Source organism: Suricata suricatta, chromosome 5, assembly GCF_006229205.1.
Source record: "Suricata suricatta isolate VVHF042 chromosome 5, meerkat_22Aug2017_6uvM2_HiC, whole genome shotgun sequence".
Lineage (NCBI taxonomy): Eukaryota > Metazoa > Chordata > Mammalia > Carnivora > Herpestidae > Suricata > Suricata suricatta.
Window position 1 is genome coordinate 96566265 of NC_043704.1, and position 53301 is coordinate 96619565.

General features: G+C 37.2%; 1 protein-coding gene across 4 annotated transcripts; it reads right to left on the minus strand.

The window, feature by feature from the left end:
* Positions 1-17267: 17267 nt before the first annotated feature.
* On the minus strand, positions 17268-44617 carry LOC115292750. 4 transcript variants are annotated; one of them, XM_029940781.1, is made up of 8 exons: positions 44482-44617; positions 36580-36721; positions 32048-32141; positions 26885-27003; positions 24098-24240; positions 20488-20685; positions 18602-18679; positions 17363-17448 (listed from the first exon to the last, which is right to left on the minus strand). In XM_029940781.1, the coding sequence occupies exons 1-7, from the start codon at positions 44505-44507 to the stop codon at positions 18634-18636; spliced, it is 768 nt and encodes a 255-aa protein (XP_029796641.1). In that variant the 5' UTR covers positions 44508-44617; the 3' UTR covers positions 17363-17448; positions 18602-18633. The 4 variants fall into 4 exon arrangements, with proteins under 4 accessions (XP_029796639.1, XP_029796642.1, XP_029796641.1 ...); XM_029940779.1 differs by lacking the exon at positions 18602-18679 and having other exon boundaries at positions 17268-17448; XM_029940783.1 differs by lacking the exon at positions 20488-20685.
* Positions 44618-53301: the final 8684 nt, after the last annotated feature.

Here is a 53301-nt window from a genome sequence, read left to right on the forward strand (position 1 = left end):
GGAGAACGTCGGAATAGAAGGAACTTACCTCAACATTATAAGAGCAGTTTATGAAAAGCCCACAGCCAATATTATCCTCAATTGGGAAAAACTGAGAGCTTTCCCCCTGAGGTCAGGAACACGACAGGGGTGTCCACTCTCACCACTGCTGTTGAACATAGTGCTGGAAGTCCTAGCATCAGCAATCAGACAACAAAAGGAAATAAAAGGCATCAAAATTGGCAAAGAAGTCAAACTTTCACTTTTTGCAAATCAAGAACTTTCAGAATTAAAGTCCTCTAATGGAACCAACTTGTCAGGTCTTTTATGACTCACAAGATTGAATTTTCTATTGAGATAGTAAGACATTGAACACATTTGTCTTAAAAACCCAGGGAGTGCAAACAAACTTCATTATTTGCTCAATATTGATTTGTTCAAACTGATTATGTGTGTAGTTGGGATGCCAGTTCGATCTGCAGCAGTGGGTACTGGTCAAGCTAAGGCATGACAGGGCATGGCACCGGACAGCACAGAGGCACTGGTGCACCAGAAATCTGTATTAGGAATGAAGCACCTCTGAAGAGATAAGTCATCCTAAGGAAGAGTGGAGTTCAATGCATGGGGCTGGTCCAATGGCAATGACTTAGTCACCCGGCAGACAATTTTGAATATAGCATGGTTGATTTTATACTCTCAACCACCCTCCAAACCTTCCACCAATTCCTGGGATTCATGCAAGTTTAGGAGACTATAAACCTTCATTTTTTAATCACAAATTTGTTTATCTTAACAGCTTTTTAAGGGATTTGAGTACAAATAGCACCCCTGCTTTTTTTTTTTTTTTTTTTTTTTTTTTTTTTTTTTTTTACCTGTGTGTCATGATGTAACACCAAAGAGGGAGGGTTGGGGGCATGTCCTCAAACCTCATCCATACATCTCTACTATTGCATGAACCATAGACTGCCCTCCCTGAGCTGAACAATCAAGGGAACCAAGATCCCTTTGGCCACTTAAAGGTTCTAGACAGTGTTGGGAAAGCTGTCAAGAGCTGAGACAACTATGAATCTCAGATATTCTCAAATGTGAGGCACTTTCACCTGGCTACAAAGATAAAAACCAGTCCCAAGAAGTAAGAAAGGAAGAAAATGGCTGACATTCATTTATTCAACAAATAATTGTTGACTAATTGACTAGATTCCTAGAATATTTGGATGCTGAAGGTGGAGAACAGATTCATAAGACCTTGAAGGTCCTTCAATAGACAGTGGAAAGCCAGTGCCTATGAAATATAAAATATACTTCTTAATGTCAGCTCATGAGGTAGGTTTTTGTCTGTTTTAATTACTACTATATCCAGAGAGCCTACACTGGGAACAAATACATAATAGGAGCTAATAAATATTTGTTAAATTTGTTGAATGACTCTAATCTCATTTAGCATCCTGGGAAGACTGTCCAATAAAACATGGTGCAATTGTTAATTTTCTGTGTCAACTTGAGTAAGCCATGGTGAAGTATTTGGTTAAACATTTTTCTGGGTGTGTTTGTATTTCTGGTTGAGATTAACACTTGAATCAGCAGAGTGAGTAAAGCAGATTGCCCTTCTTAATGTGGGTGAGCCTCATCCAACCCATTGGAGGCCTAACTAGAACCAAAATAAAAGGCTGAGGAGAGAATTTACTTTCTGCCTGATGGTCTTCAAGCTGGAACATTGGTCTTCTGCCTTCGGACTTGGACTCAGACTGAACTACACCATTGGCTCTCCTGGGACTCCAGCTTGCCAACTACAGATCGTGGGATTCTCAGCCTCCATAATCACATAAGCCAATTCATTATAATAAATCTCTTTATATATAAAGAGACTGGTTTGTTTCTCTGGAGAAACCAGACAAATACAGATGGATTATGTGTAGATTATGCACATAGCTACTGTAGAAAAGCCTCATTTCCTATTGTAGAATTCTCTGAAGTCCAACAGAATCTAAAACATTATAGTGTAATTTTATGGAAATAAACATTTTCAGAAGAGATTCATAGGTTTTGATGCCTGTGAGCTGTGCTTTGCAATACAGTGATGACTGTAGCCTACAACCTTCAGGTTGTATTTAGCATCACTCTGTTTCAAGAAGTAATTATTGAGTAGAGAGAACTCATATCCACCCAGATGACACATTAGTATCTCTGAAGCTTGGGAGCCACTTTTTCCTGGGGAAATGTATTTTCTTCCATGACATTTATGAAATCAAAAGCAAGAGGTATTTGTATTTCTTCATCCGTAGTGATAAAGTCCCTTGGTCAAAACTGAGATGTAGGGAAGTGACTCACTAAGATGGTGGCATAGGTCATTCCTGACTTTGTTCTTTGTCACAAGAAAAACAACTATTCAAGGAAAAGACATCACTGAGCATCTAGCATGCAAAGGTGATGCTGAAGCATCCCCTGTACCACAGAGACCAAGAAAGATAGGCTGCATTGGAAGGATAAGAGAAGCAGCCACATGTTGAACGCACTGCTCCTTCCCCAAGCAGCACTACAGAAAGGTCTCCCCTAGAGCTCTGGTTCCTGCAGTGGGAAAAGAGTACACAGGGGGGAAATCAGCACCTCCTCTCATGCATTTTAGGTTTTGTTTTGAGAGCACCGACTCTGATCTTGCATCATGAGGGCAGCAGGGGAATCTGTGTGGCTCAACCATTGGAATCTGGCTGTGATGGTGAAAGCGGGGAGGGGCTTACAACAACCAGAGTGTGGATCTTGGCCAACTAAGTCTATACCTGCAGAATCCAAGTAATAATCCCAACCAGCGGTTTTGCTCATATGCAGAACCAAGTTGGGGGAGCACTATGAGCAGGGAAAACAGTGGGTTCTGAATTGTACTTTGGTGTTTTATTTTTCTCCTTAGGACATATCAGTCTCTAACATACCGCCATTATGTTTACTTACCTTATTGTCTAAGTGACTAAAATAGAAGTTCCATAGGGTGCAGTAGCTATTGTCTCCTTTGTTTCTAACTATATCCAGAGCACCTGAAACAGTTTATAGAAGGAACAATATGCCTTTAGGGAATAAACAGGTAATTGATTGACTATTATGAAGATCTCTCTAGGAGTAGAACATATTGAAATTGCTTATCATAATGCCAAAAGCATTAAAAAGATTTTATGTCTCCTGAATATGAAACTTGTTTGCTTACTGTTATTCTATAGAAATTTGAATGCATAGTGAGTGTTAATTTGCAAATTCTATAGTTCTTTGTCTCTCTAAGTCACATTTCTGTCTTGAGCTTCTATCTGGCCAAGATGGTAGGAAATCCAATATCACTCATCATTGGCCCTCCTTCTCCTTTGCCAGAGTTGTCTAAGCATCCTGGAAATCTAATGAAATCCAGAAAATTTGGCAAGGGCCATTTGGTTTCTTTCCCTGGGATGATCACTGATAGACCTGTCTGTTGCTTTGGAGGCAGTCTGCTCGGTGGCATCTCTGCCAAGGTTTGACAGCGGAGTTTAGTTTAGAGCCAGGGTGTCTTGGATCTAGGCTCCCCCAGTTCACTGTGGCATGCCTTCTGTAGTTTTGCTAACATCCATGGTTGCTGCAAGGGAAATGAGGCATGAGCTCCTAATTCTCACAAAACCTCCAAATACCTTCCTCTTCGAAATCCAAGGATCTAATTTCTCCCAAGGGCCGCTACCACCTTTTTCTGTCCTCTCAAAAGAGTCCTGTGTGATCTCTATTTAAAAGCCCTTACAAAGGTAATGTTGGTCTGTCTCATGCAGGATGGGAAAAAGAGATCCTGAGACATTTCTTTTTTATTTTAGATTAACAGTATTTTATATATTACATTAAAATATTTTAATAAAATTTTATATTAAAAATAGTTTTATCTTTTATATTAAAATTTTACATTAAAATATTTTGTAATACATGATTTTATATTAAATAATATTTTATATTATTAATCTGGAGTAGTTGCCCTGATTAAGGAGTCTAGGCCAGACTGGCACTTACTGCTTCCAACCTTAGTAGGCTCTTGCCTCAAGGGGAAACAAAAGTCAGCTGAACTAAGCAGCAAGCTAAGTAGTAAAAATTGTGAATTACATAAAAGCAAATATGTTAAATTCAGAATAATTCCATTTATTATATGACAATAAGGCAGCTAATCACAACAATTATACCTGGTGGCAAATGGCTATTGAGGGGGCAAGTTCTGTCATGCTTGGGTTATGGAACAAACTCTTAATGTTTCTATGCTATAAGAAATCGGTTTCTTCTCAAATTTTGAAAGATCTTTAATAAGATGCCAGCTCATTTCTTTGTCTTACAACTGAGTTGGTTTTTATAACAACTAATATTAAAGATATTTAAGTTTTCTGTGCAAAGAAGGAATGCCACATGTTTTCCAATGGAAAGATGAGATCAAAGGCCAAACTGGACATTAGAGGCTTGGAGGAGTAGCGTTTCTATAGACTGTGATGACACGTCTCATACTGAACAGTTTATGAAGTAGGTGATGATCTTGATGAAGCAATAAACTAAATGACATTTCCATAGTTTATTTTGAGAGGTAGAAAGCAAGGAATGGGGGCATGTTGGTTTTAGGATATGGATATACAGTTATTATGTAAGCAATTACTATTATTCTATTCACCTTGACTTTTTTTTCTGTCTTACCTGGTTCCTGTCTGTTTAATTTCTAGTAAGACTAGATAGTATAATTTTTAATGTGTCATTTAGTGAGGTTTTATTTTGCTAAAAGCAACATTTTTTTTTGTAATCCAATTTTTTCAATTCTGCCATATGCACCTAGATAATCCTTGATGTTGATAATGGTGGGGGGGGTGATGTTGATTATAGATGACTAGAATTTAAAAATCTGAACTATGTGTCTCTTTTGTTCTCTTCCTGGAATACCAGATTGTACATTCAAGTGCACCATTTGACTATCGCTAAAAGTGACAAATTTTAGTCTTTTGAGATATTTTGGCATAATGCCATAAAAGCTTTTAAAATGGGAATTGGAAGAGATTCTACCAAAAACTACAGTTAGGTACAAATTATTGTCCGAATGACCACCTTTTATTTTTCTGATTCATTTACTCATTTAACAAATCCATATGAACCTACGAAGGTTTATACTACCAACATCTGTGGTTCTCTAATCCTCACTCTCTTGAAAAAAGGAGCAGTCACTCTGTTCTAATGATTAGTGCAGGTATATGGTGCCAGATCCTAGCTTAACTGCCCATATTAGAGCAGAAACTGATATTTAGGGGTATTGAAACAAACCGTAATTCTAACTTTGTGTTCCAAAGAGAACACAAAAAAGAAGAAGGTCAATCTCTTACATTTCATCTTGAGTCAAACCTTGTCTCCCCGCTGCCCCACTAGTCACCTGCCACCCTAATCTCCAGATACTGCGCTGTTTTAGGTTTAAAGGACTTCTACTGTTGAATCCCCAGTAAGGAATGGCAGTATCCAGGCTTCAGAAACACACAGATGAGGAGGATGAATGTCAGGTTGAGGCCCCAGGTCAAAGTAATCTTGCGTTCCAGGCAGCATGTGACTAGCTTCCTACCAGGCCTATTGTGAAGGTCACTGCGATTGATAAAACACATCCTGGCCTCCTGGAGGCTGAGGGTGGCCGGGGCATGGCTGAATCATGCTGACAGCCATAAGATGGAGGTGGTGTAGCGAGCCCACTGCTCTGGCAGTCAAGGGCCTGGGATTGAGCCAGTAACAGTAGCTGGGGATCTCCAAGAAGTCACTCTAACTGCTCTGAACTTTAGTTTCCTGAACCATATCATGGGAATAATATTACTTCATAGACACGTTAGGAAGATCATACAGTAATATGAGAAATGTTTTATAGTGTATACAAATATATTGCTTCCTATTAATAAGTATTCTACATTCCACTCATGGTTTTATTTTGCAGTTTATTCCTAAGTCTGCAGTTTCAATGAGTGCATCTCAGTGAGAAATGGCCTTTTTTGAACTTTGTATAATTTTTTAGATTTTTCTTAACATTTGAAAAATCCTTTTGAGTCTCTCTTTTGGGTTCCCCAGGGAAAAATCGCTTCAAATTTAATTTGAATGCTCTCCAATGCATCTGCCTTTCGTCTGCTCAGGAATCTGCTCTTGCTCTGAGCTAGTTGCTTGTGGATGCTATGCCAGGCTGCCCCAGTTCAGGCTTTACTCGGGCTTTCCCCTATGACCTTGATCCTTACATGAACTCTGGTACCCCTTTGGAAATCTGCTGTCTCCACCTTGTCTTTGGATCTAATTTACCTCTTTCTCTCAATTGGTTAGAAAATACCATACTCTTCATTTTCTTCTGTCAAGGAGGAGGGATAAGGTCTCCTAGTGGAGGAGTATAGGTCTGGAGAGTTCTCATAGACTTGCCCCACAGTCCCGCCTCCCAGCCACCCCATTCTCCCTCCCCAGCTGCTGCAGTTTCCCCTCACACCCACTGCACTGCCGAAGTTGGCCTGTCGTGCCAGGCTCTTTCCTCACTTACAGGGATTATTCTTTCAGGGGCCCCACTGGGACGGTCCTCAGTCTAGCGCTCTACACCTCCTTTACAAACCAGATGCAGGTTGTCTCCTGTGAGCCTCTTGCACACTATGCAAATGAGAGGTTGTGCCAAGATACTGATGGGTATACCAATAACTTCCTTATGTCAGGGTACCAGAACCTCACTTAAGATCCCCATTCACTATCAATAATTTCAGTGAAAATAATAGACTTGTTTGGGAAATAAACATTACATGTAACTACATAGGCAGTATCAGAACATGTAACTACTAAAAAAAAAAGGCTCTTTAATATTGCTATAATACCTGATGGATTGACCCTCTTATCATTATAAAATGTCATACTTTGTCCCTAGTAGCTTTTGTCTTGAAGTCTATTTTTTCCTGTATTAGCATTGTCACATCAGCCCTCTTTTGGTTACTGCTTTCATATTACATTTTTTTCTAAACTTTTATTTTCTACCTATTTGTGCCTTTACATCTAAAATATGTCTCATATAGACACATAGAGTTGGATCCTTTTTTAAAAAATTATCTGCCTTTTGACTAGAGTGTTTAATTCATTTATAATTAATATATTTACTGATAAGATAGAATAGTAAGATCTGTCTAATCAACATCACTGTTCCTCTAATTGAAAAGAAGAACCACTACTTTTACCTGCAGACCCATCCAGTGACAAAATATTTCAACCGCCAAATTGTATGGCCTTAGTAATTTCCTTTTTTCCCCTTTAAACACTTGTAATTTTTATTCAGTCTGTCCAGTTGAAATTTGACTCTCTTGCACCCTTTCCCAAATAAAGGCTTTCTCAATATTTTCATCTGAATTGTCACTTAACAGCTTCTTAAATAAAAACATCTTAAAAGAAAGCCTTTTGTCTATTTAGATAGAAATCCACCTGCTATTTATATTGCATATTTTAAATACAGTGGAAAATCAAACATTGCTATTAAATATTAGCTAAATACTGTTGCCTGCTTAAGACTTTGAGCCTGCAATATACTACTTCTTTCTTAAAATATATTGGCAAGTATTAGCGATATGATAAAGATATCTCAGTGGTAAACTGAGTTAGTGCTAAACTAACCAACAGAAATAAAATAGAATTAAAAAGGAGAAAGCTTCTACCCCTGTGATTCAGTGTTATTTAATGCAACCACTTGAAATTCCTTGTACATGGTCCACATTTTGCAGTATGTTTTACTAGTAAGAGCTGGTCAGTCACTTTTTACATGTTTAGACACATACTTTCAACACAGAAAGTATTTGAGGCTTATCTCATTGAACTTAGCTGACCAACTGAGGGTGTAAAGCTGTGTATAACGGTGCTTCTAAACTGATATTGGTACTGAAACAGTCCAACAGACTACAATAGCAGGAAGACCCACATATTGAAAAGAGCACTGGGCTCTTTCAGTTGCTATATATTACTTCAAAGCAAAATAGAAACATTATTTTTGTGACTACACCAATTCTTTTTTTGATACTATAATCAATCACTCACTGAACAAAGTCACCCTTTTAGTTCTCACAGTGATGAATTCACAGAATGTTAGTGTTAGAAAGTTCAATGAAGACCTTAAAACTCCACTCCACAAGAGCAAGTTGAACCCAGATAGATGAAGTTCACCTCCCTGGACCTCGTAGCTAGTTCATGGCACTGGAGCCCAGTCCCATTCCTTTCCCTTACACCAGCAATTCCACTCGTGGTTGCACATTAGAATCACCCAAAGAGGTTAGCAAAAATAGTGGCATCTGAAACTCATCCAGATCAATTCAATCAGAATCTGTGGAGGGTGGAACTAGGACACTGAATTTTTTTCTTTTTCATGGAAAGGACACTGATGGTTTTGAAAAGCTCCCAGACAATTCCAATGTGAAGCCAGGGCTAAGACTCTCCTTTTAAGCCACTCTCTTGGAGAGTAAAAATATTTGCTAATATTAGCTAATGAATTAAAAAAATTTTTTTCATGATTCATTTTCCTTTTGTTCACTAAGCAGAGATGATGAAGCATCTATTTGCTTTAGGGTGGGGCAGATAAAAACCAAGGACAGAAATGTCAGTGTTTGCTTTGATTTTCAAGATAAACTTCAAAAAGTATATAGCAGAAAGGATAGTTTTAAAAGCTAGACTTTCAAAAGCAAGGACTAGGCACATGAGAGGGAAAAGTTTTTCTGAATTCCAAAATTATTAAGTAACAGAAGTCAGATGTTGATGGACTCAAGCATGGAGTATAAGAAGTGAACCACAAAAAAGGAAGGATTAAGGATCCTTGAAAGAGTCATTTGCAACTATACAGAAAAGAGGGTAAAAACATAATGACGACCACTTTTGGGGGAGTTGGGATGAAGATGTGGTGGAGCGGTGCTGGTAGAGGGCTCAGAGAGAACTGGAAGCCAATAAAAGGTACACATCTTAGGCTGATTACCTGGTATATTAGGGCTTTCCAGAGAAATAGAACCAATAGGATGTGTGTGTATATTTGTGTGTATGCATGTGTGTGTATGTGTGTGCATTTATTTATTATTAAGAATTTGGCTTACATAGTTATGGAGGCTGGTAAGTCCAAACTCTGCAGCCACAGCTACAGTTTCAGTCTGAAAACTCTCTGCTGGCAGAATTTTGGGAGGTGGATGGATAGAGAGGCTCACAGGGAGATGAGGGAGAAGAGGAGACAGGGGTGGTCTTTTGTCCCACTTAAACCTTCAAGAGATTGAATGAGGCTCACCTCATTATGGATAGCAATCTGCTTTACTCAAAATGTACTGATTTAAATGTGAATTTCATCCATAACACCCAGAAACACCCAGCTGAACGTCTGGCCAAATATCTGGGCATCATAGCTCAGTCAGGTTAATACATAAAACCATCACACCTGGTATACACTCAATTGTACTTATATTATACATACCTCCCTCGTCTGTTCCGCCCTGGCCAGCAGGTTGGTCGATCGTCGCGGGTTCCCAAGGAGAGAGTGAGAATTGGGGAGCAGGGGGTACAGAGAATGGAGGCAAGACAAACGTTTCTGATCAAGCCTCCGTTTATTGAGAAAATACACACACCTTCTATAAGGTTCAAGGTGGGAAGCTGACTAGGTTGGTTGCTAGGAAACAGGGTCAAGTGATTTTTAGGAAAAGGCTAGGGTAAAGTGGAAACTGAAACTGAAACCGAAACCGCAAATTCAACACAGCGCCTAAAGGATGGGTAAGAAAGCCCAGATTTGCTGACTGCAACGCTGGGCAGGGGAGTGATTAACACCACTTATGCCTAAATGCGGCTGATCTTTGTTCTACTGGCTCTCCAGTCTGGCTGTCTCCAGTCCCTGAATCGGGAATAGCACTTCCCTGGACTGTAGACAGCCAATCTTTGTAATTGAGGCAGCTCCCCATAGGGAGTGACACTTCCTTGCCTGTAGGCTGCTGATCAGCTGAATCTTTGCAGCTCCCCACATCCCTCTGTCTCCTTTATGCTCTGACCCATTCAAAACTCAAGAGTTTTAAATCCCTGAATGATTTACGGGCCCAAATGCAAAAGGAATTCAGGAGACAATTCAGTAGACCCAGAGGGCCAGTATGAAGATCCTTACATCCCAAAGCCTTACTTCCTGCTTGAATTACATCTTTAAAAAAGGATGTGGTAGAAGTTGCCTACTTGATGGCATGGGATCTGAAAATGCTAGCACAAGGTCTTGAATGTTGTGGCTACTAAATAAATGTTAGCTGCCCTAAAAATATGATAAAGTATTAGAGTCACATCCAGTGATTCACCTGCTGTTACAACTCTTAAATCAGTGCTAGATCACAGGTGCCCTTTTATACAGATGAAGGAGCTGAGGAGTGTTAAGTATAAGAGGAGAAGGAGTAGGAATGAACATAAACTTTCCCCCAAAAGTTTAAACGGTTGGAACAACAATGCTTGATAAAACTCATTTGCTTTTTATAAATTTATTTCCTTTCATCAGTGAGCCATTTTCTATGTTTATCCATAATAATTTACTGAGAGAAAAAGACACAAGCCTTTTATAAAATGTGTTTTCGATAGATAATGGTTTTAAAAGCAGGAAAAATATATCTAGTCATTGACCAGGTATGTGCTTGGCAAAAGGGAAATAAATGAACCTTTTAAAACACAATTTTTCATCAAAATGAGCTTTACTTTTAAAAAATGATGGCAATACACCCTGTGGATACTTAATATAAATTCAAATTCATTTGAAAGGCGTCCTAGATCTTGTTACCCAGTGATCAATTGCTTTGTCTTTATTTTTATTTTAGAAAACCAAAGAGAGAGACCATAATTCTTCTGAATAATACAGACCAATATTCAGTTATTTGCTTGAATTTCACAGCTCTGTGTGAGAATAAATATACTTTCATATTTGTTCCTTATTTTAATCCTTACTTTTCACAACAAAGGTTTACTATGTTATTAGCTTTCTGTGTTATCTAATGTGCAGAGGGAATATCATTAACTAACTCTAACCATATTGGGAACATATTGAAAATCCATATGAACAGGATCTATAGAACTTAATCAAGATACAATTTTAATTAGTTATAGCAGGATTTTAGTTAGTTGAAATTCAATTTAATGTTTAATATGAAATCTATTAGTATATTTATAAGTATGTGTGCAAATACTCTCTACAATTGAGAATAAAGTGAGACTAGCCTGCTATTAAAAATGACACTTTGGCCATGGGACTCAAGAATACCAGAATCCTTCCTCAGAAAAATATGTTCTATAATTTTCTGGAAGGAGATTAATGCAGAAACAATGACTAGCTAAACAAACTAACATTTACTTACAAATTAGGTCTCTGTCCCCAAATCCATTGACAAAGTGTAATAAGTTGTGCTGGGATCTAGTAGAACTTACACCGAAGCTAGATACAGACATAGGCACCGTCCTACTGAGCCCGGACTTGATGTTTAGAAACAACCACTCCCATAAAACAAAAAGCTATACCCGCCAGCTTAGGAAAACATGGAAACAAGCAATCAGAGAAGAGCATTCGCTTCACTGGCCTAGCACTAAGTTGGCCTATACCACTTGACATGCATACCTTCCAGACCCAAGTGAAGTCTTCTGCTGAGCAAGAGAGTGGGAGAGACAGTGTGTAAAGTGTGTGTGTATGCACGCATGCACGCATGTATGTGAAGGGGGCTGTAGGAGAGAGGAGGCAAGACGTGAGGAGAGGAAAGGAAAGGGGGGGAAGAAAGCTGGTGCTCTTACCACTTTCCAAGTGTGGAAGGAAGAGAATTAGGAAGAAGAAAATCAAAGCCTCCTTGAAAGCTCCACCCATAGTAGACTCCTCACAGTCCATAATCTAGAACCAAGCAGTTTAGCCCTCCTTCCTTGGGTGGAGGGACCAAGGGAGCAGAATTGTGGGCCTGAGGTCTGATGGGTCGCGGGAAGAAGTGAGGGAATAGGCAGAAAAAAGGCCCAGAGCAACCCTATGGCTAACCTCCATCTCATAGTAAAGTTCATGTCTCAGTGAGATTTTTGGTTTCCACAAAATATTTTTTTCAGCCCTATAACAGTATTTCTTTTTAACTCATGAGATACAATTAAAAAAAATTTTCCCCAGTATTAGAGATTTAACTTCAAGGAGAATGTACTCAGATTTCACTCATTCTCTCAATACTCACTGATGCTTAGTTTTTAGTGGGTATAAAGAGGAATTAAGATGACTCCTGTTCTTGAAAGAGTTTGTATTTTAGGCATTGTCAAAAATAACTAGAATATTAAACTATAAAGTGGAAAGTACCTTAAAATATCCATAGTTCAAGGACACTGAGAGTTCAGAGAAAATAAAAAATTTTAGCAATAACAGATTCCATTCTGAATTTTATAAGCAATATAGTAAGGTTTGAAGTGACCTTTTAGAAACTCCAAAACATAATTCATAGAATAATTCTTCTTTTGAAGAGGAAAAAAAATTCAGATAAGCAAATATGCACCTGCATGATTCAAATATTGATGCATCTGCTCTCAAGCTCTAAAACTAATTAGAAATTTGTTTCCTATCTGCAATTAGCCTTTAAAAAGATGGGCATCCATTAACAAAGTTTGATAGTATAATGACAAGCAATTAGTGATAAATTGTTCTATCCTGGAAAGAAGTAACAATTGAAAGTAGATGACCTCTAAAGGAATTGAAAAAAAATAAATTACTTTTTTTTAACTTGCTAACTTAATTTTTAAAATTTTGTAAAAAGAATTCAATTTAGGAATATTCCTTTTGGGCTGTGTATAGAACTTGAAGAAAATAAGGTTTTTTTTATTGCTTTGGGTCTTTCTAATTACCTTTTCTCTACTCTTCCTCAGTCCTCCTCATCTCACAAATCCTACATTTCCACTGTCATAGAAGAGAAAATATTGGGGTGCTTTCAAGACAAGCTGAGAAAAACTCCCTACAAGATGGAATTAATTATACTTAGAGATTTCAACAATTGTTTGGAAGCTACAGAAAGCAGATATTATTTCAGTATAAGGAAGAACTTCCTACAGATTAGGATAGATCAAACAATTTTCTCTAATGTTTATAATTCCTCAATTTTATCAAATGCGAACTAAAAAATCCTTTCCTGGGTGTTGTAGAGTTGATACGAGCATTCACTGGAGGCTGGTGACAAAGTGGACTAGCTGATGCATAAGACTTTTTCATCCAGTGAATGAATTTCCCTCACTGAAATTATTTTCTTAACAAAGGAGTTACCTGCATTGTGCTCTCTGTCAGAAAGTTATCCTAGCTGCACAATTGAATCCCTGCCAGTGTTTTGAACTGAGCCATGTGGATAATCATGAGCTCCACACACATGCCATTTAGGAAAAGAATGAAATTGAGACACAAAGTTAGATGTAAGATGTTAAGTGGCGCTAGGTCATTCCTTTTATGCCTATTGCCTCCAGTGTATTGGAAGGGAGAAGGATGGATTTGTCCGAAGTTTTAGAATGGGAACCTGATGTGGTTCTGTTTAGTTAAATAGAGTATGGTTAGAAGTCAGCCATCTTTTGTGCCCACAAATTCCCACAAAATTCCCACAAATAGAGCTCTGTTGCTGATTTTTAAAATCCCTGTATATTTCCCAACACAGTATTTCCCAAGACAGTATGTCTGCCAGTATGCTCAGGCCATGGGAGAAAGTAACTTAGATCTCCAGATATTACAGAAGATGCAAGGAAGTATTACACAGGTCAAATGAGCAGATTTATTTGAAATAGCAATACCATTGTTGGACATGTCACGATGATGGCTACTAAAGATGCTGCCATACAATGAGTTATAAACTCAATTTTGGGTTTAATGTTATTCAATTTATTGACGTCCCTCCAATCAATTCCCCTCTGGCATAGGTAGGCACACTGACTTATGTCAACTCCCTTGGTCACACTGCCCTTAAAACCTGTATGCCTCTTGAGACCAGAATATTAGATTGTAACCCAACATAGGCCATCTCTTGGGAATAATGTGACGTATACCTTCAGACCCTTACCTACCAGTGAAACTACTCATTCTCCCTCATAGCTACACAGCACCTAAGACCTCTTAACTTCCAGATAAGAAACCCATAATTTTTAAAAAATTCTCTTTAAAAACATTTATTTATTTTTGAGAGAGAGAGAGAGATAGAGAGGGAGACATAGAATCTGAAGCAGGCTCCAGGCCCCAAGTTGTCAGCACAGAGCCTCACAGGGGGCTCAAACTCACAAACTACAAGATCTGACTTGAGCGGAAGCTGGGCTCAACCACCCAGGTGCCCCCAAACCCATGATTTTCTTTGCCAGCTGGAATGTTTTTGCCTGTAGGTAATAAACACCTCAAATCAGCTTAAACAATACAACAATTCATTGGCTATCATCCCTAGTTGCTCATGCCCTCATTTTTTGTACCTGTTCTCACTACTGTTGCCCTAATTCAAGTTTTTAATACATTTCACCTAGACTATTATAGATGTGTCCTACTTGGCCATTCTACCATCCCATTCATGTTTTCCTCTAATAGACATTTATTCATTCATTCAACATTGAAATACGTACTATACTATTGTGGGGGGAAAGCACATCTTTGAATAATTTAAACTTTAGCCTTTAAATTTAAGGACCTATATTTGTTGGAAAAGTCTAAGCTATGGTACAGCATCAAATGGAACCACACAGGTTGATAACATGGGTCTGCTATCTTGCTGTAGGCATCCTTGTAGGCTGACTGTCACTCTGTGCTGGATCAGATTCGCTGCAGGGCTGAGACAAATGGAGCAGCCTCCATCTGGAAATGTGTCTGCTGCTAAGCCACAGAAAATGAAAGTGTGACAAAGCACAAACTGGTCCTCAAAATTTCTGCCTGCAACTGACCAATATCATACTCTCTTATATTTCATTGGCCAAATCAAGTTGTTTGACATGTCTAACTTCAAGCAGTATGGAAATAAACACTTCATCTAGGCCTATAGGACAATGGATATTGTTTAAGAGTAAAGCAATCAGTCACATGACTTTAACACTTAGAGGATTCAGCAAACTACAGACTACCATGTAGTTTTGTAAATAAAGCTTTGCCCTGACACAGCCACACCCATTCATTTACACATGGTCAATGGCTGCGTTTGCACCAAGGTGGCAGAGTTGAGTGTTTAACACTAAGACCATATGTTCAACTGAAATATTTATTCTATAGTTCTTCAAGAAGATGTTTTTCTATCCTGATATAGAGGAACAGAAGGATACATGCATAAACATCTAAAATGCAATATATCCACTTTCTTATTTCAGGATTACAGCCCTTTTTTGAGAAGCAAGCTAAGTATATATTTTAATAAAAGTCAAGTGGAGGCATTATTAAGAAAACGTGCCTTAAGACCAATATTTTTTAAGCACTTTGGAACTGCAGAGGAAACATCTGATTGAAAAGGGAAGACTTTTGAAGGGAATTGTATATGGAATAAGCCTTGAAAGAAGGAAGGGTTTTCTTAGGGGTACCTTCCCTCTGCAGAGAGTAGGAAAGACTTGAACAAGAAAACTTTAAGGTATGTTCAAGGAATGGTGAATACTTGATTATAATTAAATGTGGATATTTGTGATGGGTTATGAGAGATAGTGCTGTCCCTAGAAATACAAAATACCATCTGGAATTTTTAAATTAAAACTATATTATTAGAAGATACAGCAAGGGTGTTGAAAGGCTTTGAATCTTGCCTTTGCCATGGAACAGTTGTATGACCTACCTTAGGTCATCTTAACCAGACTATTTAACCTCTCTGAGTCTCGGATATCCCTACTAATGATGAGAATAGTTGGAACCTCATAGTTTTCTGAGAATTTAAATAATGGATGTACAATGTCTGTCTTGTGCCTGATACACAGATGCTTGATAATTGTAGCTTTTATTATTCCTAGTACTCTTTTTGAAAAACCTTTTAGAAGTTTATTTTGAGAGGAGACAGAGACACAGCGGGGTAGTGGTAGAGTGAGAGGGAGAGACAGAATCCCAAGCAGGCTCCATCTCATTACCTGTGAGATCATGAACTGAGCCTACATGAACTGACTACATGAACTGAGTCCAACACTTAACCCAATGAGCCACCTGGGTGCCCCTGCTGTTACTCTTTTTAAACCATTGGCAATCTGTGTTGACTTTTGCAGCCAGGCCCATTCCTAACATACACTTTCTGGTCTTTGTGGCCCTTTTCATGCTGTGCTTCATGACTGGTACAACCTGCTACTATCTGCTACCTGTGGATCTTTAACATCCATCTCAAATTACCTTTTCTTTATAAACTGACTCCTTTAAAACTCTATAAAGTTTTCTCCTCAAAGTGGCTTCCTACAATTTTTTTTGGCTTCACATAATTTAAAATTAAATCTCTTCCTTCCATAATATGAATAACATATTTCATGGTATTTTAGGTCTTATATATGTGTTGTCTACTTTAGTCATCCATGAGATTTTTAAGAGAAGGGACTGTACCTTGGTCTTGTTAAAGTCTTTGTTATATAATTGGATTAGCAGCATACACCCATAGCAGGATGGTCTAGAAAATATTTTCCTTATTTCAGGCTAGAAAGCATCTAATTGATGAACTGTCGTGGGGAAGTTTTAGTCCTGCAACTAAGTTGATCTTTATAAATAAGGAAAACTATAAGGTCATGAGATGGTCTAGTTGTTGACATTTCTCCAAATTTTGAAAGCAATTAAATTGAATGGTATTCCTTCTAAGGTATAGGAAAGACAGTTTTAAAATCACATTTATGAACTTATCTGAACAAAAAGAAGCTTTCCCATTACTGTTTATTTTCTAAATATCTCATGAATGGCCTAGGACCTTCCTAAATTTCTGTTGTATCAAAGTCACTAATGAATGACAGAATATTTAAGGTGAAAAATCCAATGCACGTGGCTTCAAATTACATAGCTGTCCCTCTTCCTTTTGATAGGTCAGGTATTGAAAGGAGTCCTGTCAGAGTAAGGGACTTAATGCTCCAATGCTGGGTAGATGAGTCCCTGAAGCATGTGGGAAACGTAGAGCCCTTATTCATATTGTTTTTATTCTATCACTTAACTATCTCTCTTTTCAATGTTTAAAATATACATTATATACTTCTCTAGTATTTCATGTATAATATTTATAAATTAATTATATACGTATGCTCAAAATGTATTTACTGATGGAGTATAAAATTAAAAAAAAAACCTGGAGATGACTAGTTTAAAAGAAAACAATACGTAAATATATACATAGTAAACAACAATATTTAGTTATGCATCCCCTATATTTATTAGCTTTTAGAGACAATGGTGATTTATTTCTATACAGATTGCATTAGGATATAATACATAGTTTTGAAAAGACATTGGTTTCTGGTGGTGAAGAATCTTCTGGTAGCTTCAGGATTCCATCCAGCATTTTTAAGTTTGGTAAACAGGAGAACACTCTAAAGCAAAAGTTAAAAAAAGAAAAAGTAACTGTAGTGAACAAAAGCATTGTATTTTACTTACTCTCTTTATAAATAGGTGGACTTTGCCTATTGTTACAAGAAAGATGAGTGGCTATCATTTTATTTTATTTTTTTTAATCTTTGCAATAGGGTTCTAATAAAATACTATTTATGTGCATTGAGCTGATCACCCTGCCATGGCTTGCCCTGTCAGGGAGCTACTATATAGTTCTGCTGATTGTAAATATAGATCAGAGAAGTAGGACTGCATACAGTCTGTTTTTATAAGAGAATTTAAGTTCAGTTTCTACAAAGTTCTATAAAGGAAAAAAAGAGAGAATTTAGCCAACTCACCGTGAAAGAAAGAATAAGATTATGAGATATGTACACAATATAAAGTTAAAGGTTTTCAAAAATGGAAAAAGTAAAGAAAGCGCATATTGTTTACTGCTAATTAAGGAAGAATTCTCTCTGTGAGGTATAAGAAAGAGGGTGGGGAATAATCTTATGCTGCATGATTTTCTCATGATAGAGAGCATTTTTGAAGCTCACATTCTGGAAGGTGTAATTTACCCCCTCCACGTTCATGAAAGGGTCCTACACGGCAGCCTCATTAAACAGTAGTCAAATACCTAGCAGTATTACAGAGCACTTGAAAGTTTCAAGTGGACAGCTTCTCTAGATCTGGGAATTCTGTGGGCTCAGACGGGAGGAAACGCAAGGCACTGGAATTTGCCCGAGGCAAAAGACACTGAAGCCTACCAGCAGACCTGCCATGTCCACTAATGGTGGCTTTGACCTCCTTGGGATGCTGTCATTGGCTTCATGATTTTCTTAGCACTAAATGCTTCCAGCACCTTATCTTACTTAATTCTCACACCAGTTCTGTTAGGTTGGTTTTTATCCCGCCCCCCCCCACTTTAAGTCACTTATCCAAGATCATAAAGCCTGCAGGTGACAAAGCAAAGATAAAAATCTAAGTCTTCTGGCTCTAATGTTTAGACTTAGCTGACAGGACACCCTAACCACTACTTCCTTTCAAAAAGTCGAACTATGGTGAACTAAGATCGCATGGTCTTCTGAAGAATAGTAGAAGCGTTTTCCTGGGACACCCAGGAAATGGGGCTACCTTCCACCTACTGGGACTTACACTATGAGCTTTACTACTATGAGCTGTATCAGTTAAGTTTTTCTCTTTTGAACTGTGCTCTCTTCCTTTTTGGAGGATCTGAAACAAAGGAGGAAGGGAAAGATAGTCACAATCTAGGTGACAGTGATCAAGAAAATCTTATACTTAAATCATTCTCATCATGTTGTAAAGAGTCACTGAAGGTCTGGTCCAAATCTTGACACAGAGATACCCAAAGACAAAATGAATGCTGTTAAAATCCTCAAAGGGTGAATTCGGGGCTAGGTGTAGCCCAAATTTGGATGAACTTGGGACTTCAGTTTAGTTCCTCAGCAGAAGTGGATACTTAAATCCTTTCCTCATACTTTACAATGTCTGCATCCTTCTGTTTCAGGTAACCCTGTACCACTCGAGTCAATACAACCTGGCTTTTTATAGCTTGAATGCCAGTCTATATCCACCTTGGACTCAATCCAATAGAGTTAATGTTAGAAAAGAGAAGAACCTCATTATATCTCTCATTCTCACATAACTCTATACCACATCATAAATAGTGAAGACAGATTCATAGTGAGACCTCAGGGCATATCAGATTTCAGACACTTAATCTTAATTCTCTTGTTGTAAGGCATCCTTTGAAGGGAGGCAAGTGACTAAAATGGGATCAAAATAAAACCCGACATATAAATTAACAAAACTAAAAGTTAATACTAATAAATTGTCTTTATGACTAAAAATGTGCCTTTTTTGGAATGCTGTTGAAATATCCAGTTAAATCTCCTCGGACTGGAGGAAATATAATTTTAAACTTCAAAATGTTATGATGGTTAAATATGAGTTCAATTTTAAAGCGACTGTGCTGCTAGTTTTCACTTATGTAAAAGCAATTTGAGAATTTATTATCTCAGAACACGAATTTTGCCTTTGGTCTATAGTCATGGGAAAGACAATGGCAATAATGAGATTTATGTAGGAACAACAGAGATTAGAATTTTTATTTTGACAGTTTTTGGTTGTACATCAGGGGTTGACAAGTCTAATGTTAGGCGTCTGGAATATTGTTGTCATCATGGTAAAATAGTTTCAGAAAGGAAGGTAGTGAGAACTATGTCTCTTATCAACGTTGAATGTAGATGAAGGAAGTAATCATATACCAGGTATGGATCTAGAGGTGATCTAATCCTTTGTATGACAGATTCAAACTGAGAAATAAGTTGACTTGTTATTTGGGGGCAAATACAGGTTCTAGAACTCAGTCACTTATTATTTTAAGTTTCTACAAGTGCTTTTGGGAATTAGCTGGGGAGAAATAGGTGGGCATAGAATTTTCTGCATACTCCAAGGTGTAGATTGCATTATTATCATTAGGACTGTTCCAGTAGTGACAAAGAACTAAAATGGTTTATTCTTCACAGGTTTTCAGGGACTTTCAACCACTAGGGTAGATTGATTCAGTTATTTCTTTGTATTCACTTAATGGTGCCTCTGTGGCCCAAAGGAGTGAAAATAAAACCAGAGAATAAAAAATTTATAAAATTATCACATGGGCCTCTATTGGATTCTATATGTAGAAATGTTTTAAAAGACATAATACCTTTTAAACATTAGATAGAAAATGCATAGGATATGAAAGTCTAAAATGAAGCATCTTTGTGTATGTAAAGGCACATTACAAGAGAAACCTAAACGTTTAAAGCAATCGTAAATTAACTGAGAGAAGAGTGTATTAAAGATTTCTTTTTTTTTCAAGTTCAGTTTAAAGTTCTTTAAGTGAGCTCAGAAGTATGAAACCTTCAACTCTTAGTAGATATGATATTTGCCAAGGGAATTGAAGCTATAGGGGAACAGCTGTTAAAAGTGTAACATTCAATAAAGAACATAGATGACAAAAATGTTTGGGTCCTTACTGTTTCCGGTAATTTTGGTGAAACTCACAAGCGTTCCTCTTGAGCGTAAGGGATTCTAGTGGAGTGCACTGTAAACTGGAGAAGCCAGTCAGAGACTCAATGTGGTTTTCAGCCAAGGCTAAGTGCCCTATCTGGGGTATCTTTGGCAATTGTTTGAAAGATGTGAGATGATTTTGGTTCATATTTAAAACTCTGCGTCTGGATAAAAAATATAAACACTTGTCATTTGTCTCCCAAAGAGGATGGTTAACTACCAAATCCAGTGTAGGACTAGCATGCCTTACCTAGACCATAACCCCTCAAGGGCATGGCAGTGATGCTTTCTATACATGTGGTTTATAAGAGAAGAGAAATATTTATATTAAAATGTTCAGAGAAAATAAGTAGAACATATGAGACAGTACATTTGCTAACTGCAGGAATCTTTTCTTTTCCAATGTAGACACCTAGTACTTGGCCTAACATTTGGTCCATGGTGGATTCACATTATGTCCCCAATGAAGGAGCGAATGACTGCATATAATCTCAGTGATATAGTTGTGCACACAGATCCATAATATCTTGTGAAGGGTATTGCCTCCAAGTACTGAGACTATAGTTGGCTTTTCTATTTCCACTTTCTCATACTGAAAATCTATATTGAAAAAAATAGCATTTTAAATAATAAAAAACACTTTTATACAAAAAAGAAAATTAAAAGTTATCCTTAGGAGAGGAAATGTGTATTAGGCATTTAAGGTGACTATTTTTTCCTAACATATGATGCTTCTCAGTATTTTTGTCTTAATTGTATAAGACCATGCAAATAGAAGAAATAATTCAAAAGCTGTCACTGACACCTTGCCTTAACGAAAATTTCCTTGATGCACAAATTGGTATTTAATACCATGAGGAAAGCACAGGGAACTTACTTATGGGCCCTGCACCCCATAAGACCACTTAGTAATAATTATGGCTAATGGTAAAGATGATGCGAAACAGAGAGAGCACTTCCACACAATGGTGTTAGAAAAATCCAGTTTGAACACCTCCATCCAGATTTCATAGTAGTTTTTTCCACATCTATTCTTTTCATTTCCTTGTTTCCTTCCTCTCCCTCTTCATATGGATATTTCACACAGTCCTTATCGTACATTTGATAATAGTGGTTTTTACTCATTCCCAGGTTACACTTAATCTTTAGGAGCACTTTAGTACTATGACAATTTGTAATTAAAAACCCAGCCCAAGCAGTTCCGGTCTCTCTGCCCTTCTTTCTGTCCTCCTGTGAAATCTTTTCTTGTCTGCTGGTCATTCTCACCTTTTTTTAAATTTGCTTATTAAAATTCAAATTAGTTAACATACAATTTAGTATTGGTATCAAGGGTAGAACCCATTGATTCGTCACTACAAACAACACCCAGTGCTCTTCTCAACTAGCATGCCCCTTAATGGCCTTCACCACACACAAGAATAAATTCAAAATGGATGAAACACCCAAATGTGAGACAGGAAGCCATCAAAATCCTAGAGGAGAAAACAGGCAGCAACCTCTTTGACCTCAGCCGTAGCAACTTCTTACTAGACATATCTTTGGAGGCAGGGGTAATAAAAGCAAAAATGAGCTACTGGGATCTCACTTCCAACATATATCCCTCCTAGGCTCTCAGATTCACCCCATCACAGATCTCCAGTTAGCAGGATGTTAGGAAGCAGAACAGAAAATCCACTGGGGTGTTTTCCTTGGGCAGAAGGAAGGAGGCTATGAATATATATGCATCAACTTTTTTCTCCTTTGACACACTGATTTGGCAGTTATAAAATTTGAATTGCAATTACATAATTTTATATTATATATCCAATTTCTTTTTTTTAATGTTTATTTTTGAGAGGCAGAGTATTTTGCAAGGGAAGGACAGAGAGGGAGACACAGAATCTGAGGTAGGCTCCTGGCTCTGAGCTATCAGAACAGAGCCCAACACAGGGCTTGAACCCATGAACTGTGAGATCATGACCTGGCCAAAGTCAGATGCTTAACTGACTGAGCCTTACGTATCCTATTTCTAATGAAAGAAAAGCCAAAAGAATACATCTAGAGAACACTAAAGCTGGGTCAAGTCTTTTCTTTAGTGATTGTGGTTTCTCTCTCTCTCTCTCTCTCTCTCTCTCTCTCTCTTCATGTAAGATAGCAAAGATTTGGATGTTTATTGATCTGGATCAAGTCAAGCTCAAATACTCCAACTATCTTCCAGTTCAATGTTCCTAAAGTATGCCATGTGATTATTAAAACGTTTTTTGTTGTATGTGCATTTAAATACATACTTAAAAAAATAATGTATCACTGTTGTATCCCTAGAAGAGAGTCTGGCAAAAAACAAACACAAAAACAGAATAAATCAATATCAACTGCCATTGAGTTTTTATTTATAGTAGTGATATTGTTTCTTTTGAGAATTTTTATTTGTATATTTTAAAATTTATTTGTTAAAAAAATAAGTAAAATAAAATGCTATGCAAATCTGCCTTAAGTTTCCATGGAGCTTTAGACATCATTAACAATACCCCAGGCAGCTTGCATATTCTGACCCTTCTTCCATTTCCACCTGTTTCCCTCTCCTGTGTGGCTCTGATGGTCTTTTTTGTTGCCCTGACTCAGTCTATGCTCAGGGATATATCTTAACCTGCTCTAGGATTTACGCTTCTTTCCTGTGGCTGCCCGATTTCCTTTATCTCCTACTTTTCTCCTAAAGACCTCTGTCTGCTCCTTGGATTGCTACCAAAGCTCACGCCACCTACCCTTTGTACCTGGTGAAGCTGACAGCAGCTCTGTACAGTCCTGGGCAAAAAGGCAGATTATCTTTAATATCAGGAGTTCGGGGTCCTTGGAAGACTGAAGAGTCTGCATATTTTTAAAAACTTTTAGTTTGTTTCTGTCACTATTCTGATTGGTTACTCTCACCCTTCCTTTAGAATATGACCTTGAAGCCAAGATTCTTGTCAACCATCTGTAGAGTCTTTCCTCATAGGTGCTCAACAAATCTGACTAACTAAAAATTTCTATCTTACAACAATAACATTTATATAATGTAATTGCATCTCCAGTGTACCATATAAGGATTATGGCAAACTTTTCTGCCAATGTGATTCTATGATTGCAAATTACTCCTCTAAAAATTGGTGATAATACTAATTTAGAAAAGAATAGATTTGGGGACACCTGGGTGGCTCAGTTGGCTAAGTGTCCAACTTTGGCTCAGGTCATGATCTCATGGCTCATGGGTTCAAGGACCGCATCAGTATCTGTGCTAATAGCTCAGAGCCTGGAGCCTGCTTCAGATTCTATGTCTCTCTTCCTTTCTGCCCTCCCCTGCTCATGCCTTCCCCTCTTTCTCTCTAAAGAATAAGTAAACATTAAAAAATTAAAAAAAAAAAAAAAGAATAGATTTTTTCCTCTGAAGTGTAATAGTTTGATATATAAATTTCCCTTTTTGCCTTGTCCAGGCATCATTCAGCACTATCATCTTTAAGACCTGACCATATGTCCACAGTATGTGCAGACAATAGTCACATATGCCCACCTAACAAAGATTTGACTTTAACTTAGTAACTAGACATGCTAATGAGCAGGTACCTTGGCAATCTTATGACACTTAAATCCACCAGTGAATTATCCACTAACCAAAGGGTTTCAACTCGAATTAGTCTTCTGAGAATCCTCTTAAAATTTGCAACTTGATAAGGGTCCCCCAAATCTTGAAATGAAAGGTTCAAATTCTAAAGGGAAAAATAAATAAAAAGACAAAAGAAGTTCTTTGTCAACTTTTAAACATAGTTATTAATTAAAAATGCATATGTTATTTAAACCAGTAGTTTTTATTGTTTTTGTGTGTGTCCTCTAAAACACTCACACATCCAATCACTCACAATTACCTTGCAGAGATTTATTCTCTAGGTAGAGGGAGGTAAAGATCCTGACCTGATCCTAATTAGAATTATGCACAAATTCACTAGGGGTCAAGAGTGGAAAAGATAAAATTCGTTTTGGAATCACCAATTTAAATGACTAGTTATCATTTATCCTCCTTGGAAATACTCAGAAATCATGTTTACAACGATTTCAAAGTAAGATACCATCATTCAAAAGATGAAAGCTATGATTTTCTTTTAAAGTAGTTAGAAATACATACCTAATGATGACTTAGCATATTTCACAGATAATGGATACTTTATGTTTGGTTTTAATATCAGTCAACTTCGAATTACAGAAAATTAAAATCACTTTTGGTAGTTTTACAAGACCATTGCTCTTGTAAACTCTATTCCTAGAAGTTAACTTATTTTTTTTGTTTCCACAATTTTACCATCAAGTTCTGTCGGTAAAATTATTGAATAAAACGTTAATCCCCTTTTTAAAAAATCTGAAGCAAAATAATTTAGTATTTTAAAGAAATATAGATACCTCTATCTTTAAAAAGATCATTAAAGTCTTGATATTTTTAGGCATTAAACATTATAAACTTTGACACTTTAAGTTCCATTTTCCAAAAGTATAAGAAGCCTTAATTCCAAAATAAAACTTAAGAAATGATAAAAGATTATATCTATCATCTTATTTGAATGACTCCTCCTCAGAGAGGTTTTTTGGGACCACTTTGTCCTAATTAAGTTTTCTATGTCAGTTGAGTTTCTTTAGCCGTTCTCTTACAGTACAATTATCTCAAGGCCAATTAAATTTTCTATGATCATTTATTATGAGGTCTCCATAGGCCTTTGCAATATATCCATGGTTTAAATCGCAGCTATAAAGAATGAATCTGTAGAAGCAGCTAGGTGGCTCAGTTGGTTAAGTGTCCGACTTCAGCTCAGGTCATGATCTCATGGTTTGTGAGTTTGAGCCCTGCATCAGGCTCTGTGCTGACAGCTCAGAGCCTGGAGCCTGCTTCAGATTTTGTGTCTCCCTCTTTCTCTGTTCCTCTCCTGCTTGCACTCTGTCTCTCAAAAATGAACATTTTAAAAAATATTTAAAAAGAAAAAAGGACTGCATATATACACTGAGATGATTACCTCTAAAGATAGTTCTTGGAGTAGAGGTCAAAGTTTCATGTGTATTCATTGAATTTTTTAATAAGTAGGCATATGGTTTAAATTTTTAAGAGTAGAATGTATCTATCCATTATATATGAAAACTTTACTTTTAAAAAGAAAAGAAAGCACTGTGCAGGGAAACAATTTTCTATTTTTATATCTCCCACCACCAAGATATGTAACCTTTGGCAAATCAATTCTCTTTTTGGACTCCCCTCTCCTTTTTGTAAGGAAGGGGTTTAGACCAGACCATCTACAAAGCTCCTTCCCACCTCCTAGTTCATAATTCTGTAACATAAATGGTCAATCTGTGAAACAAAAGAGGCATCAAAAGGCCCCACTGAGCAGGTTTTTTACTCAGTCATATTTCTGGAAGACCTAAATTTTTCATGTACAATTTGGTCACTCTAAAAAACAAAAATACTGGCATCCTGCTCTGTTGGAAAATTGATTTACTCTTTCATTGCTACCAACACATCCTTCCCATTTGCACCTTTCCTCCCTAACATGACTTGTTCCAGGTGAAATTAGAGGCTTGAAGAATCGAGGCCTCATAGCTTTGTAGTACCCAGTATGACAGATTGTAGGCACCGTTTTCAATGCTGGTGGCTCTATCAGTTGGGTCATATTCAGCACCAAGAAATCACAGCTCCTATTTTTCACTGACACAAAGCTTTATTTGTTTCAGGATAGTTGTGTTCAGACCAGACTGGCTCTCTAGCTGATCAAAGTTTTTGGTGCAATGCACTGTTCAAGGGACTCCAGATGGCATCATAAACTCATTGATAAGGAATGTTGTCCAACCCTTTGATATTTATTATTATCAAAAGGAACAATTTCATTCTCAAGTGTGTTAAACTTTTCCAAAATTTAGCAATATTAGGATAAGACGCAGGTTAGAAAATAAGTAACATGTCATGATGATGAAGAGATGAACAAAGAGATAGAGGAGCCCAAACACCACTAATTTTAAAGAAAACTCCAAAGAAGTGCTGAAAGTTATTTTTTAATGTTTATTTTTGAGGCAGAAAGAGACAGAGTGTGAGTAGAGAAGAGGCAGAGAGAGAGGGAACAGAGAATCTGAAGCAGCTCCTGTCTCTGAGTTGTCAGCACAGAGCCCTATGCAGGGTTGGAACCCACGAACTGTGAGATCATGACCTGAGCCAAAGTCGGATGCCCAGCCGACTGAGCCACCGAGGCACTAAGATGCCCCTAGAAATGCTGAAAGTTTAGATATTTATGGTGACAATTGCCCTTAAAATGGGGGGGGGGGCAGGGGTCAATAACATAATCAGTGGGAAAAAGGGACATTTTCTGTCTTGAAAGCTCTCACCGTGCAGTTCTCCCAATTTTCTTGTAGCCATGTTTCCCATTTGTTTTTTTCAAGCACTCTTTTCTGAGGGGCCAAGGCACACTCCTCCTGTCTCAAGAGCAACTCTTCTGTGGAGGGTCCTGGGGAAAAATCACAAGGTGAGATCTTGGAGATAGGTTTAGGGCAGCAGGACCGACATCTTCACTTGATATTTATGGGATTTTTTTTGTTTTTGTTTTTGTGGTTTTGTTTTGTTTTTGTTTTTGAGAGAAAGAAAAAGAAAGGGGCAGAGAGAGAGAGAAAGAGAGAGAACCCCAAACAGGCTCCTCACTGTCAGTGCAGAGCTTGATGCAGGGCTCAAACTCATGAACCATAAGTTCATGGCCTGAGCTGAAACCAAGAGGTGCTTAACCCACTGAGCCATCCAGGTCATTTGGCCAGTTTTTTTTTTAACTCCCACTCAATATCAGGATTAAGAAAAATATAAGTTGACCCATATTATGCTCATATAGTGTGAGCAGTCAAAAAAGGAGTTAACTTTTAACCCTACTTAAATTATGTCTAGTGTACATAAGAAAATCACCAGTAGAGTGACTTTAGTCTTCCTAAATTTTCTTTTTGGGGATATGAAGTCACTTGTGACTTTCCTTCTCTTTTGTCTCTCAACTCAGTTAGCCACTTATTTCTATTACCTTTCCCCTTGATAATCTGTCTCCTTCCTATTCAACGTTTAGACCCTCATATCTCCTCCCTGACCTATAAATACTTTCTTGTGGATCTCCTTATTTGCCATCTTCTCTCCTATATAATAATATCAATCTCCTAATATAAATGATAGACATGGCCATCTAGCCTTCCAAAAACACAGCTTTTACCACACTCGCATGTTCAGACATTCCAGAATTTTCTTACTGCCTACCAATTAGAGATGGAAAATCCCAGCTTGTCAAGCAAGGTTTTCCACAATCTTTTTTATTAAAATATTTTAACATTTATTCATTTTTTAGAGAGAGAGAGAGACAAAGCACGAGTAGGGGAGAAGCATAGAGAGAAGGAGACAGAATCTGAAACAGGCTCCAGGCTCTGAGCTGTCAGTACAAAGCCTGACACAGGGCTTGAACCTATGAACTGTGAGATCATGACCTGAGCCGAAGTTGCTCAACTGACTGAGCCACCCAGGCACCCCAAATTTTTCCATGATCTTATCTCAATCTCCATTTCCAAACTCATTTCCCACTATTTCCCAGCTTTGTTGTCCTCCAAATCGGAGTTGAACAAAATTTCCATGATTAGGGAAAGGACATCCTGTTTCCAGTCTGCGATTGGGTGCTAGGTGATTGTATGTCTCCAGATGACTAATTTTGATTTTCTGACCTTCAGTTTCCTATGTCAGCAAAAACACAGGAAATACTAGAATCAAGGGCCCAGCATGAATTGAATATGATGGGAAGTTATGTTTGATTGATATTCATACCACTTTATAAAAATACCGATTTCCAATTCCATTAAAATGTATTTCTTTATTAAAAAGTATAACTCTATTGTGTTACCCAGGAAAACTGCAGTCTGTTATGGTATTAACTGGGCCCCTGACAGCAATCCTAAGCTCAGTGATATCAAATCCCTCCCACTCCACAGTATGTTTCTATGAGTCCTACCTGAGACCATTCGTACACACTTCCCCCACGCCATTTTTCCGGAATGTGTGATTCTTATTTCACAGGTGAAAAGAAAGAGATATACTCAAGAAAGAGGTTACTAAAGTCATCAGGAACAAACTTTGCTTTTGTGGCAGTTTTGTCTAGACTTTGCTGGGAGATAATGAGCATTTGTGAAGGATTTATGGAAGGCAGTAAGAGAGTCCACTATTTCATTATTTTGACAAAAATATCACTTCTTTCATCAGGCACAGGGGGGGAGCTTAGGTGCAACCTGACCTTTCAGGTATTTCTCTCATAATGAACTGTACTGTTGCCACCCAGGAAATCACATAACCCTGAAGTATCCCAACCAAGTTACAAACAAAATATCCTTGTGTTAAATTTTTTTCTTCATTGATTAGGCTGATTGGAATTAAGAGCAATAGAACTGGAAAAACTGGACAATCACCTAATTGGGCAGACCTTGGGTTCTATTGTCTTTAATACACCCACCCCTGAACTTGGTAGCTTGCTTTGTGCAAGAGGTACCCCCAGAGTTATTAAACTCTGCCCTATGTTGTTTGTTTGAGTTCTATTGATCTTCTGCTCTTTCAATTATTTTTTTTAAAACAGCTTTCAAAGATCTCTTTGAAGTTGGAAGCCAAAGGTTGCTTTCACTGTGAGGAATTCTATTAAATTGGATTCTTTCTTTTTAAAACTCAGACTTGGTTGGTAATTGAAGATATATCTTAGCAGTGGAGAACTACAGTCTGGAATATCTGACATCCCTGGAATGTTGGCGTTCACCTGCTATCTCTGAGTGGGTTCTTTGTCGCCTCACTGGATTTGTAACATAGCAGCAGTGACTGAATTGACTTGCCAAGGGATTTTCAAATAGAAGGCATCCATCATTTGAAAGAATTCTGCCAACAATTGGCTCTTTTACTTCATTTAATTGAGAGGACTTAAGTCCGTCTTAATCTGGCCATCAAAACTCTGGGAAATTGCTGTTAATCACATGTAAGATAACCTTTCTTTTCTTAAGAACTCTTCCTGGATGTACAATTGGGGCAACTGAGATGAACTGAAGTAGTTTTGACAGGTGTTTCAGAATCTAATCTAGAAGGAGGGTAATTGTTACTAAAATGCTTTTGAAAAGCACTTCTCTATTTCATATATGCACACACCAAACTTTCAATGAAAAAGGGACATCCGTTTTCTTCACGATTTGAGGTGATGAGATTTTCCTGTTTTCAATCCCCTAGATCATGCTCCATTCCTTTTACAACTAGTCACTTGCGAGAGACTGGGTGTTGTTAATGGTCTATGGAAGGAAAATGTGCCTTATCTCTACAGAGCGATGATTCCTCTGCATGAATGGCCACTGTGGTTAGTTTTGTTGACTGATGACCTTAACAAATGACCTGGTGCTTAAATCAGGAAAGGAGGGAGACCATACTGCTCCCTTTACACAAACTCATTTTCAGTTTACTCCTACATTTGATTCCCCTGTCATCTTTCCGTGTCTTCAGTTCAGCAGTTATTTCTAAACCTCAACTCTCCATCCATGCTCAGAATACAATTTTTTTGCCTCGCTGTGGCATAATCATCAACCACCACCACCACTACTAACACATACACACACACACACACACACACACACACACACACATGCACGTGCATGCCAGCACCCTTACTGTATCAATCTTTTCACTGTGTATTCAAATTTCTTCCCTCCAAACTTCCTAAACTAGTGTTTTCACAGTATGGCCCTCTGATCATCTGTAAGATCTGTAAAATTTCCTGATAATTTTACAAAATCAGGTTCCTGGGCCCCACTTCCTACTAACCACATCATATGCTTTGAGAGTCAGGCCTGGAAAAGTGCTTTTTCCACAGGCCTCCAGGTAATCTGTCTAAGAACCAGCTGAAGCCTGCCCACTTTGGACCCTGGTAAGACCTCTCTTCCTTTTACTAATGGACTCCTTATTCACATGACACATATGGTCTCTACTTCCTTTGGTCTCCTCCTTTCCTAATCCCCTATAATTTCTTGCTCTTCAAAAAGGATTCTCTCTCACGTCCCTACAGGACAACTTGAGTTTACTTCTAGTAGTACTATTAATATTTTAAAAATAGGAGTCAGTGCTTTGCCACAGAGTTGACAGAATTGAAACATAAGAACATATTTTACTCAAAGTTTCAGAAAATGATGCTATTTTAGTCTACCTTTGTCAACTGAGTTTGAGTAAAAGAAGAAAGGCATTGTTTGGTAAAGTAATGCCATTGAGAGAGAAATGAGGAGGCTAATATACCTAAAGCAACTTCTTCTAAAGCAATATTACAATTGTACAGTATACAAATAACTGTAAGTTTGTAAATAGCCAGATATTTGATATTTTATAATGACTAAATACTCACTGCAGCCAAAATTATGTTTAATACTATTTCATCAGCTTATGGGATATGCAAAAGAAGCATGGGAAATGCATGGTGCCTATCCTTACATAATATAGAATCCATTGAAAACTATAAAACTTCGAGGTGCCTGGGAGGCTCAGTCGGTTAGGCATCAGACTTCAGCTCAGGTCATGATCTCACTATTTATGAGTTCAATCCCTGCGTCAGGCTCTGTGCTGACAGCTTGAAGCCAGGAGCCTGCTTTGGATTCTGTGTCTCCCTCTCTCTCTGCCCCTCCCCTACTTGCGCTCTGTGTGTCTTTCTCTCTCAAAAATAAGTAAACATTAAAAAATTTTTTAAAAAGAAAGTTATAAAAATTTAACATTGTATATATTAGGAGCTACAGATAACAATTCTTCATACTGTCATACTCGTGTGCATGTAAAATCTGACAGAATGAAAAGGAATAATAAAACACTGGTTTATTCTACCAAACTTAACGTGCTTGGTGAAGATATAAAATGAAACTATCTGGTTTATTTAGATCCTGTTTGATGTTTTAAAAACCAGTGATCGAATTAAATCAGGTAAAAGTGATTCTTCAAAGTGAGAATGTCATTCATGATCACTAAATATTGTAAATAAACTAAAATTCCAACAAAGATCATCGGTTAAATATATATAATAATATCCATATAATGGAAATATATGCAGCCTTTAAAAAACATGTTTTGGGTAATATTTAATAACATGGAAGAAATGTTTCCAATAATGAGATAAGTAAACAAAACTCAAGATACAAACTTTTTGTATAATTCCATGAAGAAGTATGTGTAAATACTTTTCAAAAACAGACAAAATAGAAATAAAAATCACAGTGGTTATTTGTGTATTGTTGAATTATAAGTTCTTTTTGATCTTTCTATTTTCCAGTATTTAATACTGAACATTTATTATTTATATTACCAGATATGTGAATGTGCTTTAATGTGGCTTCACCAACTATATTAATAATTCTATGGTTTTGAAGAAAAATTTTTTCTACCTCCTAGTAACATATTTGTTTCCCCAAGTAATGTTTTTAATCTACAAATAAAATAGATTCAGAGCACATACACAAAGGACACTTGCATTTGTTCTTTACCTTCTCTCACTCTTGGGCAACGCAGCTGACTTCCTTGAATGTCATGTTGTTCTACCTTGTGCCAAGTGAGGAACTTAAAAGAGTCTGATGGAAGCTTTAAAATAAGAAGAAAAATAGCATCTTGCAATATGCAATTCATTTACTTTTATATAAGAAAGAAATGCAAATCATTGCCAAACATTCAGCCAAAATGAACTCCAAATACCTAAAGGTATCCTTACAGAAGTCATTTTAGTTCATTCTGAATTATGTGTTCATCTACAAATTAGCGTCTCCAACATCTGAAGGTGATTTGCATTTGGTGGTAAATGACAACAGTAATACATGCATATACCCAGTTATGAACCTGCTTTACACCACCTCTGGTATATCACTCTTTAATATTTACTGAATGTATATTAGGGAATACAGATAACAATTCTTTCTGCAATCACACTAGTACACTTACAAAATTTGATAGGATGTAAAGGAATAATCAAATATTGGTTTATTTTACCAAATTGGAAATGCTCAGCAAAAAAATAAAATGAAACAATCTTGTTTATTTAGATTGAGAAATCTCGTTCCATTTTTCATTTCATAACAGTGCTAATTGTTAGAGGCTCTTTATTATATGGGTCCCCAAGCATCTAACTTGCTCCAATTGTAAAAGTTCTGGCTTTTGAGACTCCACAGAACCCACACGTGACTGCTATTTTAAGGGTTTTATAATGATTGTCATCTTCCTTCTAAGTCATACAATTATTACTCACAGATCATGGCTTACAAATTATTAACTATCCAGGAAGAACATGTGATTCTCCTTGGGAAGAGTTGTAATTTATTGACATTGTTCCTAAAATGTGTATAGCCAGTATTGAAGGAAATATTTCAGGTCTGGTCAATCTTCCTTGTTCTGGACCGTATATTACTGACCAGAATAAGTGCCATGATCATATTTGGGGCAATTTTATATTGTTTACCATCATGGAGGTTGTATATCAAAATTCCTTGCATCTTAGATAGTATATTATAGTTTCAAGGTTAACACAAATGAAAAGGCATATGACATGGAAAAGAGTGTTCTGTTAAATACACACACCATGCATTGATTCTTCTGTGAGCAGTGTTGTACACATAAACAACCCCAGAATATATGATATAAAGAAATGTCATTAGAATATTTGGAACAACTGCTTTCATCTCACAGAGAATCATTTCCCATAGCTTATGTTTTGCTTGAGCTGTAAATTTGTGTGACTAATACTAACATAAAAAATAAATTTCCACCACTGAGAAGGCTTATAAGGCTATGGATGGAACTAAGTTAAGCGTCTCCCTTGCTACAGGACTCCATAGAGCCATTATATGCTAATACACACCACGAGTCCATCCTCACAAAGTGTCCCCCGGGCTTTAAATCATAGAAACTTTTATTCTTGAAGCAGCACGTGGGTCTCATGCATCTTGTGAAGAATTTGGAACAGGCTGACTTAAAATGAATCGGTAAGAGGTGGCTTTTTGATAACCATATAGCTTTGACTTCTTTATTGTCAGTGTTTACTCACTGAATGACCACAGCTGTTCCAGTAAACATCTCCAGATCTTCATTTAAAAGTAGAGTATCAAAAGCTCTTTACCTGGTTGATAGCAAAAAGCTAAAAAACTAATGAATGCTTGAGCAATTCTTTGAGATAATCCGGGGGTTTGCTAACATGCTTTTAAGGAATTCACTCATTCTTTGGAAACATTATTTAAAAAAACAAGAAACACATTTTAGATTATTGACGAGTGTGATCCCAGGACTATTCTTGGTTGTTGAGTTCACACGTTTATGGAAGCTTCTTTCCTAACTTCCAATGTGCTTTGGAATGTTTTTTATTGCTTCTATCATAGAATAAAAATGTATTAGAAGTTAAATTCCCTGGAGCTACCACACCCTGTTGTCTTTTTGTACTATTTCCTGATGATCTTATTAGAAAGAAAAGACCCTAAGCTAAAGCTTTATTTGAGAAGAAAGTTTCCATTTTTCATCTGACATCTAATTTTTTACAAAACGCGGTTTGGTTTTTTTAAAGGAGTTCTATGATTGAGTTTTGGGATGTCTGATATTATAGGAAAATGAACTATTACTTTTTTTGTTTATATTTATGTGAGGTTGTCAGTGTGCTGCAGGTGTGTGACTGTTGCTTCTTCTTAAAGGAATAATGAATACTTATATCTCGCCTCTTTGTTCTTCCTTTCTTAATTCTGATGAACCAAGTGATTAATCCACAGGTTCAATAAATTTTTCCAAAGTTGGTTTGCTTCATTTCATTTCACTCATTTATTCAAAAATATATACTGTACCCTGCTATGTGTCAGGCACTGGAGATGTAAAGTTAAATAAAATAGGGCATTTGTGCTTGAAAACCTTATTTCCTATCATTGGAGAGGCAGATATTTGAGCAACCCATCTTGATCCAGTGGGCTAGGTGGAACAATTATAAATGAAGGAAAGGAGGGAAAAGCACCTAGGATTCCACTGAGATGGCTGAGGGAGAAGTCTTGGAAGTGGTGAGTTTGGCAGGAAAACATTTTATCTTGAGGACAAAGGACATCAGAAAGAAAGGAGAAAAATCTTTGACTAGAGACAGAATTTTAACTCAGCAGGGCAAAGGAAGGGATGCCGATTCTGGTTTTGTGGTCACTGCCTTTTCTATTCATCTCCAGTTTGCCTTCCTTCCTCCACTCCAGCTTCTTTCCGTTTCCCCTCTAAACTGGGACTGAAGGTATCAGCATTTCATTCTTTCCCAACTATAAGAGTCGATTTAAGAAGTTGATACACTTACTTAAAAATAAGTGTATTTTTACAGAGGCCTCTTACAGAGGCCAACTAATCTTTGACAAAACAGGAAAGAATATCCAATGGAGGGGCACTGGGGTGGCTCAGTTGGTTAAGCGACCAACGTTAGCTCAGGTCATGATCTCACATTTGTGGGTTCAAGCCTCACATCAGGCTCTGTGCTGACAGCTCAGAGCCTGGAGCCTGCTTCAGATTCTGTGTCTCCCTCTCTCTCTGTCCTTCCCCTATTCATGCTCTGTCTTTCAGCAATAAATAAATGTTTAAAAAAATTTTTTTAATCCAGTGGAAATAAGACAGTCTCCTCAGCAAATGGTGCTGGGGGAACTAAAAAGCAAAATGCAGAATGAACCTGTACCACTTTCTTACACCAAATACAAAAATAAACTAAAAATGGATGAAAGACCTAAATGCAAGACGTGAACCCATCAAAATCCTAGAGAAGAAAGCAGGCAACAACCTCTTTCACTTCAGCAACAGCAACTTCTTACTCCACATGTCTCCAGAGGCAAGGGAAACCAAAAGCAAAAATGAACTGAGACCTCATTAAGATAAAAAGCTTCTGCATGGCAAAGGAAACAATCAGAAAACCTAAAAGGCGGCCCACAGAATGAAAGAAGATATGTGCAAATGACCTATCAGATAAAGGGTTATATCCAAAATCTGTAAAGAACTTATTAAAGTCAACACCCAAAAAACAAATAATCCAGTGAAGAAATGAGCAGAAGACATGAACATACATTTTTCCAAAGAAGACATCCAGAAGACTAACAGACACATGAAAAGATGCTTAACATCACTCATCATCAGAGAAATACAAATCAAGACCATGGTGAGATGTTACCTCACACCAGTCAGAATGGGTAAAATTAACAACTCAGGCAATGAGTGTTGGTGAGGATGCAGTGACAGAGTAATATATATATGTGTGTGTGTGTGTGTGTGTGTGTGTGTGTGTATATATGTATATATATACATACATAATAGAATATTATTTGTCAAACAAAAAGAATGAAATCTTTCCATTTGCAACATTGTGGATGGAACTAGAATGTATTCTGCTAAGTGAAATAAGTCAGTCAGAGGAAGACAAATACCACATGATTTCACACATATGTGAATTTAAGATACAAAACAAATGAACATAAGGGAAGGGAAGTAAAAATAATATAAAAATAGAGAGGGAGACAAGCCATAAGAGACTCTTAAATACAGAGAACAAACTAAAGGTTGCTGGAGGGGTGTTGGGTAGGGATATGTACATTAAGGAGGGCACCTGTTGAATGAGCACTGGGTGTTATATGTTAAGTGATGAATCACTCAATTCTACTCCTGAAGTCATTATTACACTATATGTTAACTAACTTGGATTTAAATTTTAAAGTTCAGTGTAAGATAAAGTACATTTATAAACTTTGCATTAGGTAAAGAGCAAATTAAAAGTGGACGCCCGGGTGGTTCAGTCAGGTAAGCGTCCAACTTCGGCTCAGGTCATGATCTCATGGTTCGTGGGTTCGAGCCCCGCGTCAGGCTCTGTGCTGACAGCTCAGAGCCTGGAGCCTGTCTTCAGATCCTGTGACTCCTTCTCTCTCTGACCCTCCCCTGCTCACGCTGTCTCTCTCTCTCTCTCTCTCTCTCTCTCTCTCTCTCTCTCTCTCTCTCTCTCTCTCCCTCCCAAAAATAAATAAAAGAGCAAATTAAAAGTATTTACCAGAGATGCTATTCCAGAATCCGAACGTGGCTGAAACCGTCTGTTTCTGGAAGGGGCTGACCAAGTATGTGACTCACTCAGATCGGAGCAATATGATGAATCAGATGCACAAATTTGACTGCTTGTGTTTCTACCTGAGGAGCTGAGCCGAAGACAATACTTAAAGTGTTTGTGTACCTCTTTTAAAATCTTTAAATGTATATTCCTTTGTATACAGCAGCCATATCAACAAATTACAAGCACCAACCTTTCCATTGAGAGGATAAATGAGATCCTAGAAATCTTTGTAGGTCTCAGAAGAACTTTGATGTCTTGTCATAGTCCTAATGTCACATTTCTTATTTCTCACTTGAGGCAAATTCTCCCCAAAGATAAGAGGGTCTGCGTAGACTGCATGTCTTAGAAAAGTAAATCTCATGGTACACACAGAAGCACATACATCTTTACAAGATCTGAATTAGGAGGCCCACCCTCATATTGAGACATCATTCCCAGTAGAGCTACAGTGACCGATTTGCACAAACAAGCGTCCTTAAACTTGGGTTTCCCCATTATGCTGGCTTGAACTTTCCCTGAAATTTCCCCCAACCCTCTTATACTTCTACAGATCGGTGGCAAACAAATTAAAAAGTCAGGTTCTTTAATCAGTTTTACTCACTTTGAAATACTCCTCGACCATTTTGCTTAACAACAGTCCAGTGCTCTCTGTCTCCCCACTTTTACACCCCTGAGATAGAAAACGGCCTTTCTGCTCTCCTAGAGTAATTCTCTGGTTGATTACTCATTGCTTTTCCTACACTTTTCCTATCTCTTCAGTAACAGTTGCAAGTTTCTTTTTCTGTAATTGGTGTTGTACATTATTTTAAGCCAATTTGAAAGTAATATCTAAATATGCTTTTTCATGTTAAGTAAAACCAGATGTATCTCTCTTTCTTTCTGGCCTCTTTTTACTCTTGATAGATCATTTTTCAGGCTCCAAGGATCTTAAGAGACAACCTTCTATATTTTATGGCACAATTATGCCTTGGTAGCAATTTTGCTTACCAGAAACTACACATCTCTTGTATATGAGGTTGCTGTCATAAAGTACAATTTAATGTGTCTTTTATTTTCCATGTATGAACTGAGCTAGTGCACTAGAAAAGCATAGCAACTACATCATATTCCAAAAATAGCATCACTGTGTCATTAAAAAATAAAACAATTGTACCCTGTTATCAAAGAGAAAATTATTCCTCCGTCTGCAACTAAGTAATAAATCAAGAATTTTGTCTTAATTATGTGAAAAAGTCAGAAATGTGTGTCTCTCATATCATTCCCACTTGAGCAATTCATTAATAGTTTGGATATTGTTTCTTGAAATTCCAAGTGTCTCCTGCCTTTGAAGCAAATGAACAGACATTGGAAGAGTAACAGCAAGTTGTGTGAAATTTATTAATCCTGAGGCAGGAAAATCCCGTGATTGATAACTGGAGTTTTGGCCAAGAACTAGGGAGAGGAAAACTGGGAGAAAATGGAATAATATATTGGGATGAACAGAAAGCTTAGCTGACTTTTTTGGTTCATTTGTCTTTATTAAAATATTCTCGCTATTTTCTGCCAAAATGAAGTCAGGAAACTGGGATAATGAACTTAGCTGAATCTTTCATCAGTGATTGTTGCCGTGTTACTCTACACTCCACTGACGGTTACACAGTGGTAAGAAAAAATCTGGAGGTCATCTTCTCTCTTGTTCATTAATCTGAAGTATGAGAAATGGTCAAGGTTTACTTACACAATTTCTCCAAAGAAGCCACAGTGGGAAAAAAGAAAGTTACACAATTAAAAGATCTGACAAGAGAGGTTTAGTTGATTAAGGTTTTACTCTACCTTGTACAGAGCTACAAATTAAGTATAATCATTTCAATGTGAGATTCAGTTTAAAAATAATGTAAAATCATCTCATCATCTTCGTTTACTTGAGATGATTTGGGGATTTAAACTAGAAGTTCTCTTTATGCCGGTATCCTGATTGCTACCAGACATTTAGTAATAGTAGAAGGCAATTAAAGCTGGTAACACAAATAAATAGGCTGCTAACATCCCTAAACACTCACTCCCTCTTTCTCTCTCTCTCTCTCTCTCTCTCTCTCTCTCTCTGTATCTTCCTCTCCCCTCCCTACCCCAGAATAAACTGAAGTATGGTCAAGAGTTTCATCTAAGGACAGGTTATCTGAGAAGATTTTAACCAATAGATGACTAGTCTGATTGCTTTTCAGCATGAAATCTTTCCTTAGGTTTCAAAGTCAAGTTTCTGTCTGTCACATTCTCATATGGCTCCTGGCCACCACAGCAGGGGGCAGTGTCTGAAGGACCCTGTGCTGGAATCTTGTGGTAGAAACCATAAGAGCACTCTCAAAATCTTCTTTGTTCTGGTACTTCTGTCTGGAATTTCAAATAAAATTTTTCTTTGGTCTGCTTTTTTGGGAGAAATCTCAGCAATAAGATAACTTCTGAATCTTTGGTTTAAAAAGGAAAAAATAGGGCATCTTTTAGGTTATATAACTAAACTTCATCTGCAACTGTTTTTTTTTTTTTAAGTTGATTTACTTAGTTTGAGGCCGAGAGAGCAAGGAAGGGGCAGAGAGAGAGAAAGAGTGAGACAGAATCCCAAGCAGGCTCCCCAAACGCGGAGCTGGACATGGGGCTGGAACTCACGAGATGTGAGATCTTCTTGACCTGAGCTGAAGTCAGTGGCTTAACTGACTGAGCCACCCAGGCGCCCCCATCGGTGGCTGTTGTAATGTGTACATCACTGAAGCCAGTGCTGCAAGACCTGTAAGCCCTAGGAATCTGAGGAACAGAGAGCCAGGCCACTTAGCATCTCTAGCAGTCAGTTCCTTATCTTTAATATTCAGAAGACAATGTAGACTCTGACCAATAGGGTTTTTTGTTTGTTTTGTAATGTCATTGCCATGAGGACGACTACTATTACAAATATTATATATAATATATATACAAATATATTATATTACAAATATAATATAATTTGGTAATGGATAGTTAGTAAGCACTTGCTATGTACTGGCCACTGTGCCAAGGGCTCTTCATGAATTAACTCATGTAAGGATCACAGTCACCAAAGAAAGTGGTGATTATTTTGTTTGTAATATTATAACACAATAAACATTATTATTTATAGATGAGGAAACTGAGGCACAGAGAGGTGGTATAACTTGCCCAAGGCATGTTAAGAAATGACCAAGTGTTTTTAACCACTATGATTTGAATTAGCTTTACAGAGGCCACTATGATTCTTTAAATAACTGTAAAGCTGTACCATTATTAGGATGCCGTTGTTATGAAGGAAAATCATTAATACTGATTTTTTAATTCCAATCGCTCCACTTAACTACACATAAATAATAGCACTAGTAAATAGAACATGTAAATCTGAGCAGCTATTCTTTACGGAAAACAAAAGTTAAGTCTTGAGTAGTAGAAATTATGAGAACCCCATTCCAGATAACATCAAGCCTTTTTTTAAAACCCTCTCCTATCTCCCCTCCGCGAAAGAAAATAAAACCAGACACATGCAGTTTAGTTGGTATATTGGTTTACTCATTTTTAATCTTTCTGCCTGCAGTGAACAAACAGTTATCATAAATTACAAATCTAAACCCTTATGAAAGAGAAATTAATTTTATTAATGTTCCAATATAAAGCTGCCATGGAGAAGGTGCCATGGCTAAAACTGCACAGCATTTGTCAGCAGTGATTTATAGTGTCTTTAAAATAGGTGGCGTTATCTGAATTGGCCATCTATTCTTAGTTTTAAAAAGTGTAGAATGGCCAACAAGAAGGAATCAGGTGAGCTGAGACTGCTGGATAAAAGGCAACAATAATGTAACTTATCAATTCATGAGCACCTTTCATCAGAAGATTGCAGCGTCCTTTTACAGTCACGAATTTATAAGCCGCATAAATTGTCGGCTGCAGTGGGTGCTATCTGTTTAATTAAAATGTCAAGTTGGTGATTGCGTAACTTTGTAAGGCAAGTGAAGGGGGAAATGGCAGACGGCCTGATTTCTGGGGAGAAGCTGAACTCCTGAGTTGAAAGAGGTATTTGGGCACCATCATATAAAAGGCCAGGGGACTCTTTTTTAGAAACCTACGGCTGTCAAATTGTATATATATGACTCAATTTCTAAACATCCCATTTATAGTCACTGCTGTATCATGAGAACTTTGTATTTAGGAAGGAAGGAAAGAAGCTTAGTCTGATTTTTCAGTTAGCCAAGGTCACTTTTCCCAAATCCTCAACCTCGCTCTTTCTCTCCCAAAAGTATTAAGTTAGGTTCTCAAATCTTGTGGGATCTTGCTAAAACCAGGTACTTTTGAAGTAAGACCTAGAAGAAAATTGCCATGGGCTCCGGAGCATTAATTTTGGATGAAAGGAGATATTATTCTAGTCTTTCTTATGTCTTTGACCTTTCTTTATTTTTATTTTCTTTTTTTTTAAATCCAGACTCCCTGTGCTCTCTGTGCCTGCATTTTATTCACTTGTAATATGACAATGATTGTGCATCTCTAAATAGTAGAGATAATTATGAGATAATAGAAATACTCTGAATGGATTTCTTATAAAATCAGTAAGAAATCTGATATTATATGTGTTCATTTCTAAAATGGCAAATTGGGTATACCAGGTTTTTAAATTTCTGATGGCTCTAAATGAAGTTCCTGAAACCAAACCCATTAATTGAGTAAATAATAATATGCTAATAAAATGTAGAGGGGGAAACTTTTTCCTTCCTCTCTTCTAGGTTTGTTGGCTTGTCTAATAGTTAAGTTGATGTAAGATAGATTAACAGGAGAAAAAGATTCAATTTCATTCATTCAAAAATTTGACCACATTAGGCATCTGGATAACTTCCAGACTAAGAAATAATTTTTTTTTTTTGTAGGCTCCACGCCCAACATGGGGCTTGAACTCATAACACTGAGAGTAAGAGTTGTATGCTGTACCGACTGAGCCAGCCAGGTGCTGCAGAAATAATAAAGTTTTGAAGAAATGACAAGTGAAAGAACTTTGAGCTTGGGGTAGCATATATTTGTTTATACAGGCTTCTAAGTCCTAAACGTCCTGTCTCTGGTGATAACAATGCCTTCTACTTCAGAGTGTCTTTTTTGTACGGGCTATATCTTAACTAACTTCATTCAGTGTAATCATTATGCCAAAGTAGCATATTTTGGGTGCCATATTCTTTTCCCTCTGAGTAGTGTTCCAAAAGAAGTAAGTGTTTTACAGATATTCCAAAGTATGTCAGTACCTACAACCTGGGATTTTAACAAATATATCTTAAATTACTTAGATTGTTAATTTTAAAACCATGTAACAATATATTTTGAGAAAAGCACAACCACAATTGTTATTTTTCTTCTGTCTGAATGAGATTTAAATTTTATGTGAACTTGTGTTCTTTAAATTTTTCATTTTTTATTCATTTTTTGAGAGTGTGCATGCCAGCTCAAGTGGAAGAGAGGGGTGGAGGGAGAGGGAGGGAGAGAGCATTAAGCAGGCTCCATACTCAGTTCAGCACAGAGCCTGAAGCAAGAACTCCATCTCACAACCATGAGATCATGACCTGGGCCAAAATCAAGAGTTGGACACTTAACCTACTGAACCATCCAGGTGCCCCTAAATTTTGTGTTTTTATACAAGATGCATTTGCATCCTGTTCTTCAGCCCTGTGAGCATTCTTATAAGTACAAATAGGCCCCCAAATTAAGGTACAACAAAAGTAAAAGAACAAACATCTATCAAACTTTTCCAGACGGAAAGCTTATAAACTTCAATAACCAGCAGTGGGTTCACTGACATTTAGAGAAGCATAGATATATTTCAATGCCAGAAGCATTGAAGAGAGTTTGAAATACCATGATGTTCCTTCTACGAGAGGGTATTTAGAAGTTTTTAGAATTTTATTGTGACCATGTATATAGCTACTACTTACAAGGTTTTCAATGCTTCAGGGATGTTTTACTACTCTATATGCTATTACAGCAGAAAGTTCAACCACCTACAACACTACAAGAGAGAAGAATATAAACACTATAGGTTAATAAGTGATTGAAGTGGATTCTGTGAAAAGGGATAAAACTATAAAATCGCAAATGAAACTGACTATAAGAGGAAGGTAGTATGAATAAAACTCTTGTTTCATGATGTGCAGAAATGTGGTTGAATGAATACTAGCACCCAAAAAGTTTTTTTCTTGTTTTTTCTTCCCTCTGTCCCTCCCATTACCCCTCCGTTCCTTCGTTGCTTCCTTGCTTCCTACTTCCTTCAAAATTTAAAGACTACAGTTTAACTTGTAGGCTGGGTATCACTTCATCACTTTTTATACTGTTTCAAAAATAATTCTTTACATATTTACTCATTTAAAAATAACATTGATTGGGGAACCTGGGTGGCTCAGTCGGTTAAGCATCCAGCTTCATTCAGCTCAGGTCATGATCTCACAGTTTGTGGGTTCGAGCCCTGCGTTGGGCTCTGTGCTGACAGCTAGCTCAGAGCCTGGAGCCTTCTTCGGATTCTGTATCTCCCTTTCTCTGTGATCCTCCCCTGCTCGCACTGTCTCTCTCTGTCTCTCAAAAATAAATAAAAACATTAAAAAATTAAAAAAAATAAAAACAACATTGATCATAAATACCAGTTCATACCAGGTTCACAAAGAAATCTCTGGTATTGTGTATTAAAGGTTGCTAGCAAGAGAGGAAACATAAAGTATATAATTCCTCACAGAACTTCTTACCCACTTAAAAACCATTGTTTCACATGCCCATTTCTCCAAATTATGACACAGTTTTTAACACGAAAATCAGCATCAAGTCACTGTTTGAAATATACACAGCTTGTTAAGAAAAGCAGCACTTTGATAAGGGAGCTGTTTCAGTCTCTAAACCCTGAATCTAAGCAAGATTCCTCTTTCAGCTACAGGCAGTAAATGGAAGCTATCAATAAATTTCACACACTCGTATGAAACCACAATGTTTATAATCCCGAAAACTGAAGGTGCAAATGTCATTTTTTGAAAGATGAGAGCCAAGTTACACACCAATATAAAGACAAATAAGTTCAAGAAGCTTGCAAACCCAGTAATTGTATATTTTCTAATAATTGGCATCGTTTGAAAAACATTTATGACACAAGTGTGAAATTTAAAAGTGAGGAGGGGCGCCTGGGTGGCTCAGTCGGCAGAGCCTCTGGCTCTTGATTTTGGCTCAGGTCATGATCCCAGGGTCATGGGAATTAAGCCTCACATTGGCTCTGCACTGAGTGTGGAGCCTGCTTGGGATTCTTTCCCCCTCTGCCCCTCACCCCTGCTCTCATGCTTTCTCTCTCTCATTCTCTAAAAAAATTTTTTTAAATTATAAATTTAAATAAAATTCAGTCAGGAAACAAGGATTGGATTTTGGCCTCTTAATCTGATCTTTGGCTCTGTTGAGATGGTAAAAGTTCTGTTTTCTCCATTTAAACTTAATAGATATTAACTAATAACTAATAGATGTTAACTAATAGCTATATCCTTTTTTTTTCCTCCCATCTATCTTTCTACTGAAATTCACACATGGTCTCCCAAAGAGCCCATGTCTCTATAGACATACAATTGCTAAAACAGTAAGGCCACCTCTCTCGGTTACAATGATCAAATGAATTGTATTTGTAACCAGCTGCATCGGTGGGTGTTCGGAGAGAGGGTGGTGATACAGTTTGCTTCTCTCTCAAAGCAGCCATCGTCAGTAATACGGGTTGCATGACTTTATATTTTTAAATGAAATTTCATCCAGTAACCCTATCTGTGTTTGTTTTCTCTCAAGTAATGACTAAAGTTACTTTTAACATTTCGTTTCTCTTACCTTCCCGACATGTCTTGCTGGTGCATAAAGTTCCTCTGGGCTCATAAAGCTATTTTTCCAAAGACCTTTTTCATTGTGTTCCCAGGAGGGGATATGAGAGCTGTCCACCAAGAATCTGCTGCCTCTTTTGGGGGTCTTCCATGTATTCTCTGTGACCAAGGAAACAAGCGGTTACCTAGCAACCTGGCCTTTTAGGAGGTATTGTTACCAATCTCTTAGAGCTCATCAAAGGAATTCTTGTGCTATTGGAGCAGCCTAACAGTGCACATTGTTTCCAGAGAATTGTCTACTGTGGTATAACTGAACCTCGACTACGGAACACAAATGATAGCAGAAAGAACAAACCACTATAGATCCCTGAATATCTTTGCTGTCTTCAGTTCCATTATTTCCTGAATTGTTTGCATTGGGCTTCGGTTTAACCAAAGTGGTGCTTGTACAACATATTCCTCGGTATTTGGTTTCTAGCTTCTCTTCTGTGGTTTCAGAACTAGCAGAGGAGTGAAAGGGAAGTTGCCTAACTCCTGCTCAAAACCTGCTCAGATAGAACTTCGAAGACAGGGAATTCTGCCTTGTTAAGCATGAAAAAGAATAATAGATTTTTATTTCAAAGCAAATGTTTACAGCTTTTCACAGAAAAAGCAGAGAATATTATATTGTATATACATTTATTGGTCCAACATGTTTTTAAATATTTATTTATCTTGAGAGAGAGCAAGAGAGCAGGGGAAGGGCCGAGAGGGGAGGGAGAGGATCCCAAGCGGGCTCTGAGCCTCCAGTGCAGAGCCTGATCTGGGGTTCCAACTTGCTAACTGTGAGAACTGTGAGATCATGACCTGAGCCAAAACCAAGAGTCCCACACAACCGCCTGAGCCACCCAGGTGCCCCGGGCCACGAGTTTGGTTAGAGTACCTACTATGTGTATCAATTGCACTGTGAATTTTTAACTTCATGAGCTGATAAAATGAAAGTTCTCTAAACCTGCCACTGGTGTTTCTCCTTTTCCCAAAAGAGAAAAATGTTAACTATGTTTCTGAGGACTGAGAATTTGTTGTTTTGCCAAAAGCACAGGAAACACTTCCATCTCCTTTCCTGCTTCAGAGAAAAAGACATTTAAGAAATGATTTTATTTAAAACCTTGTTTCAAAAGACATTTGACAAACCACAAGAAACTCTTAATGATAGAGAACAAACTGAGCACTGATGGAGGGATGTGGGTGGGGGATGGGCGGAATGAGTGATGGGTACTAAGGAGGCACCTGTTGGGATGAGCACTGGGGGTGATGAATTACTGAATTCCACTTCTGAAATCAGTATGGCATGTATGTTAACTAACTAAAATATAAGTAATCATAATCCCTAAAGTAAAATTTGTAGCACTCTCAAAAAACAAAGTAAAACAAGGTATTTGACATATATTGGAAAAAGCATCATGTTTACCTTTTTATACCCTTTTTTATGCATTGGTAAGTCATCCATAGATTGAAAATATATCAGTAATATTACAAATGTGTTTCATGTGAAAAGAGCAAAAACATATTCTTCTCCACGTTACGTTTCTGTTAGAACTTCAGTTTTACATACAAAATGTTTTAGGCTCAAACTTAATATAACAACCTTCCATCTTACATATTTGGTAATGATCCAGAAATTTGTTTTTATCCAAGTTAGTATAATTTTTAAGAAGCTTCAAGTATCTAAAATATTACATCTCAATTTTCTGCATTCTTTTTTCCATGAGAGCTGTAAAGAGGCCAAATGTCAGGTGTTTCTTTTACTGTTGACTTTTCTAAGCCTCCTCAGAATTTCCCCACGTCCAAATATTGTAGACCAGTATTACCCAATAATGAATTAAATAAGATAAAATAATCACAACTGGTCTTAATTTATCTTTTTAGCTTTCTAGCACATAACAACTTGCCTGTTCCTCCACTGACTCAGGCAAAAGCTGTGTCATATCCCAGTAGTTCATTTCTGACTTTGTCAAAATCCCCAGATGCTTTCTCCTTTTCGGTCTCCCAGATGACTCTTGTACCTTCTCCCCTCTTTCTAACTCACGATCTCTGTCTCATTCTGATTCCTACCTGAACAATCAGAAAAGAGTTTCCACAGGGTACCGTCATCCATTTATCCACCAACTCACCTTTACCTGCCCATTTTTCTCTGCTTTCTCTCACATTAACAGTTATGACTTACCCGTGCTTCTGTCTTCTTTCATGTACGAGATCCTATCCCTTCATCTCTACTCAAAGCTACTGATCCAGACATTTTCCTACATCACTAATTTGTCCTCTCTCCTGAATAATTCCCACAAAGATATAAACAGGCTGTGATTTTCCCCCATTTAAAACAGGAGCAAAACAAAACAAAACACTCTTTGGTCCACTTCTCCAGTCAGTTTCTATTCTATTGTTTTACATCCATCACAGCACAGGACAGAGTGTTGAAAGTGCTATGCTTGCTGCATCCAATTCTCCTCTGGTCTCTCTTGGGCTCATTTGAGTAATGTTTTCACTCCACGACTCCACTGAAACTACATTTGGCAGGGTCACTAATGACTTTCAAGCAGCTGACTTCAGTGGTTTGCTCCTAGTCCTCAGTTCCTTGATCCGACCACTGCATTTGACACATTGAGTTTCTCTGTCTTCTCTGAAGTGCTCTCTTCATTAGACTTTGAGGACAACACACTCCACCAGTTGTATTTCTAGTTTATAATCTCTTTTGCTATTCTCTACTCCTCTCCCCAGTCTCTTAACATCCTTGTGCCCACAGCTCAGTCCTTAGACTTCTTTCTCTCTTAACTCGCTCCGTTAACGATCTTCTCAGGTCTCAGGGCTTTAAAACCATCTATGTGCGAATGACTCTAAAATTTATAACTCTGACCTAGACCCCTCTCTCTGTCTTGAATCTCAGACTCATATATTCACCTGCCTACTTGAGGTTCCTCTTGGATATTTTACAGTCATCTCAGTCTTAGTAGTCCAAAAATAAACTTCTGGATCTCCTCTTTGAATCAGCCCATCTCATATCCTGCATTTATTCACACAAAAAATCATGGAATCGTCCTCAACTATTCTCTTTTCCTCCACCATCACATCCAATCCCAGAAGAAATCCTACAAGCTCTACCTTTAAAATATATCTGGAATCTGATCACTGATCACTCATTCCACAGCTACTAGCCTCGCATGAGGCCCCACATTTCTTTCTTTTTTTTTAATGTTTGTTTATTTTGGAGAAAGAGAAGGAGCAGGAGAGGGACAGAGAGAGAGGGAGACAGAATCTTAAGGAGGCCCTGCGCTGACAGCAGCAAGCCTGATGCAGGGCTTGAACTTATGAACTGTGAGATCATGACCTGAGCTGAAGTCGGACATTTATCTAACCGAGCCACCCAAGTGCCCCAGAGAACCCACATTTCTTAACAGTGTCATTACAAGAGACCCTTTACTGGTCTTCTGCTTCAGGCCATACCTCCTTACATTCCATTCTCGAACACAGCACCCAGTGTCATTTTGTTAATGTGCAAGTCATTCTTCTGATCAAAACACTTTAATGGTTACGCATCTCACAAGAAAAGATTAGCATTCTTACAGTGGGCAACATGGCACAGATGTATCTGATTTTAAAAAAGAAAAAAGTAATATCTCAAAATGAAAGTACTTTTGAACAATCAAGATTTAAAGTGATGAAAGTTCTTTGACAGCACTAAGTTGTTTGCATCAGTTAAGGAGAGCTGAGCAGTTGGTACATCCTGCTAGAAGACTGACAGCACAGGGATGCTTGAATGGCTCAGTCAATGGAGCATCTGATTCTTGATCTCAGCTCAGTTCATGAGGCTCAAGTCATGATCTTGGTTCATGAGATCAAACCCCAAATTGGGCTCTGTGTTGACAGCTCGGAGCCTGCTTGGGATTCTCTCTCACCCTCTCTCTTTGCTCCTCCCCTGCTCACTTGCTCTCTTTCTCTCAAAATAAGTAAGTAAATATTTAAAAAATGTTAAAAAATTAAAAAAAACCTGACAGCACAGTAGTTTTCCCATCTGTATTGTTTACTACTTGAATTTTTTCATGCCAAACACAGTCACTCCGTATCATAGGCATGAATAAGTCTCTGTTAAATGAATGAGGGAAAGTACAAGGTCTGAAATCATCCTGCTAATATGGAAGATGGAGACAGTTCACAGCTGAGAGGTGACCATTAAGGTGGCGAGTGCATCACAGTGTAACTGGGGAAATGTTTGTGTGTTTACTGCTTATGGGAAACATTTCAAGAGGCATCTTTTGGTGGAAAATCAGTTCTCAACCCATTAACCTAGGAAGATTTTAAAAAAGAGTATATATTTTCCGATAATAGTATGAAGAATAGATGATGGGGAACCAGGCAAGACCTGAAAAAAGAAATTCCACGGCCTATTTGTAGTATATGGACCCAGCCTCACATTTCATTGTTTGGGGAAAAAATAATCATACAGAAAGCTTTCATTTTCTTCCTGTAGGATTAAATTAAAGACAAATTATGCTTTTTTCTTTCTTTATCCTGTGGGGTGAGGAGTTACGTGCTTGGTCTAACAGAATTTTGAGTACCTGGCCCAGGACTGACATACTATGGATACGCAACTGCAGAAGGAAACTGACGAGTTAGTAGGAAGTGCTTCGAGAGACTGACTTTCCAAGGGGAGAACAAGTTCTCACCTGCAAAGACAAACGGGGCAAACCAAGGATTTTAGCAGTATGCACTACGAAGTAGTGAAAGAGAGCCCTAAACTTAAACTTGAAGAAATTATTTTCGGGCAACAAGAGTACAATTGATAGACTATATGAGATGGCTCAAGTTCCTGTCATTTTAGATTTTCTTTTTTTGAATCCTTGCTTAATATGGAATTTTCTAACAGTTATGTGTTATATATACCTATATGTTTGCATTTGTATTTTATATATGTATATATAAAATATAGATTTTTTTCCATCTAAATTTAAGAGTAGCTCCTATTACAAAGTCATTGTAAAATCGTAGTGTCCAACTTGAGTATTTTATAAATATACAAGAAAATTTCTTATTAATTAACTGACATTGAATTGACAATTATTTTTTTTAATTTTTCAAGTAACATAACTAAAAAACAAAAATGCTATATAGTTTTATCATCATTTCTAAAATGAAAAGATATATTAGGTAACTCAAAGAGGAAAAATGGTATTTTTAAATAAAGAATATTCCTTCAAATTAACAAAATGCATCCTTATACAACTCTACTGTGTTTCTTTTATTTTTCTCATTTGCCCTTGACTTAGCTGACACTAACTTGTGGATCTGTCCCTGGGTCTTTGGAGTCCCTCTTTGAAATCCATTTTAGAGAAGGAAATAGGCTGCTGGAGTGTGCACACAGAGTAGAAACATCCTATTTATCTAGCAGATTTATTATCCTGAAACTCACAGAAGGCCATAGGGCATGTCATACTAATATAACTCACGTGTTGTGGTATGATAACATCGTGTGTACAGGAGGGATTTATATGAAGTATGAAGGGTTTCTTGCTCTCAGATAAATAATGGGATGTGTTAACATCTCAACTCTGGAGAAAAATATGAGTACGGAATGGTGCTGATAAAAGGTGCAAGAGATCCAACTAAATTATATTTGGGGTGGCCCCAGATCTGATGTTAGAGCGCTGCTGATTCTTGGAATATTAAAATTATTCTCATGTAGATATCATCTTTTTGAGCCTAAGACAAGTTAACTGATGAGTTCTAAAGATTTTTCTTTCTACAGTATAAATGGCAGCCAGCCAGATGCCCATGAAAATTCACATTTTGCCTGTTAAAATTTTGCCTGTTCATTTTGCCTGTTAAAATTATTCAAGTTACCTCACCATAATAAGTTGCTTCTTTGGGTGAAAGGAGATTAATAAATGTTCAACATTTAATGAAGCCACTGTATACTCTGTAACTTCTTTTATTGTCCTCTAGTTTTTATCTCCGAACTTTGGCTAATATGCTGTTGTTGGCATATATCACATCAACTTTCAAAAACAGCTTATTTCTAGAAAAATTTAATGTTTTTCTTACTTTCCTGTTTGAAGTCAATTAACCTATCATCTGTAAAATTACTATTAAGTGCTTATTGACAATCCCTAGCAATTAGACTCCAATTCTGACTTTATTATGTTGGACGCCTTTTAGACTGCTACCTTGCTTTATGTTTTAATGTGAGATATCTAGTCTGGTTATCTAGAAATAACTAAAAGCATCAAATAATTTTATTGAATCTGAAATAATTTTATTTTTTATTTTATTTTTAATTTTCTTAATGTTTATTTATTTTTGAGCGAGGGAGAGACAGAGACAGAGACAGACCATGAGCAGGGGAAGGGTACAGAGAAAGGGAGACACAGAATCCGAAGCAGGCTCCAGGCTCTGAGCTGTCAGCACAGAGCCTGATCTGGGGCTTGAACCCATAATCTGTGAAACCATGACCCTAGCTGAAATTGGCTACTCAACCAACTGAGTCACCAGGTACCCTGACTCTGAAATCATTTTAATTAACTGAAACTACCATGTAGCCTGGCAGCTCTAAGAGAGGTGATTAAAAAGAATTATTATGACAAATACCAAATAAAATTATATATATTTTAAGATCATTTATTCTTGCTTTCATTTATGAATAGAATTCATTTTCCAATGGCAAAATTTAATGGCATAACTGGTAAATGAGGCAAAACTGCTGAATGGTCATTGCTTATTAAATCATAGGATAAGTCAATTTTTATGAAGAACTTTAAACAAAGTATTTTTCAGATTATTTTAAAATTTTATAATGGGTTGATTAAAAGGCATTTTAGCTCCTACTATGCATGCTAAGCACTGTGCTAGAGATGGACAGAAATACAAAGTAATCAAGTCAGATTTTTTAAAGGAATAAACTTATGTCATGAAGGTAAAAGAAGTAGGAAATTGTTCACTAGCAGGAAAAGTGCTACAATAAAAGTAATTGTGGAAAACGACAGAATCATTTAGAAGGGGCACTTAATGCATTAGGATGGAGGAGGGTTAGAGAAGGTCCTCTGGAAGAATCGGCATCCAGGCTGATACTTGGAGTTGGGGCAAGAGTCAGGTAGAAAAAGAAAAGGAGGGGAATGCTTCTGGAGTAAGTGACAGCATGAGCAGAAGGCTAGAGATGAGAGAGTGTTGTGGCTTTGGCATCACTGGTAGTTTAGTGTGGCTAAAGTTTAAATGGGAAAAAAGATTAGCAAGTGAAAAAGATGAACTGAAAGCTCTGAACAGAACCAGCAAGCAGAAAGTCAGTAAAAACACAGTTGAACTTAACAACACCATCAATTAATTGGATGTAATGGACATCTATAAACTACTTCCTCTAACAATATAATAATTCTTCTCAAGCTCACATGGAACATTCACCAAAAATAGACCACATATGGACCATAAAACAGACATTAACATTTATAATAAGTATATATATGTTATATTTATATATTATATAGAAATAAAATAATAAATAAAGTGTATTTATTTATTTTGAGAGAGAGAGGAGGAGAACATGAGCAAGGGAGGAACAGAGAGAGATGGAGAGAGAATCCCAAGTAGGCACCATGCTGTCAGTGCAGAGCCCAATGTGAGGCTTGATCTCACAAACTGTGAGATCATGACCTGAGCCAAAATCAAGTCAGACACTTAACCAACTGGCCACCCAGGCACCCCAGACTTTAACAAATTAAGAAAAATAGAAGTCATATGATATCTTCTCTCAGACCATAGTAGAGTTAAACTAGAAATAAATAACAGAAGGATGGCTGGAAAATTCCAAAATACTTAGAGATTAAGCAACACAATTTTAAACTGTATATGGGCCAAAAGAGAAGTATCAAAAGAAATTTTAAAATGTTCTGAACTAAATGAAAAAGGCTGCACAACTTTTTGATATTTGTGGGATACAGCAAAAGCAGTGCTTATGGGGCAATTTGCAGCATTGAGGGCATATATTAAAAAAGAAGAAAGATCTAAAATCAATCATCTAAGCTTTTACCTTAAAAAAGTCGGAGAAGAAGAGCAAAATAATCTAAAGTAAGCAGAAGAAAAGAAACAATAAAAATTACAGCAGAAATCAGCAGCTCTTTCTGACCATGGGTCTTGTCCCTGTGCGTTAATAAAATCACCTTTTATGCACACACACACACAAAAATTGAGCAGAAATCAATAAAACTGAAAACAGGAAATCAAGAAAGCCAGTAAAGCCAATAGCTGGTTCTTTAAAAAAAATCAGCAAAATAAAAAATGTCTATCCAAGCTAGCAAAGAAAAAAAGAAGGGAAACAAGTTACTAATATCAGAAATTTAAAAAGGACATCACTACAGATGCCATGGACATTAGCAGGATAATAAGGGAATACTATGAACAACTCTATGTTCTCAAATTTGATAACCTAGATGAAATGGATCAAGTTTTTGAAAAGGCACAAAATGCCAAAAGTCAAACAAGAAGAAATAGACCATTTGCCTAGGCCAAAATCTATTATTAAAGAAATTTAGTCAATAATTAATAATCATCCAAAACAGAAAGCACTAGGTCCATGTAGCTTCATTGGTGAATTCTATCAAACGTTTTAAGGAGAAAAATGTGCTAATTATCTAGTCTCTTTCAGAAGATAGGAGCAGGGGGAATGCTTCCTAATTTATTCTGTGAAGCCAGTATTTCCTAATGCTGTATCAGACAAAGAAATTACAAGAAAACTACAGACCAACATCTCTCACAAACATAGACGCAAAAATTCTCAACAAAATTCTGTTGACCCATGAGTAATGCAAGA

Coding starts and splice junctions, on each gene's coding strand:
- LOC115292750 (XM_029940779.1), bottom strand. CDS start 44,507: ATGCACCAGCAAGACATGTCGGGAAG. Junction 24,241..26,884: donor AAAATTGGGAGAACTGCACG/GTGAGAGCTTTC, acceptor TTTTCCCTTTAG/AATTTGAACCTTTCATTTCA. Junction 20,686..24,097: donor AGTGTCATAAGATTGCCAAG/GTACCTGCTCAT, acceptor TTTTTTATCCAG/ACGCAGAGTTTTAAATATGA.